At 38.2% G+C, this 60948-nt stretch overlaps 1 protein-coding gene across 1 annotated transcript; it reads right to left on the bottom strand.

Annotated features, from left to right (window-relative positions):
- Positions 1–4603: 4603 nt before the first annotated feature.
- FAM83B (family with sequence similarity 83 member B) lies at positions 4604–54787 on the bottom strand. The gene is made up of 5 exons (XM_038133321.1): positions 54510–54787; positions 49324–49827; positions 18535–18699; positions 9844–9968; positions 4604–7795 (listed from the first exon to the last, which is right to left on the bottom strand). Exons 2-5 carry the CDS (start codon positions 49765–49767, stop codon positions 5440–5442), a joined length of 3090 nt encoding a protein of 1029 aa, XP_037989249.1. The 5' UTR covers positions 49768–49827; positions 54510–54787; the 3' UTR covers positions 4604–5439.
- Between the last annotated feature and the right edge of the window lie 6161 nt (positions 54788–60948).

The following is a 60948-nucleotide window of genomic DNA, read 5'->3' as shown; positions in this document are numbered from 1 at the left end:
TTTTGGATGCTGGGGGGAAAACATAATCACAAAAGATGTAGAAAACACTGAGGGACTTAATGCCTTCTTTGTCTCAGTCTTTACTAGTAAGACCAGTTGTTCTCTGGGTACCAGCCCCCTGAGTTGGAAGACAGGGATGAGGAGGAGAATGAAACCCCCAAAATCCAAAGGGAAATGGTGAGATACCTGATACATCACTTACACACATCTGTGGGGCTGGACTGCATCTACGCAAGGGTACTGAGGGAGCTGGCAGAAGTGCTCACTGAGCCCCTTTCATTTACCAGCAGTGCTGCCTAACTGGGAAGATCCCAGGTGACTGGAAGTTGTCAAATGTGATGTCAATCTACAAGGACCAGAGGAAGATGCAGGAAACTACAGGCCCGTCCACTCTGATCTGGGTGTCAGGGACACCATTTTCCACAGCATTCTCCTGGAGAAACTGGATGCTCATGGCTTGGATGGGTGCACTGTTCACTGGGTACAAAACTAGCTGTATGGTCTGTTGGTGGATGGAATCAATTCCCACTGGCAGCCAGCACAGTGGTGTTCCCAAGGGCTCAGTGCTGGAGCCAGTCCTGCTTAGTACCTTTACTTATGATCTGCGTGAGGATATCACATGGACCCTTAGCCAGTTTGCATGACACCAAGTTAACTGGGAGTGTTGATCTGCTGGAGGGTAGGAAGGTTCTGCAGAGGGGTCTGGACACGCTGGATCAGCAACAGTGTGGCCAGCAAGACCAGGACAGTGATTGTTCCCCAGTGCTTGGCACTGCTGAGGCCACACTTTGAACACTGTGTTCAGCTCTGGGCCCCTCACTACAAGAAGGACATTGAGGTGCTGGAGTGTGTCCAGAGAACGGCAACAGAGCTGGCAAAGGGTCTGCAGCACAAGTTTTATGACTTAATTAGTCAACATCATAAAAGCAAACTCAGAACTACCAGCTTTGCTTAAGAGCAAAGGAGCCCTGTTCTAAGCTCTCCAAGAGCAAATGTTTTCTTCCATCCTGTTTACAAGTACAGAAAAGCATTCTCAGAACATGCAACATGTTTAGCATCATGTGAAATGTGACAATTGTAGACCTAATTTTAACTCTTAGAGCTGAAAATTATGAAAGATTTCAGACCCCGAGTAAAGGCACCCAGACATCTATCTGTAAGCACCTCTCTGAAATAAGAAATGAAATGGCAAGACAGTCTTTGAGCAATGCAGTCTCCTCTCTTGTCACTGAGGTGCTAATGGAATATGTACTTGTGCAAGTGAAGACAAAATTGGAGGAACATGCTCCAATTACCCATGAACTATTGCAGCTTTATGTTGCTCTAACTCTCCTGATTTAAATGAAAACAAACAAAAAACCCCCTAAGTACTGTACTGTGCAATACAACATTGATACGGGGAATAAATGACACTAAGTACCATGGTAACCCTACTGATCTCTCTGCATTACACAGCTGCAAAGCTACTTGTTGATTGTACAGCTTAGCCCAAAAATGCTACAAATGAAAAAACATATGTATTTATCATACAGCTTAGTAGAGTCAATTTAAATTTTATTTTCACATTGTCCTGCAACAAATTTGGTATTTTTTATGATGTCTTATAAACCACAACATGTTTTAATACATTTCAGAAAGCTGAAAAATGATCAAACAGTTGTTGTCTTTGAATAGTAATTTTTACCTATGCACAAACATCTAGTGACTGATAAGCTTTTTGTTTTTCTCAAGATTTGTCACAAACACTACTATCCTCATTTATTAGACAGCTGGCAACTCACCTTTTCTTGATTTATAATCTTTCTTCACAGCTAGTTCGTGTGTGTTAGCATGAATAAAGAGGGCAGTGCAAGGTCATTAATAAGAGAACAACCAACAGTTTTGCAGTCTGAGAGGCAGCAAAAGCTGTTTATTATGAGGCTGAGAAAATGAAGCAATTTATTCACTGTATATTACGACTGTATGTAAGGGTAGTTTATTTATGACATAAATTGAATGAGCACTGTATGAGGAGCCCGCATCTCCCAGCTGCAATCTCCCTCTGCTCCCAACAATGCTCCTGAGGGAGCTCAGCACTGCCCAACTCTGACCAGCTTTAAAAGAGATGTGTGACAGTGCTAATGGAGTTTTATTTAATTCAGGAATGACATGACATTTCTTATGGATTTCACAACTTCCAAGCCATGTTCTGGCCAAATGACCGTCAAGCATGGCAACAGCAATTACTTCACAGCCTTACAAAACTGGGAGTGCATTGGGTGTGTGCAGGTTGTAAAACTCGTAACGTGCAATGCAATTTAGGACACACTGAATGAACCTCATCTCTTTGGAAAGGCAGAAACATCAAGACAAGCTTTGGGAAAGAAGAAGTTAAAAAATACAAACTCCAACTTTTCCCTCTAGAAATCTGCACATCCTTTTTCTCTGCTGATATAAGGAATTTTTTTGCCACCTACATTTTCCTTTTTATTTTATGGGCAACTGGGTTCCCATGGAGACATGAGGCAATCACATCAGACATCAAGCACATCAGACAGTACTAGGTGAGTATATTTCCACTAACACAGGTTCTGGAGGGAACAAATGAACACTTGGTCCTTGCAGCATCTGTGGACCTCCCCATTGTGCTTCCCAACCTTCAAAGCTGTAGCTGCAGGCAGGGCATTAAGCTGCTCTTCCCATGGTGTCAAGCAGAGCCTCATCCTCCCAAAGCAGCACTGGGTCTTGTTACATTCCTGAAATAGTGAGAGTCTGATCATACTTCCCCTGAGGTCCATGGAATTCATTTTCATTAACCTTGGATCAAGCCTTAGCACAGACTGTTCCTACGTGGGAACTCTGAGAAGAGAGCTGAAAATGAAAAAAATGCTAGTTCTACAAAGATTTTTTTTGCACTATCAAGTCTATGAGCAGGCTTTTCACTGAAGGATCTTAATCTTCTGTGCAGGTAAAAAACAGCAGTTTTTATCTACAAACACAAGTGACTTGGTAAATTAAAATATCTGCCTTATGAGGACTCTTTAATTAGCAATGTACTTTGAAAAATACAGTAAATATTTCTAAATTTCATGAGTATAGATTTCCCAAAGCTTATTACAACATGGAAAGCACTCGCTCTTCTAAACTTGCCCCAAGATCCTGGTTCTCCCTCTCTCATTTCCTTCCCAAATATAGTTCTGCCTACAAGCATATGTCAGAGATCACTACAGTACAAAAATAACTAAAGATCTTCCCAAAACTAACCCCATCAACTGCACTTCAATTCAGGTACTATCCTGGACAAATGTCCAACTGGCTAAAAATGATTGTTTTAAAAAGTACAGTATGGCATTGCTGTTGTCTGCCTAGCTGTGGAAGTACATTGTGCCTATGATGAAAATAAGCCTTGAGAACTAAGACATTCTTTATCTTGGTCAGAACATGTTGCCTCTGTTGGGAGAGAATATTTAAATATAAATGTTTGTTTGGCAAAACTACTAACTATGGCATTTCATCAAGGAATGAACAAAGTGCTCACCAAGAAATTAATAAAATCTTTTGTGATCACAAGCAATGGAGAGACCTAAAATTTCAGCAGATGACTGAAAGTCTTTGTCAGTCATATAAATAATTAGCATCCCCACAATGAAACAGTTACTGCTATGATGCATGAGCCCTAATAAAGGTGCCTAAGAGCTTGAATAAAAAGCTGACTCTGCTTCATTGAAATCACTGACAGTAATTACGGCGACTTCATGGGAACCCAAGGAGGTTCTCAGTGAGAAGCAGATGTCCATTTAAAATCTATTCCCAGGGTCACAGGTAGATAAGACAAATTGACATCATCTAACTGGTTCATTTTTGCCTTTTTGGTATTTCTTTCTAAAGAATGATGCCAAGCCCTTCATGGTGGACTCCACAGAACACCGTGGGATCTTTCAGACCTAAGACTGAAGTTTTCTCCTAAAACTCTTTCCTGAAACACAAAGATCAGTATCAGAATTCTAAGATTTCAGCAGTGAAATTAAAAAAAAAATCTGAATTTCAAACAAAGTGTCACAGAATATCTTACAGCTAAAATGGTTATGGAGTCCTTCTAAGACATGAACTTCACACCCAGGACAGGGTAACCCAGTTGAATGTTCTGGCTGTGCACTGCAGATGAGAAGTGGATGCCATGCTGCTGCCCAAACATGTAAGCACACCTCTGTTTTTGTGAGCACTAACCTGTAGTCACCTATTATTGAGAAATTTTTTATGATACATTGGCTCAGATAAACCAAATGTCCCTTAGACTGCAGTTAGGCGCCTCAATCCCTTCACTGAAGTTTAACACTTTCTGCTATCACCCTTCACGGATACTTTCTTTTCAGGAAAGGTGCCTTATCATTTGATGTGGTGATTTTTACAAATCTCACTTTTAGCTGCCTAATTCCTCGCGAGCTTGTAATAGTCATCCTGACATAAGGCCATTAAAGCCACAAAATACCTGGCCACACTTAAAGGCCACAGTAGCAAAAATATCGGGCAACACTTAAAACAGACAGTTGCATGTGAAACTCAAAAACTTACCTGAGAAATGGAAGTCCACAGAATTTTTTTTTAAACACCAAATAGAAAAATGTAATAAAAAAGCTTTTTTAATGAAGACATTAAAGAATACTGGCATGCTGTACAAATGTGATTAACCCACTGAAATTTAAACTAGTTGTAGGTTATGTTCAAGGCACTTTTTCTATAAATAGTTTTTTTAAATGTTCATTCTACATTCACACTAGTTTAACCATGTAAACAAGTCTGTGAAAATTCAGATTAAGGTCACTTTCAAATGTGTATGCCAAATACTTCAGAAAAATATCATATTACACAGAAAATTCAAGAAAGTTAGACAGATCCATCTACTGCCCAAACAGTTCAATAGACGCTAGGGGGTAAATTATTAACAAGATGAAGCCTACAAGAGGCTTCCAAAAATTAAAGATAAGTAACATGCAATGCATTAACATTTGTGTTTATAATTTGAAAGTGTACATAAATGCTGAAAAAATACGATTTACTATTCCTAGTGCTATCCTATTTTTGAAGGGCAAATCTTTGGAGACAGTATTATCTGAAGTTTAAGAACATCCCCCATCTTTTTTACCCCATGTTTATTAATCTTAAAATATACTAGAATGTATTTTCTTCACAAAGAAAATGTATAAAATTAATCTTACAATATCAACACTATAAACAACTTCTTTGAGACATCTTCTGGACAGAGAATTTCTGTGAAGATTTAAGTATAACAATTCTAGAATAATTATGTTTAAAAATATGTACATTTGTTCCAATGTCCTAGACCCAAGACGAAATCCAAGTAAACTCTACAAAAGTTAGCCAGGAGTCTTTGACCAGTTAAGATTATGTCCAGCTTTGCCAGTCTTGCTATATTTCAATATAATCAACAAACTTATAACATTACTTGTTTTTGTGTAGGAAGTTCCCAAACTTTTGCATAAATCCTCTCAGCTTGTTTTCATTAGGCTGCAATGGGTGATAAGCAGCTGAGTTGTAGCTGACCATGTGATTACTCCTGCCATAATTATTCCCTAAGGTCTTGTTTTTGGTACCTGATAGATGTGAAGTGCTGTTAGCTGCATTTCCTGCAGGTTGGCAGGCATTTTCCATCTTACAGAATGGCTCAAAGCGACTATACACACGTCTTTCACTCAAACGAGATCTCAGCTCTTCTTGGTGCTTTGAGCTTGTCAGCTGTGGTGCCACTGAACTTGCTCTTTGGAGAGCAGAAACAGGAGCACTTTCGGAAGTAGCATTTGTGGAGATTTCCTTTGCATCTTGATATTGAATCTGTTCTGTATTAAATCTTGGAGTAGATGGATCTCCTGCAGTTTCTATGAACTTACTTTCAAGGGGGCACAAGAGAGGACACTTTTTATTGCTCTCATCAGATGGAGGTTTTGGAGATTTTGGTGACTTTGGAGACTTTGGAGACTTTGTTGGACTCCCGGTGACATCTTCTTTACTTCTGTTCAAACTACCTTGAGAATTTGATGACGAATTTCTTTTTCTCCTTGGGGAAGAATCTGTCTTATTTTCAGAAATCTTCGGTTTTTGATTCTCATCTTCAGAAACCAATGTGTCAGAACTACTACACATTCTGTAAAAGGCAGGACCTTTGTTTTTAGACAAGTTTTCCTTCTTGTCTGGCGTGAGATTAAGAAGTGACCGCAGTTTCTGCGATCCTTTCTTCAGAAAACTTGGGGAATTCTTGCTTTCCTTCTTTGATGTGCAATCCTTACCAGACTCCTCCCTGCTAGCTTCGGTGAGAGCCGCCATGGAGATTGCCTTGCTAGCAGTTGGGTTCTTCAGCTCTACTTTCAGGTCCTTTTCCTCCTGTGGCGAGTGACTGGTTACACTATGCAAACTTTTAGCACTCTTCAGCATGTCTTCTGGAAGTTTTGGACTAACTGGCTGCTTAAGTCTATGCCTAGTCAATGTGCTGTAAACATAATTGGATGCATGTTTGTTGGTACCAGGATCCAATATGGACTTGGAATTAAACATGGGAAAACTTCTCCTTTTGAGCATATTTTCATTTTGAAGGTTCTTCAAATTTTCTGCATGTTTGTCTGTACACAGGGTTGTGTACAAATACAGTGATGAGTCGCCAGCTGCATTTGAATTTACACTAGGTTTTGTGTCATCTGCAATCTGAATTCTGTGGCCTGTTGGTGCATCTGATTTAAGAGGAGAGTTTGTGGTAAGCTCCTGTAAATTATTATCCGTTCCATCTTTCACACTCGGAGCATGGTTAGATGTCCCTTTGGGTGTTGCACTTCCCTCTGACCCAATTATAGTTGAATTTGAAGAACTTGCACAGCTGCTTACTTCCTGCTGTTCAGGTAAAGTTGGCTGAAACACCAATGACGATCGCAAGCGAGAATGCGAGTACAGTGCATGAGCTTTAATATTTTCAGCTGTGTCATAGCTATCATATCTGTCACCCAAGGCTGACCCGTTTGACTCTACTGGATAATCTGTCTGGTCATTCAAATAGGACTTTATTCGCCAGTTACGTAGGAATGATTTTGTTGTGTGCTCAAGGGTTGGCATCCTCTGCTGCAGATGGCGGATATGATTATCTGTCCCATTAAAAGACCTCCGTACAATTGAATTTCTCTCCGCAAGATTTACCTTTGGTCGTGAGAACTGATCAGCAAAACTTTGCTGGGGAATATTGTAGTTATTTGCATATCCTCCTCGTAAAGATGACACAATACTAAGGCTATCAGATGACATTTTCCAAGTATTTGGTAGATTGTTTGCTCTGTTAATAGCTCTGTTGAGCAATAGGTAAGGTGTCCTTTCTGGCTTCTCTCCAGCATAACTATGTCTCTTCCAGTGCTCATTTTTTTCACTAGGTTGATATTGCTGTATTGGATTTTGAACATTAAAAGCTGGATTAAATGGTTGCTTATTATAGGCTTGATTCCTCAAGCCATATTTATCTATTTCATTTACTGCATATCTTCCACGAGATTTCCATACAGGATCTATCTTGAGAACATTGTCTTGCCTACCAAAAAGGTTTCTTTGGCTAGAAACTGAAGCCAAGGAAGACACTGAATGTTGGTATGTGTCATTATCCCAGAGCGTCTTGTGACTGTTTACCCGCACTAATTCTGGGGCAAACGAGCTGGGAACAGAAGAACGGGCATACAGTGTCCTGAACTCTTCATCAAAGGATTCAACAAGCTGTCCTGTGATAACTTGAACCATGCTGAGGTTGGTTTTTTCAAATGACCACATAAAGCTGAAAGAAGAACAAATGACCATTAGATACAGTTCTTTTGAGCTGAAGGATTACACCAGTCTTTCTTGAGAAGACAGCTTTTACACAAACGTTGGGTTTGTAAAAGTCTCTTCTAAATAACTAAGTTGAGGGCGTGATTCATGTAATTTGGACTCAGAAGGTCTAATCTAACACAAGTTAAATTCAGATGCAGATTTCCCACTGATTTCAGTGGGAGCAGGAATGAGTCTATAACTACCCTTATAAAAAGTATTCTAAAAAAAGATTCACAAATGTAGAACAGTAAAGTACAAATACCTAATGGAAAAAAATCACTTCTGCAAAGTCTATGGCAGGACTAACCTATACCCACTGAATTACCTCTTCTGTCAGAGAATGTTACTGTGTGATTATGTTGTGAAAAAAATACACTTGAAACAACATGCAGGAGTGCTTCAGCAATTTTGAATGTACTTAATTCTAAATATTTTCAAAAAGATCCATCTTAGAATTTGAAAAAAGTTTACATTTTCTAATATGCACACTGCATTGGATATGAAAATTTGTTTTAATTGCAATGATAATGCTTTGATAATGCTTTTTTCTCTTTTCTGCTGTAAAAGACTGAACAGATGCTCAAAGCCAAATAGCTGCAATTAACTTACAGCTACAAAATGAGATAAAATAAATTAACTAAGGATGCTGCAACAAGACTAATATCATGGAGCAAAAACCATACAATTTTTAGGTTACAACAAAGAAAATATTTGTTTTGAAATCCTGTTTTTCATGAAAAAAGGAAAAAAAAATTATTTATTTGCATTTTTCTTCTAGATGTGAGAAAATGGGTTAGTTTTGTTCACAAAAATAGCTTATTGATTAAGGGGTTTTTTGCTGTTTTTGTATTTTTTCAGGAAGCTATAGTGTATCAAGATTAAATAAAATCATGCTGTGTAAATTCTTCTCCTATTAATTCTCACAATTAAGAATAACATATAATCTTGGAAAAAACCCTGAACGTTAAATTGAGTTCAGTGACAGAGTTCAGAAAGACTTGTTTTTCCTGTTACAAGTCACTAGATTCTTTTACCAAGAAGGCCTAATTTCTACAGAAATTGATGATTCCAGCCCCTGTGGTGAAAAGTGTTCTAGCAATGTTGTTTTTCAAATTGGAATGAGAAAACCTATCCCACTCTCATAGAATATGACACTGTGTGTAGATGTCAAAGCATGCAGGCTCTGCCTGCAGTCTCTTACACTGAGTCATTTATGAACTTGTCACTTACGTCACTACCATTTATATGTGTCAGTCTGAATTTGGGGCTGGCTGAGTCTTAGAGGAAATAAAAGGTCAGATTTTCAAAAGCTTACAGTGGTGGAAATTGTGAAAGGCAGTGGCTGTGGATCTGGCACCCAGGCACTATGCTGGCAGAAACTAACTTACTTGGGCAAAGGAGAAAAGCGTAACATGAAAAAAGGAAAATATTTAATAATGTGTGAGTTAAGACTGTCTTGGCTTTAACTTAGGTTTTTTCCAGCTCTGCAAGGCTGTTAAGTTCTTCAGCCTGTTTTGCTCACATACACTGAAAATACAAAGGAAAACAGAATACAGAAACTTAGCCAAACACAAAAAGAGACATGGGCAATTTTGAATTTGACCATCATATACTAGAGAGCCACAGAATCAGTCTCTAATGTTAGCTTTAGAAGATTATTACATGGAGGAACTATTTTATGAAAAAATTTTGACACTCACTTCTCTGGAGTGAATGTTAAACAAGAATAATTCAGACAACATAGGACAAATCACGATTTTTTTCTTTTTACAACTCTTTGGCTGTAGCAACACCTATATCCTTTATTTCTTATTTGTGGAAAATGAACAGAGGACCTCTTAGGCTAGTTAGCAATAAGTATCTATGAAAACTTGTTAAATTACAGAAAACATAATCAAATTTACCCATGTGATTCCCTAGAAGAACTTTCACAAATACCAAACCCCAGAATTTGCTATAGCAGCAGTACTGAAATGACAGGTTTGACACAGACACGTCAGTGATTTATCTTACCTGTAAGAACCATATATGACTTTCTTACAATCAACAAGAATAAATTTTTGTTCCATTTTTCCATGAAATTTTGCTCCTGTTTTAGAATAGTAATCTTGTCCTTTCACTGTCCGCACCCTCATATTCTGAAAAAGACAATCAAAACACTTTACTTCGTCTACTATAGTCCATGTTTAGCATTCAGAGGGCTAAAATTCAGAGGAACAGCAGGAGAAAAGTTAAATTATTACATATTAATAAATTCTGCAGGGAATTATATGCTGATCAAACTTATCATCTAGGGACGCAAAATGGTCAATTACTGTTCTGTCTTCAAGACTGATGAGATTCCCTAGGTCTCAGAAAATGAAATTCCACTTTTTCATAGCCACAACTTCAGAGAAGAGGTTCTGACAGAAGATATCTTTAAAAAGGGAGAGAGGTTTTTTTACTGTAAAACAAATTCTTTCCAGCAGTGGATGCACATGTTTATATGATTTCCAATTATCTCAGCTAATCACAGAGGAACTTATAAGAGCCAGGATCACTTTTATTTTAATTGAACAAGGCTGTTGTGTCTACAAATACATATACCCTACTCTGAAATCATCCACTGAATGATACCACCTGATGCTAGAATCCCTTGCAGATTTACCACCAATAAAATTTATCTATCAGCTTTGCACCATGAGATCAATCCCATTTTTAAATTCAGAGACACTAACACAACAGAGACACTAACAAACTCAATGCAGCAGCTAATTTTGAATTCTATTAAGCTTTACGCTTTATTCATGCAAACTCCGTAAATGGCACTTGGGAAATTTTCCATGCTGGATCTCGAAGATGTGGTGAATTTTTATCCCAGACTACTGATGAAACTGATTCAGCTAAGTCAGCATCTTGTAATTCTTCTCTCTCTACTGTCACTTGGTTTTTTATGCTCAAAGAAATAGAAAATTTGAAAGAAGTTGTTACTATACCTTACAGACTGTACTAATAACAATTTTCTAGAAGTTCTTATGGGGATGTAGAAAAAAAAGACACCATTAATAGAAACTATTACACAAAAGGTGCTTACTTATAGAAAAACTAAAATTTATATTTAATGCAAATGAACCTACAAGTATCTGTTACATGTAAATATGAGACAAAATGCTTCACAAGACATAAAAGCAGCTTGGAAGATAACTGTGAATGTTCACAATATTTACTGTAGTTTCTAGCCTTGGAACAGTTTTTCTAGCAACGCTAAGCTTTCCAGTGGGAGTAAAATCCATAGTTTAGCATTGTCAGTAAAAACCAAGAATCTACACGATTATTTTCTACTCTGTACATATGGAAATGGTGGAATGTAAGACCTGTGAGTAGACAAGAATGTCACACTTCACCAGGACTGTCACAAGGGCAGGCTGCAGATCACAGCAGATGTGCTCTGTAAAGGTCAGCTATAGGTGGAAGGGCAGTTCATGAAGCAAATGGAAAAGACTGTGTATGTGCTAATTCCAGGGAAATCAAGAGGATTAAATAAATAGGAAAGATGGATAGGATAGGATAGGATAGGATAGGATAGGATAGGATAGGATAGGATAGGACTATTTCAGATGAAAAGGAGGTACAATTATCTACTCCAACTACCTGACAAATTCAGTACTGACCAAAAGTTAAAGCAACTTATTACGGGCATTGTCTAAAGGCCTCTCCAGCACTGATGGGCTTGGGGCATTGATCACTTCCCTAGGAAGCCCGTTCCACTACTTAACAACTCCCTTGGTGCTTCCTGATGTCCAGTCTAAACCTCCTGTTGAGGAGGTTGAATCTGGTTGAACCATTCCCATGCATCCTGTCACTGGATACTAGGGGGAAGAGACCAGCATCTCTTTCTTCACTTTCCATCCTCAGGAAGCTGTAGAGATGTTCAAACCTACAAATTCATTTAAAATTCCAGTCTATAAAGTATGACTGAGTTTGCAATACAGTGACATAAGCCTTCATTATCTATGGGAGCACTTCTACATTTGCCTAAAACATGAAGTTCTGGTACACAGAGGCTGTAGAAGTTTCTAAGACAGCATCTACTACAATCCAATGAACTTTATCTTTCTAAACAGAAAATTCAAAAATTAGGAGAAAATATCTATGACAGAAAGCACATTTTCAAATAATACATGCTTTCTAAATCAGTGTATATTTCAGTGTTGGTTTCTTGAAACTTTTATCAAATCAAAAATCTTACCACAGAAGCAAGAGTTACAATTAAAAGCTGCTGAGTTGGAAAATTAGGGTTTAACTCAAGTTATCAAAGCTGTTTAAACTTCATTCACCATTAGGAGAGCTTCTGCTTTGCATTTTTGTCAAGCTTTGAAAAAGCCCAACTCAGTTAAAATGTATTCAATTTAACTCAATTAAAATGTACAAAGACAGCATTTAAGAATTACTTTTATTCGTCAGCTATATGTCTAGCAAATGTAAAACATGTCTAGCAAATATAACACATAAAGTTTATCTCTTAATTAGATAAATACAAGAAGTATTATCTAGAAGCGCTGTAACATTTTAAAAGGTAAAAATTTTAAAAGCAAAAACAAAATAGGTGGATACTTAGGTCTATTTTCAAAAATAGCTACAAAACAATTAATAACAACCAAATTGGCATTACTGAATTCCAGGTTAACATAAATTTGCACCTCTAACTGCTAATCACTTTTGTCAACCTAATGTTCTGTCTTTTAAGTTTTCTGCATTCTAATTACAAGTTTTCTTCTTGATGAAAATTACTTTTTGTGCTTTTCCAAAGTGATTTTGCTGAACTTTGAACAAGCCCACTGAAGAAAATAATTTCTTCACCAGCAGCTCTTCAAGCTTCAACTAATTATATTTAAAGTTTTTATTTGAAAGATAAATACTATGGAAATAGTAATTTCTGAAAAAGAAGAAAACACTGAAATTTACCCATTCTAAACATAGCCATAATAGTAACCCCTTACTTTAATAAAATCCTGTGAATTAGTAATGAAATTTGCATTTACTTTGATGACTGTTTTACCCAGTTCTATATATCACATAATTATATGTGCATTTCAGACATATTTAATTATATTTAATCACATTTATGCCATTATAATTTGAAAAAGGTAACTTGAGAGCAGCCTATACATTTTCAAGTACCTATAACAAGTAGTGTTGGCCTAAAGACATGCCAGTTGAACACATTAAATGTTACTTAGATAATGTCTGATCAGTATTGGACAGGATATAATTTGGGAATCAATGCTGGAGGCACAACCAAGTCTAATGGCTTGCAAATTACCATACTACACCAAAAAAAAAGCTTTGCCTTAGGTATCCATAAGTTCAAATATAACTTTAAGTAGGCATATGTAAAAAAGGAATAAAATTATTTACATTAAATTCCTGGGAGGTTCTAAAAAAAAACTGTAGTCACTGTAGTCACTCTTTTGTTTTTGTTTACCTTCTCTTTAGTATTTTTCCCCTTGTAGCTTTTCCATCCCTTTTCCCTGATTCTGAACTCTTTTCCTCCCTTGGTAGGTCATCCACTACCAGATGGGAATGTGAAAAGTGCCTGAGATCATGCTTACCTTTCTCCCATAAGACTTCCTTTTCCTTTTCCTGCACAGTTCATCCAGCATGCTTCACCAGCTTCAAACCCTCTAATTAAGGTGCCAGAAATGCACACTTTTATTAATCACCCAAAATCCCAAATCACCCAAACCATATTCGGAATATGGAAACAATGCATTTCGCTTGGGATTAGAAGCAGTAAACATACACATACTGAATTACAAGCCCCATCTGGTATGAAATGCTGGGCTTCACCCTCCTGCCTGGTTTCATCCTCAGGCTATAGGACTCTCCTAACAGCAGTGTGCTCATCACAGCATCATTGTGGGGAAAGCAACTACTCATTTATGAATGGATCTTCTCTCTTGTCCAAGAGCTTACAGGACACTCAGGAACACTTAAAACATCCAGTGGCTGCAGTTTTAGGATAGCCATCAGTGCTATCCAGTTAAATGATACCCAATGATGAACAAGAAACAAGCTCTAACCTCTTTTATGTATATTTTCTGTACATTTTCTTTACATTTTCATTCCAGAGAGTGGAATATAACCATGATTTAAATTTTTGAAGTATTATTCACCACTACACATTTATTTTCCTTGGTAAAATCTCTCAAATATGATAACTACATACAGTGAGTATACTGGTCTCAAAAATTTCATTTCAGCACTTTTCATTTGTAGGCACTGCTTTTATCAGTGTTCCATTACTCGCCCCACACTTGCTGTCAAGAATATGCACAAAGAAGAAAACAGATGTCTACCAAACATTTAGCCTAACAGTTTTAAAGGAAAAATAGTCAAATTTTTCATATTGCTCCTCATTACTATAATTATTTACTGTCCTGTGCCTCTCTTCTCTAGTAAGACAAAACAGGTCATAGAATGATAGAATACCAGATTGGAAGGGACCTCAAGGATCATCTGATCCAACCATTCTTTGCCAAAGTACAGTCTGGTCAGGATGGCCCAGCACCTGCCCACTTGAGTCTTAAAACTCTCCAGTGTTGAGGAATCCACCACTACCGCGGGGGGAAATTATTTCAATTATTTTCACAGTGATTGTTCTCACTGCAACAACATTTCTTCTTGGAATCTCCAGGAGTAACTTGTTCCCAAGACCCTTCATCATTTCCATGTGACTCCTTGTAACAAATAAGTCTCCATCCTCTTTGTAGCCTCTCTTTCCATGCTAGAACACAGTGATACAGTCTCCCTTTCTCTTCTCAAAGCTGAAAAAACAGCCTTTCCTCATAATGGCAACTCATTACAATTCTCTCAGCCTTTCCTCATATGGCAACTTCCCAGCCCTTGGATCATCTTTGCAGCCCTTCTCTGGACCTTCTCCAGCCTGTCCACATCTTTTTTAAGTAGTGGGGATGAAAACTGAACGCACTATTCCAAGAGCTGAGTAGAGTGGGACAATGGCTTGCTCATCTCTGCTGGTGATGCCCTTGCTGATGCAGCCCAGCACGCTGTTGGCTTTCCTTGCAGGAGCAGCACACTGCTCCCTCACACTGAGCTTGTCATGGGCAGAACCCCGGCTGGTTATATCCCAGCCTGTGCTGCATTCCTGGATTATGCTTTCCCAGGTGCAAGACTTTACCCTCGTGCTTTCTGAACTTCATAAGGGCCTTGCCAGCCCACTCAGAGCTAATCCAGGTCCTCCTGCAGGGTGGCTCTCCCTTCCAAAGTGCCCACTTATTCACTCCGCCTGGTATCACCAGCAACCTTTGTCAGGGTACGCTTGATCCTCTCATACAGATGACTTATGAGGATATTAAACAGCATTGGGCCCAGAACTGATCCCTGGATGATTCCACTTTTGACAGATTGTCAGCTGAAAAAGTAGCTATTGACCACATATGTGCTGTACAAATGCCAAGTAGTTTTCAAGTTTGCTTCTATTCTGACTTCGAATATGACTCAATGACCACTCAAGACTTGACTGGCGTCTGGTCCTTATCACAGAAATTCACCCACAGATTCAACATCATGCTGTGATGGCTACTCAGTAACCAAATTTGACTTAGATGCGGAAGTACTGGAAAATTTTTGATGATTTTGGTAACACTGGTGAGAAAAAACAGTCTGCAAGCAGGTCTCAAGAGCAGCTCCTACTGTGTATTTAAACATGCATATCTGGGAGTAGATTTCACAGAAGGAAAGTAATATCAATTAGTGGTTTAATTTTCCCTATCCTGTAATTAATTAAAAATATTAAGAGGATTATAAGGTAATAAACAGGTCCTGCCAAACAGCTTTCAATATCCTCCTGTAGCAAAATTATTTTTTATTATTAGCAGAAAAGTAAAAAAGATGTTTCTCCAGAGCACAGAACCTCCACCGTCTCACCTCATATCAAGTAAAATACCTGTCAGTAGCAGAAAAAAAAGTGAAAAGAATTACTTAGTTTCTGAAAAATCACCTGGAAAAAAAGAAGTTTGAATCTGTAACAGCTCTTCATCTCTCTATGCAAAGGAATTGCTGAGCAAGCAAGTCAGACCAGTGACAAAGTTAATCAAAGAAGCTTAAGTAGATAAAAAAAAAAAAAACCAAAAAAAAAGAACCCAATTAATTACTGAGGACAAATGTAGCACAGCCAGAAAATGAATGAAACTGGAAAAGAGAAATGGGAAAGTACAGGAAAGGAATTATTTGAGCTTCACTGATGGATGTGATGTCAAGATGAATATTAAGTAAGAAACAACCTACATGAAAAGATACTGCAGGAAAGACTAAAAATAATTCTAGTAACCCCTGATTTCCTAGTTTCCTGTATGGAATTCACAAAATAACAACAGAATATATGGTCCATCCATTTTTTCAGCTGTATGTTTCAAAACATGCCCTGAATTCGGAGTCAGACTACAGATGACAAAAACTGTCTCCACAGACATTTAATTAAGATTTGTGAACAAAATCCTCTTTCTTTTCCATACAGAAGACTACTTAGTTGTAAATGTGAATTAAAAAATACAGTTTTGTTCATCACTGCATCACGGTTTTTTTACTGATTGAAAGGGAGAGAAAAAGAGACAGAGGTGTTGAGTCTGAAACACTTTGCAGAAAACTCATCACAAGTGTAAGGACTAAGAAGCATCATCCATACTCCAACAAGACTGAACCAAATCATGCCAGACAAGAACAAGACCAATGCTGCTGGTGCTAGATCTTCAGGAAAAGGAATAGACCCATACAGCTCTGATCTCTTCTTGCATTCACTGAATAGAAGGGCAAGACCAGAAGCCAAGAGTACAAAAAGTTTAAGATGTTTATCTTTTTTCTGAACCTTGAGTGATGTGAAAAAGGGAAAGGGAGAAAATATCTTCAAAATACTGGCTGTTCTGTCATAGTCACCTGCATTTCCCTTTTATCCTCTAAAAAGGCATAGGAGTTAATATGCAGGAGTAGTAAAGTGCTGTTCTCAGAGCAACAGTGACTGGGAGTAGCCCATGGATGAGAAGAGCATTAATTTGAACAGCTTTATTTCAAGCTAAACTGGAAACTCAGCACACAACAGGATTATTGCTTAGCTCTTTGGCTTATATTTTTTATTTTCTGATTAAACTCAAAATATTCTAAGTTAAACTTGCAGAATAAAGATGTATTTTATTTCTCCCACCAAAACCCAGAAATGTATAAAACACAATGTCACTGAAGAGGCTACATACAAACCTCTCCAATCCACACTAATCCATATAAAATCCACTCTAATCTATGTGTATTAAATTTTCAACCGTAGTATAAATACCTAAAAGTCTATAAAACTGCCTTAAAAAGAAAAGCTTGAATCCAAAGAAGGTAAGCTTTTGAAACAACTGTTCATGGAATTACTTTGAAATTCCATATGGCATTTTTGAGACATCATTTGAAAGACACAGTCCTAATTTTTTTTTATTTTGGAAGGGAAAAAACTCATTCCATATATAGACATAAACCATTTTTGGCAACCTCTATGGCATAATTAACCCAAGTAATCAGCAAATGATGGAATCTCAAGTTCCAGAGTATGGAAGCACTACCAAATACTGACTTCATGAAGGCAATCACTACCAGTGTTTATAAAACACCACAGTTTTGGTGGTTTTTCCTCAGAACTTTCCACAACTCTGTGTATTAGGCAACAAGAGAGCAAGAAACAAGCATGGAAAGTAGAATGGGAATACTTCTGAAGACATAAGTCAACACTTCAGAATAAAAATGGGTATAAAATAGAGTTTGCTCCAAACATATACCAAAAAGTCCTCTTTATCCTCACAAATACACCACATCTCCATGTGATTCCTGGACTGGGTTCTTAGAACAGGTATGCTGCTAAAAAGAGCTTTTATAAGACCTCTGACTGGCATGAATGTAGCTTAACTAGTTACAGAGGCAAGGAATTTCAAATGGAACTATGAGCTAAGGCAGTGCTCAGAACTTTGCAAGCAGACTCTGACAACATCCTTGCAACTTCTTTAGTACTGTCAACAGCAGAGTAAACTACTAGAAGTATTTATGAAGCACTTAGTTCAGTGCAGCTCATGGTTTATATTCTAACCCCTGGTAAACATTTAGGTAGTGCAGGACATCTCATGAAAATGTAAATGTCATCTTGTTATCTCTCTTACAGGATAAAATTACATATTTAATGTGTAAAAGGAATAGGACAAAGCACAGACATGAAAATATGGATTTTCAGGAAAACTACTAAAATAGAATCTTGGGCCTCCTAAAGTATTTTATTGCAGAACCTTAAAGAAGAAATCATAAAATGAAGTACACAACCTAAATTTATCTAAGTCTTCTGACTTTATTTGCCGGCAACTATAGGAGAAAGGATTAAAAAAAGCTTAGTTTTTCAAATATGTAGTATTCCTAAATACACAGTAATGGAAAATTATTTTATAAAATATATATGGATGCTGTGACATTCTATGAAATACTCTTGTTTTGACACTTGAAAAAGATGCTTTAAAAAATATATATCTGTAGAGAAAGTTCTGCTAAGAGCTTACCTATTTATACCTGGTTGTTAATTTGAAGAATCAGTATTCAATAAACACTCTTCCAATAATAATCACTTTTCAGTGGGCTGTGGAGGAGTAAGTAGTGAATGTTCATGCAAAGGAAGACAGTATGCCTTACCCTGAGCCTCTGAACTTGAAAGCCTTGTTTCTCTGTCATCTTCAGAAAGTGACTGAAGTTCGATTCATCAAGGAGGATATACACTGCAATCCCTCTAGCAGATGCTTCCACGATTTCTCTAAAAATATCCACATCTGTAAACATATCCATAACAATGGCAATGACCTGAATCAAACAGGAAAGACACAAATTATTGTATTGTATTAACTCATATATAGAATTCCTTACTGAAACCTGTGCTGAGCAGCTAATACACTAATTTTTTTTTTACACATTAAAATGTTCTATTTTTTATGTTGTTCCACTTAACCTGAAAACTTTCAAGACCACTGGATCTTCTTTTTGAGAAATCAAGTGACCACCTGTGTGACGTCTGTCAAAAGTACCAAAGTCCAGCAAAATGAGTTGTGGGTTGTCTTGGTTTTGTCTGGAATCAAGCTGATTTTGTTCCTAATAGATCGTACTGTGCTGTGGTTGGGATTTAGCACAAGAATAATGTTAATAACAAACTCTGTGTGCGTGGTTGTTGCTAAGTAGTGTTTACCCCAAGTGAAGGACTTTTCAGTGTTCCATGCTCTGCCAGTGAGCAGGTGCATAATAAACCAGGAGGAAGCACAATCGGGACAGCTGACCCAAACTGACCAAAGGGATATTCCACACTGCAGAACGTCATGGTCAGTGTGTAAACTTGGGAGGGGCCAATCACTGCTCAGGGACTGTCTGGGCATTGGTCAGTGAGTGGTGAGCAACTGTAACGAGCATCACTTGTTTTACTGGGTTTTACCCCTCTCTCCCCCTTCCATCCTTTTACTTATAATTATTGTTATAAATACCAATAGTATCCTTTTATTATTATTATATTTTACTTTCTATGTAAAAATGTACTGTACTATAGCACAATTATTGTACTATATTGCACTATTATTATTATTATCTCATACATCTTATCTAATGTTATTATCCAATGAGATGTCTTAGGAGCAAATTCAAACCAAAAAATACCTTTCACAGGTATCAGAGCAGGTTTTACTATTTCTATTAATCTTTAAACTACCTGTACATGGACTTCAAAGGAGCAATTGTTAAGTTGCAAGTACTCATCTTATTCTAGAACTGAAATATTTACCTCACACAGGTAAATGCTGTAGCACACAACCAGGTAAAAGTTATGTCTCCAGTTAGTTGTACAAATTACCTTTTTTGAATCCCATCTGCTTAAAACTAGAAGTTTCATTTATGCCAAACACATAATTAGATCACTAGAAATATAAATGAGAGCTGACTTACATAAAGTAAAAGTAAAATAACAATGGAAACAATTAGAAACGGTAAACACAACTCCTGAATATGAGAAAAGGAACGAACTTGGCCTCTTCATTACATGTCACCTGGCAATAAACAGTCTTCACAAATCCACCAGTCAGAGAGGAACTGAATAGCATCAAGGAATTCCATTCTTTTGAAAATCTTAGGTAACATGCCAATGCACTACCTCATTTCTTTTATTGACTTTTTGAAAGTACAGAATATGTTTCTTTATCTAAGGACTGAAAACATGAATGTTTATCTTGACTCCAAGGATCTAATCACTTTCAGACTGCACCTTCTGCTTGGTCTTGCTTCTGAGATACACAGTGTTAACTGAACAAAGCAACCCTATTTGTCCATCTGTCTTGTTTCACTTGTGTCTGAGAAGAAAACTGCCAAGACAGATCAAGTATGGTAGGTAAAGACCAAAAAATAATCTGTTTTCAAATAGCCTGTTTCATTACCTGTTTCCCCTTTCCTCTGAACTCCCTAATTTCTTCCTAGACTTTCCTTTTCTTCAGATCTTCAAGAAATGGGTGCTCATTGCATTCTAGGATCAATTTAAATGTAAGAAAAAAATCCTGCATGGATTCATTAATGTGCACTGATAAGAGTACATGAAATAGTCAAAACCCACAGCACAGCCCACAGAAATAATTTTAACACTTTCCTATGGCAGATATCTAGGATATTCACAGGTTTGCACACACACAAGAATGTGTAATAAAAACTAAAACCCAGCACTGACTAGAATGGCCCTATCTATCTTTATGAAGAGGAAGGTATAGAAATAAATACATAAGCACGTAGGCCAGTAAGTTGGCGACATAAGAAGGCTGCATGTGCACTACTGTGCAGATATTTCACTTGGGAATGAACAGGGGACTCTCTTTGTCTTCACTAGGAGAATTATTCTCAAACCATTCATCTTATTAAATCTGGAGTAACTCTGCAAAGCATCAAGTAGTCTTGCAAGAAAATGTAGGTTTCACTTCCAGAGCTGGAATAGGGATTATCTTTTGAAACCCAAAGCTTGTGCTGTCTGAAAAATCCTTACCAGAATTTGAGTACATAGATGCAAAGCCACAGTCATGATCTGACAACCAAATGGGCATCCATTTGTGCATTTCCTACAAACCAGAGGTGGCTCTTGTTGAATGTCCTCATTAGGCTGCCCATTTACACTTAGCAACACTCAACTGATCTATTAAACACAAACAGAATTAGGCTTGGCTGCTGGAGAAGAGCGCCAAATTTGAACAATGCATATGATACATACAATATGTAAAAAGTCATTAATAGTGATAAGGTAATTTCTGCATACTGATTTCCATAAACCAAAACAGATGTTTGACCATAAACTATAGATTTGGATTCAGAAAGAGTGGATTCCATAAAGGTCATGGAACAGTCTGGCCTTTAAATGTATGAAACTTCCTTTTTTTTTTTTTCCTCCTTTTAATAGGGGTGTGTGTACATTTCCCCAGTTTGCCTACTTTGCAGCAGAAGGGAGTATTGCACATGGGGAAAGACAAAGAAAATATGATATTCAGTGTTCCAAGTTTTGATTAATTAGGGAGACCAAGATTAGGAAATTACTTCAGTGAGCTATTCTATAATGTGTACCTACCTTTAATTAAAGCTGCAACAACAGCTGCAGGATTACTTACTTGCTGCACCACTTTGGAAGAAAAGATTTCACTGCTGTGTTTTTACTTTTGTTTTTGCAATTGCAGAGCTAATGTTCACCTAGCTAATTCAGAGCTAATGTTCGCTGGTACTTACAAGAACACAACACTGGATTCCAGCAAGGAAGAAAAACTGACATAATTCAAACTGCAGAAATACATCACAAAATTGCCTATTCCATACATTCTGTTTCTTTCAGGCATAACAATACTATCCTGAGTCAAGAAAACTTCCTCAAGGCAGAAAGCTCTAGTGTCATACAGGACATTTCCTTACAAACTGTTGGTTTTTTTTTTCCCAAAGCATATTTGCTTTCCACAATGCACCACTCATGCTTTTGAAGCAAATACAATGGCCTTCCAACCACTCCAGGAAAACTGGATGGGTACCGCAGTTTTTTGATGAAAGCACCAGAATTCTGGGATAACTTTCTGCACCTTGTCAAACTGATTATCTACCTGATCAAAAATGACTCTCATTTGGGAACAGCTAAGCAAGCACGTTACACCTCCAGGAAGGAGAAAATAGTTGGTAGAGCAGACACTTGCTGTGCATAATACCACACAGCACTGAAATTATGCACAGCAATAGGGAACTACCACCACCTGGGTGGGTATTGGATAGAAGAAAACATTTCAATGATCAACTAAAAGTGAAGACAATGCAGAAAACAGTTTTTAGGCTAGTTTTCTTCTCCCCAAATTATCTTTGATTGTCACTGCTAGTATTTTTGTCTTATCTACCCACTTTTTTTAAGTGATGATTTTTTAAGCTTAAAATTTGGTTTCAATGACATCCTTACAGAACAAGAAAATCTGCTGAAATCAATAAGCACAAAATGACTCCTAAGGAATCTGACAAAATGCTCAACTTAACTGAAGGCAGCAGTAGAGCCATATGCTATTATCCTTACTGTCTTGACACTAAGACTCTGCTTTGAAACAGAAAAGTAAACTACACACCCTACTTTAGCATTTAAAAACATGTAAATACAGAGGAAAGTATAATTTTGCTGAATAGGACTATTTTATGCAAATATTCTAAACTATATTTTTCAGTAAGCTGATTTATTTAATCTGCATGTTAGTGAGGAAAGTACCATTTTAAAGCTCAGTATCTCTAAACTATCATCACTCTGTAAGAATACAGAGTATTCTTTTCGTTCTTTCAAAGTTCTTAATCTCCAATTTCGGTAAATGACTAACTCCTACAAAAAGTACCGGTGACAAGGTTCATGAAAGACACATATGCATTTGTTTGTTGGTTAAAACAAAAAGCTATAGCTGAAATATCCTGCACATCCTTGATAAACAGGTGATTATGTACACGGTAACATGGCAACAGAGTGGATAACATGAGAGAGTAAATGGAGGCCAATTCAGTTTTGTGGCACCTATTATACTACAGGGTAAGTTATTGCTAGCTTGGGCCCATCCATGTGCATTGTATTTGCTTAGCTGGTTCTCAGCTACAGAAACTAACTCTATTCAGAGGCTTATCTAGAAAGAAGTTGCCAATCCCAACAGTTACACTTATCATTAAACATCTCCTGAGTGCGTCCAGGGGAGGGCCACCAAGAGGGCACTTGCCCTGTGCAGACTACATGAAGGAGCTGTTCAGCCTGGAGCAAAGACGGCTTCAGGGAATCTTACTTCCCTTTCAGGGAATTTTACAGTTTCTCGTACTCTACAGGGAAGTTCTTGAGGGACAAAGTCAGGTTCTTTGCAGTGGTGGCACGACAAAAGACAATGGTCAAACCAAAACAAGAACAGTTCTGCCTGGATACAGGGAAACCCCCTCATTCCCACAAGGACACCCCAGCAGGTTGCCCAGAGCGGTACAGTTTGCATTCTTGGAGGTTTTCAATACCCTGCTGGATAAAGCCCTAGGCAACCTGTTCAGATATTACCACTAGCCATGCTTTAAGCAGGAGGCTGGGCTGGAGACTTCCAACTGACCAAAGGCTGAAACTCAATGATTCAGAGATCTTCACTCCCATCGCTGTCAAAACGAAAGCAAATTTTGCCGTGTTTGGTAGTAATTATAAACTTTGCTGTAAGGCCTAAAGAAAACAAGAGACTATAAAAAGAGAATGCTGAGAAATAAAAGAGTTTTTCTGCTTTATTTTTTCATTTTAGATAAGAAAAAATAAGTGGATTTTAATCTTCATTGAGTTCTAGGACATCAAAATCAACCTTTTAATAGGTGTGTGCTGAAATTCATATAAAAGTAACAAAAGGCCTTTACTGCTAGCTTTCAGTAAGTCTATTTTGTGAACCCTTGACAGTTTCATTATCTCAGCACCACCACTTCTTTCATAAATATGACTTATGATTCTCTAGGTTATATATTGCAGTGTGTGTCATTTAACAACTCCTTTTCCATAAACTCCTGTAAAAATACAGGAGTCCTCTACTAAAACTGCTTGCTTAGGGCAAGCTTTACTAGAACATCTACCAATATCAATAACCTAGTAAGGAATAATGCTGAAGACCTACCCTACACTGCAAGAGTATTGATTTCTTGTAACCCACATGCAGCTTACTTTGGGCATTACATGACAAAAATCCATACTGCTGTGCAGTGCTTTAAATGTCACCACCCTTTCTCACCCCATGAACAAAGAACCACATCTCTGACAGAATTAATAATTCTATTTTCATTGACCTTTCCTCTGTTACTCCAGTCCTCTTTTTGCAGATCTCTGTTTTGGGGAGAATCCCCTTGAGGCACAGGCCCAGTGCTATCTGAGTCTGGCCTCTCTCAGAGAGCAGGCAATTGCAACAGTGCAGAAGGAGGATACAGCGCTGTGTACCATGCCGACAGAACAGGAGGCAGGCAGCAAATGGACTGGTGAGTTTCTGGCATTAGAAGAGACAAATTTGGTGGTCAATGCAGACATCCTTCCCTCTAGTAAGCTATATAATATGTCCCACAAATTATTGTGGTTCTTTTCTCAATTATATTATGTTGCTTTTTATGGTCGAGGGTTTAGATCCAGTTTACTTTTCCTGCAATTCATATTAACAGATCCCTAATAAATCATCTGTTATCCTTACTTTCTGGCACTGTTGCTCACACCAGAATGCTTCTAAGACAAAAGTTCATTAATTTGGTATTAATTTGCAAAATTGAAGACAGCCCTGAAATGCTTTGCACAACACATCCTTTTATTGCAATGTCTACTTTGAAACCATTTGCCCTAGATGAATTGCTGAGGTCTCACAATACAGTAACAAATGAGAGGTCTTGCAATAAAGTGCCAAAGTGTAATATAATGAGGGGAGCCTTGTTCTGTAAATAGTGTCTAATACAATAACATAAATAGTAACCAACCATCTGAGTATTATCCATTTTCCTGCAATTTCTGTGGCATTATAATGGAACAAACACTGAGATGATTTATACCTATGCAACATTCATGAAATTAATATCACTACTTGTTGCATTGTCACTACTTGTACTATCATCCTAATTGACCCCCTGAGATCTTATTTAATGTATTTAATTTGGCTCTACAGACACAGAGCGATATACAATAACTATGCAGAGTACTTGGAAATGTTCTCCCATTACTGCATTCTTTAAAAGCAATTTAATTAACTACAGGGTGAAGTCTGGCACTTCATTATTACAGGCAGCTACACCACCTCAGGATCAGCTCTCCTAACCCTCACTTACCCTCTTTTCCTCCTCCTGCTCCAAAATAGTTCTACCATTAATTCTGAGGATAGAAAAACACAGGCTCTCAGAACCAAGTACACCTTCTGTTCTGATCACCAAGCCTCATTTTATCAGGCCATGTATCATCTAAAAAATCTAAGAATTTTAAAGTAAAAACTAAGTTTATATGGAATAAAAATTAACTTCCAACATGTACATTAGCAATCTTCAATAATCTTAACAGTTTCTCTCTGCAACAGGACATCAGGAAAGTTCAACACCACCAAAAATCATATAAATAAATTCACTATCCAGAAAACATAAACTAAACTTCTATCTCCTGCAATAAAACATGAAAAATCAATGCAAACTATTAGAAAATTATGAAGGTGGGTAACCACATAAGGCAACTATACAAATAGTTTTCACAGAATTCATAGAATGACAAGTTTGGAAGAGACCTTAAAGATCGAGTCCAACCCATGCCTGAACACCTCAACTAAACCAGGGCACCGAGTGCCACATCCGGACTTTTCTTAAACACATCCAGGGATGGTGACTCCACCAATTCCCCGGGGGGACAATTCCAGTACTTTATCACTCTTTCCATGAAAAACTTTTTCCTAATATTCAACCTCTATTCCCTTGGCACTTCTCAAGACTGTGTCCTCTGGTTCTGTCAGCTGCTGCCTGGAGAAAGAGACCAACCCCCACTGACTACAGCCACCTTTCAGGAAGTTGTAGAGAATGGTAAGGTCACCTCTGAGTCTCCTCTTCTCCAGGCTAAACAACCCCAGCTCCCTTTTTAACTCTGTTTACCTGTGTAGTCCACATGGTAAAGCCTTATTTGTTCTGTCCAAGGAACACACAAAAGATGTACAGTAGGGGAACTTTCTAGCTACCAGTAACAGGGGAAAGTGTTCTGATTCTGTCAGCAAAGAATAATACGACAGTAAAAACAGAAGCTCTGAGAAAGGATGCAATTTTACTTTGAAAAACACTGGGAAGATCAAATTTTTACAATGAAGAATCTTCTTAAAACTACACAAGAATTCTTCCTTTTGCTCAATTTGGGAATTTTTCTGTAGCTTAATATGTCTCAAAAAAGCAAATCAGAAGACCAGCATTAGCTCTTTGACAGGTGAAACTAAAACCAAAACGAAAGTAAAGTTCTCTGAAATGGAATTGATCTGTTTTCTCTGAAAAGTGAATGTATAGAAGCCTTCTGCATTACCTTTCAGAAAGCTATTGCAGCCCAAGCTAGCAAGTCATATATACACCACCTTAAAATGACACCTTCTCTGTCACCTCTTGAAATTCACACAACTGGGAATTTTATCTTGCAAAACCGATGGGAGTGAGCTACATTAATTTTATAAATGTGATCTTTATCTACGAGTTTGGTAGTGGTTATTCTGGCTGAAGGATTAATAAGAACTCATCGTGAGCTGACCAAATTACAGGAGACACCACCTTACTCTAGCCAGCAGCAGAAGCAGTAATTCCTCTGAAGCTTTACTTCCACACATGCAGAACTGAGTGTCAGCAAGTCATGGCAATGAGAAGATGAAAGGGGATATTCCAGGGATTCTTCATGGGGACTTTCCAAAGAGCATTTATAAACCTAATCCTTGGAATGAAGGATCTGCAAAGAAACAGCTGCTGCTCAGTGCTGGCACACCATAGACAAGAAAATATTCACCTAAATCTGCAAAAGTCTGTGACGCATGATTACAACAACAAGCGTTCACAATGCTCAATTTTAACACTTTCCTTCCTGCTTGCAGTGCTCCCATCAACAACAAAAATGCTTTTGGTATTTAGCAAGCAAGTTGTGTTCTGTCACTGAGAACAGAAACAGGCAGAGGTCCTACAGAAAAGGACATAAGGCAGCACAGAAAATCCTTGGCAAGATGGAGGGAATGCATTAGGGACCTTCCTCTGCCCTTTCTTCTCTTGCCATTGGTATCGCTGCTGTATTCCCAGTGCCATGTGGGCTGCAGCTGGTTGGGTAGCAAGATTCTAATATTTGTATTCAGCTCCTCAGAATGTTTATATTCAGTTGTTATGTTGAGAAGGTGCCAAGCTTTTTCTGAGGAAAGCAATCAGAAAGGAAATGCCAGGATTTCTGACGGCCTATGAGTCTGCTATATCACAATGGAAATTCATGACAAAATTCAAAGGTACTTCTCTAGCCTCTGGCTTTCTCTATGATGAATTTCAAAGACTTGCTGCCTCACAAATACTTTTTTATTTAAAAGAGTATTAACAGCTTCAATATGTGGGTTCTCATGGGATCCCTTAATATTTAGTGAGTGTTTAGGCTACTTGAATTAATATTATAATGTTATACTTTTTATTTTAAATTTCTTTGTAAGTAGAAGCACTTAATTATTCATGTGTGTGTATTTAGTGACTGCACAAAAACAAACAATGCACAACAGTGCGATAAGTCTTAATTATTTTATTTAAAAGTCTCAGTAGTATGAGTTACTACTGCAAGGTTAAAAACTCTTTCAATACCTGAAATTATTATCTCACACCTGAGAACAAGGGAAAGGGATACCTCAAATGCAGGGGGGGATAAGGGGAAGGCAAAGGGACAAAAACATTTTTTTAAATGCACTAAAATTGTCCTTTCAAATTACTCCTGCTTAAAAATGCTCCTCATGCCACAGTAAACTAGATTGGACATTAATACTTCTAAGGGCTCTTCCTGTGATTTCTTTCAAGCAATATTAAAATAATTGCCTATCAAAGAGTCAAAGTAAATGTATGAGATTTCAGCTAATGTAGATAACAATTCTAGAGAATATTTTGGAGGTTTGCCACCTTTAATGGTACATTTTGGTGGGGTTTCTTAGATTGGGAATGGAGTGATGTTCTGATACTCAGTCTGCCTTCCCACTGATTCACCTGGGTTTCCTCAAGAGTCCTGTATACATTTTCAATACTAAACCCCTCATCCTGAGAGTTTATATATTGAAAAATGATCAACAATGTATAAAACCCCACAATATAAATGAACATTTACAAGCTGTAAACTTTAATCTATAACAAACGCATTTCTTAAAGTACAGAACTTTGTTGGCATTTGTTAATTAGTCACTTGGAAACAATGAAAGATTCTCTTCATCAAAGGCAGATTTATAGGAAGAAGAGATGATTCAGACCAACTTTTCCAGACCAGGAAGGATAATTTTGCTTTTAAGTTTGCTTGTGCAAGAGCTGTGTACTGTTTATCATCTTTAAGACCTTCATAGTAAACTGCCCGAAATCCTGTGCTCTTGCTTACAAGAATAAATAGGTACAGCAGAAACAACTTGCACAGAAGATAATCCAAAAAGAAAGGCAGGTATGTAACACAGGGGTGGGAACTGCTGACTGACTCCACAGTAGATGCTGTAAAAGAATGGAGTTAGATGAAAGTAAGTGTCTCAAAAGCAGGAAAACACTTATTTTGTTTTTGTGTATCCAAGTCAGCAGACAAACCTGATGTGTTTCAGAGTGGCTTATGACTTAAAAAGATAGACTTTGGAATACCTGTATGTTAGGCACAGTCCACATGGACGGCCTATCAACTTAGTAGGTCGAAAAATAAAAGCATACAATTGAGGAAGACTTGTGAGCCATGTACTGCTAAGTCTACGAGTCTTACACCAGGGTGACCCTGCATCAAGCAAACACAAATTCATGCAAAGACCTAATCATTTCTAACATGGAAGGCATTGCATCCAAGAGAAAAATTTATTTTGTAGGCAGTGCCCAATTTAAAACAACAAAAACAAATCCAAAAAACTCACAAAACAAAACAAAACAAAAAAAACCCCAAAAAACAAAAAACCAAACCAAACAAAAAAAGTTCAATCACTAGACTTCAAATCAGTAAAAGGCTGCAGACCAATGAGCATGACCTGATTATATAACTGACTTAATGACCTTGATACTGAGAAACAAGTCCTAATTATATCATTAATTGTTGAAGGTTAGTCCTCTATAGACACTCAAAATTTCTTCCAAAAGGTAGAATGCATAAGGAACACTGGTAGAGAAAGTGTTTCAGAGATAAATGTAGGAAAAAAAAGATGAATAAAAAATTCGGGGTCCTTGCAGAAGACATTGTTGTATGTCCATAGAACCCCAAATGAGACTAGAAGCAATTCTGGTTAAAAACCTCCTCTAGTTTATGGTCTAGAGAAGGTAAGACCGAAGTGAAGAAAGGAAGCCTCAACAGAGGCTCCTGTTAATCTTTGGAAAGTAGTGGCAAAATTTCTTTGTCTTTAGGTTAAGAAGGTTAAGAAGGAACATTACAGTCTACGGCAATAGAGTAATATTTGTTACAGCTGCAATTAGCAGACCTGGATGGATCACATGCAAGACAGCAAAATAATTTTGCTGTTGGTCATTTTTAATTAAACTTTTGAGTATCAGAGAAATAATGCTTATGGCCACAATTCAAGAAACAGCTTGACCCAAGCTGGTTGCTCAGCCTGACTTCTGAAAGGAAAATCAACAAAAGAGTCAATTAATACAGAAATGAAGACTAATCACATATTTAGGAATGGGAAATGGGAAAACACCTTTTCAAATATTGCTTATTTCATCCATTTTCGAAATAGAGCTTTTGTATTCAGCTTCATACATGTGATTGAGAGTCAGTAAAAGACATATGAGGTATACACACTTAAGGACTGGTTATTGGACAGATGTGTAAAGTAGTTGTCCAATGAAATATTTTGATTGCATGTATTTTTAGCAGCCTTTAAGGCTCAGTGATATTAAAGATTTTCACACAGCTGTCACAAAATGGGAAGCAAACCCACTAAAATTCACAGATTGTTATGGCATATTTCTGTTCCCCATTCCCTTCCTTCTTGGACTGCCTTTGCCCTACTTCCCTCTCCCTTCTACCTCCCCCCTACCACTTCACTCCCGTAATTCTTTCTTTCTCCCTTCCTGTCCCTTCTTCCCTCTCTCAAGGGAGGAATTCCAAACTGATTTACATTTGAGACTGAAAAAAACCTGATATTGGACACTGAATGTGGGCTTAAAATGGGCTCCTATGCATTTTATACAAGCTTAAAAATACTCCCCTTATTATTCCACATTTTATGACTATACCTTTATAATATTTACAACAAAGCTTTTGATTCCTGCTACAACTACTAGTTGCTTCAATGCTACTAATTTCAAATTCTATAGATGTACCTAAATATGTTTAGGAAGGTCAACTCAAGCAGTAATATGGTTAGAATAAATCAGAAAAATACAGAACGCAGGCTGTTTAAAATTACTGGTCACAGGTCAGTGATGGGTCAGTATAAAGGAAAGCCAGTGATCCTCTGGTATAAATAAGAGAGGATGAATAACGAAAAGTTTCTGCAAGGTTTACTCTGCCAGATGCTCTATTCACCTTTAAAATTTTTCCAGTTTAGCTATATGATATAGTAAAATGCATTTATAAGTAACAACAGAATGACTGGTCAACACCTGTAGTAACATTTATGTTGCGAAAAAAGCAACAGCAATTGTGTCACATCACTATTCTGAAACATATCTCACAGACATAATGTAAGCCTCCATAAGTCCATATGGCACACAGTTACATCTGAATGCCAGAAAACAACCTAATCAGATGATTTAAACTATTTACTTTTTTAAAGATGCTGCCAATTGAGCAGGAACCTTTCCTGATACTCATGAGATACAGATTACACCACCTGCTCACAGAGCAGCCACAGCTACTTGTGCAACATATTGCTAATGACTCTGTGCTGGCAGACTGCATTTCAATTTCACCTATTTAAGACAGGTTTTGAAACTAATTAATTAATTGTTGTCTGCAAAGCATGTTCAGGTCCTCAGGTGAAATCCATTACTCTGGCATGATAAATTATTTATTATAGATTAAATGAAAAAGGAAAAAATAATTGCAGACTAGTCTGAAAGCATCAGCAGAATGTCCTAAAGATAAGAAAAGATTAGTCTTGTTAATAAGTAATTATGTGCAGCTTTTCAGGAAGAAAACAGATTCAAATTTTTATGCACAATAACATATGAAACAGCATGTCTGAAGTAGTAGAGAAGCAATTATAAAAACCCTGCTCAAACCTCCCGTGAAGCAAACTGAAATGAAGAAGATAAGTAATGCTGCAATTCTTGTAGCCCCAGTGGAGTGTATTGTGAATTGGAACTAAACAAGGTACTAAACAGAATTTAATTTCTGATCAAATGCAGCACTTAAAAATAATTACAAGTAAAATTATTATTAAAAAGTTATAATTTCACTACCAATGCTATGCTTTAAAAATACTGTATTTATAAAAATTATTTCAAATTTTAAATCCTTTAAAAGCTTTTTAAGTGAAACCTGACAATTCTGGTTTGAGCGTGAATCCTGCACAGGTAGTGAGGTATTTGAGGGAGTTGCAAGTCAAGGGATAAGAAACAGAATTAAAAGACACAAGTGAAAAAAAATTAAAGAAACATTTCTTTCTTATTTGTTTCTGCCAGGTTTTTGCTCAACTGATCTTTTCCCTCTATGTGAGCTGACTTTTGAATAACCATCTCTGTAAAGCAAGAAGCAATACAGCTTTACAATTATCTTGGTGACACTATTACTTTGAAAATACAGTTAGCATCAGCTTTCACTGATCTGCACAGCTCTTCCATAAGACCACACATGTATTAATTCATCACTTGCAATTTGATACTACAATTATGCAAAATCAGAGGAAAGATTATTTGATCCTTGTGATGAAGTCTGATCAGGTATTTATAACACTTCATCCCTGCTATCTACTACTCCTTCCAATTAAATGTAAAAGTTTATTTTTGATGGTTACAAGTTTATTAAGTGTATTCATAATGTTTTCTTAAATCAGAGCCCTAGGCCACTTTCAGGACACATCTGGGAAGGAGCAGACACACAGCCAGGCTGCAAGACTTCCTTCCATGACCCAGATTCCATCTGCCTCAGCCACAGATGGGCACTATGGTCTGCTCCTCTCATTTTTCTGATTCTCACAAGGATAGGATACATAATGAAGCACTCATTCAAGAATCATTAAAATTAACAATTATTCAAAAAAAAAAGTTATCACTGTTCAAGTAACTGAACCCTTTATACTCAATTGAGCTAGTGACCAAGTTAATGGCAAGTTAATAGGGTTTTTTTAAGAAAAAGAGAAACATGTTATAAGTCTTCCACTGTACAGCTTCATGTATGTGAGAGCATTCCCCTTTCTACAAAATATTCCTCCTAATGTGCATTGCATGCAGGTTCACACACACACCCCTAACCTCCATTTGGGTAATGATAATCAGAGATCTAATCAGGAAGCCTGCTAAACATCGGCGAGAAATGCAAAACTCCTGCTAGAGCAATGTGGTATTCTCCAAAACATCACAGCAGATACCTGAATTTAAGAATGAAGAAAGAAGAAAATCAGTCTCATGGGTACCTACTGCAGCTCTTCAGCACCTTTCTTTGCAAGATTTGCTGCCTGCTTGTGTCAGTGAATCCCCTGTAGCCGCAAAACATTCCTGCATTGAATATTTGTGCACCTCGAGGGTATATATGCTAGGAAACATGAGGGGCAGAGAGGAAAATTCACTTTTTTTGCCATCAAAAGCAGAACCTTCTAATAATAAGGAGTGAAAGCAGAAACACCACTGACCAAACCGCCTATGGATTTACATTAAGCTATGTTCTATTGGCAAATTGGGTGTGCTGGAAAATGTGCCAAGCATGCTAATAGCTAAATATATGAGATAACTTCAGTTGTTTGAAGTAAGGATGGAGGTGAGAACATGCAATATACATCTGTGGAGGAGAGGTGAACATTTTTTATTCCAAGAACACTTTGTCAAGTGTTGCTTTTCAATGCAAAGTAGCGCCTTTCAAATAAATATTTGTTATTACAAAGTACCTCTTAGGTCTCAGGAAACATGTTCCCTTGAGTAACCTGCCCACTCCAAGTTCATGCCAGAAAGCCTCTGCCCATGTGAGACTGCTCTGCTCCCTGTGCCATGTTTGCATGCATGGAATCCACACTTTCTGTAGCACAGTGTGCTCGTACAGGAATGCGCACATGTGCACACACACTGACTGAAAAAACTCATTTTATTATGTGCCCATTTCCTTTAGACAAAAAGTTTCAAACCAGCACTGTATCAACAAAAGAAAAAAAAAAAAACAAACAATCATTTCAGATGTAGTAACAGGACAGTTTTTATCCTTTTTTCTTTCTCACTTAAAAAGCTGAGCACCTTTTCCTGCTCTTCAGAGTCTCTCACTGTAATTCTGAATCTGCTTTTAGGTACTGGTACAGTGTGCACTAACTCAAGAAGTACAGCTGTCAGGAAGGAATTTTTCAGTGATTCTATTATAATTTTTGGTTTACTGCGACTAGCAGTTCGTAATTAAAAGATACTCCAGTCTCTTTTCAATATTAGATGTGCAATATACATAATTTTCACTAACATGAGAACAATTTTTGCAATGAAACAAGACTCAGCTATGCAAGGGTAAGATTTTCATGGCACTTCTGTGGGTGACTAAGCATTTGCTGCAATGCAACCTAAATTAGAAACACTATTTCAAGTGAACAACAAAGATACTTTTTTGTTTCTCATGCACAGAGGGACATTGTAAAAAAAAGTAGCATCAGAAGATGGGCAGATAATGGGGAAGCAAACAACTCTTTCATATTTGGATATTACTGCCATATTTCTGCTTGAATGCACTAAAGTAAACAATGTCATGGACAAAACAAATACACAAAAGGCTAATGCAAAATATAAAGTTTTAAACTATTGGAAGCACCTGAAAAGGGTAGATTTCAGCATGAGCCCTTGAAACTGTTCCCTACCCCTAGCACAGGTATGCCAAACTATCTACATGTCTTCACAAATCACTCTGAGATTATACTCATATTTATAGATGAGGAGTATGTGTTCGACAAGGAATTTGTATACAAGTCTTCCAAGTCCTAGACCTATGTATTTAATCAGAATTTTTATATTCAGCAAAAATAAAAACATACAAAACCCGCCATATTTTTAAAGGATGTAAAAGACTTTTGAATGGAGACAAATGCAGGGAACTAGAAAAACATGTAAATCCCTCCCAATTTATCCAAATCTAGGAGATATTAGCATAGAAATATATTTATATTAATGTTATTTACAACCTCCCAAATCATCCCTGAAGGAACGAAAAAATCAGAAACTTACTGAAATCTGTTTCTACTACTTCTCTGTTGTTAAAGACTATGGAATAATTGTACCAGAAAAAAATAGACATTTTTTTAAAATTCCTCTTAACACTTAAATGCACACAGAAAGCTTTTCCTCTGTAAAGTGCAAACCATTCCATAAATGCAGGAATAACATATTGCATCTGTTTTCATCTGGGAAACTGAACAGGGTGTGTGTGTGTGCGTGTCACGCTGCTGTCCTGTGCAGGCACACCTGAGTCAGCCCATTGCGAATGAACTCTGCCACTGGAAACAGTCTGGTCACGCTAAGGTGATGCTGCAAGGAGGTGAGGACACCCCGCTCCTCGCGAGTGCCCTTGTGCATTGATCCCTGCTGTGTGAGCAGCCTCTCAGAGGCCAACAGCCAGGGATTGTGGAGAGGATGAGCATCCCAAGGTCCCTATGAAAGCAACTCCTGCAGCTACGAATCAGCCTGAGCCGAGCCTCACCCTCCAGTCCTGCATTTAGAATTCTCTGCACCTTCTCTTTTGGCTGTCACGTTGAGTGATGAGAAACACACGCAGAAAGCTCAAGCAGACTTGGTCTGGGCTTACAACCTGGGTTTCCTCAAGCAAATTCCATCATTTAGAGGAAAGTGACTGTCCAAAAAAAAACCTTATCTCCTGGGCAATTATGAATTAGTTACCCAGAAGTGTTGATGGTAAGACTAGCACCCACCTGTTTTAAGGTCAGATTTATTCTTAGCATCAGCTCTTTGAAGATGCAACACTGTCAGGCTTGTGTTGTGCAGGGAGTCAGATGTCATTATCATTACAGTCCCTTTTGACATGAAAACCTGTGAATCTCTCTGTTTTATCAGCCTCCGCTGATTTCACAGTCCAGAAATGGCTGCAAAGATGAATAGGGAGAGCCCAAACAAGCTACGAGTTTTTAAAGGTTACAAACACTGATCACAGGCTCACATTTACCAAGTTCTTTTTTAAAACAACTCCCAGTAAAATCACTTACAAAATCATACCTGAAAAGGAAAGCAATGACAAGGCTCATGAAGAGGACACATGAACACAATACAAGCAGTGGTATATAATGAAGAAGTACAGAAGACTGCTTTATACAAAAAAATAGCATTCATTAAAATACCAGAATAACTGCTAGTCTTGGGGGAAGATCATGTCTCTATGAATGAGGTCAAAACTAAAGGCCTGCCACTGGGATTTTGAGGAGAATGAACCTGGAGCACAGGAATTCTCACTACATACAATGCAAAGAGCCACTCACTTCAAATTCCCAGGCACAGAGAACCCCAAAGCATGCGTAAAAAACACCAAGGAAGCAAAAACTGCAGATTCTGTGAAACATCCAGGAATATTTTACAACTCGAAAACAAATGAAACATTTAAATTGGGATTTTCTCAATTTTGTGGTTTTGAACAAATTTGAGAATGGAAGGAAAAAGGAGTGTACAGTTTATTACCATTAAAATCCTTCCTGGACAACCTGCTGACCTTCAAGAGCCAACCACGACTTTGAAATTAATTAAACCGTCCTAAGTGAAATACCATTCTCCAATTTTCATAATGCATTCATTTAGTTAACTATGTTCATAATTACAATGAAAGATTTTTGGCATACATCATATTCACAGGTGTTTTGCATTTCAGCTTATGGCACTGCTGACAGCAAGTTTTTCAATGAAATTCCAGTGTGTGTGTGTGTGTGTGTGCATTTATTTATATAAATATTTTGTAATCTGTTAATACAGATTATTTAAAATTTATTGTCAGTTCTTACTTCTTTTTTTTTTCCAACAGGTAGAGAGATTTCTCTTATTGCATTTATACATTTTATAAGCAAAAAATGGATCAAAATAAGATGTTTTGCATTTTTACTGTTTCAGGCCAAAATCCAATTTAGAGCCACAGATCCACAGCTTAAAAACAAAACCAGAATAGTTCAATGCTTATTACTTACACTGTAACTGCTTTATTCATGTCTGTTGAAAAAGAAACAATACAAATCAGTGTATTTTTACTGTAATTTAGGACATTCAGTGGATGTCACTAAATCAGAAAAAAAAAGTAAAGTACTGGATTATTTTTAACTTTTATGTTACAATGCTTTCTGTATTTCCAAATTTCTCCTCACTAGAGAAGTAGCTTAAATTCTAGTCAAAGTGATTTCTTTCATCTCCAAACTGAAGTATATTTAGCATAATTTTCACAAACTTCTCCACTGTTAGGACAGCAATGCCTCCAATAGGCATCAACATGAAGCTTTTTTGTACCACATCAGGGATTTCTTTTCTTTAGGGAAAATTTTAGATTCTTCACACAGATTCAGCCAAGACTGATCAAAGAGAGTGCCCAGATTTAGATCTACCGAGTAAGGAAAAATTATGCTTAAACCCATGTCTGTTTCTTTTTGCATACACTATATATATTATGAATCCCCATACATGCTGTATGACAAAAAGCATCTCTGACTAAGTCCCATTTGAGTTTTTAAAACTAGAAAGTCTGTGTGAACATCAGCATGAAATGAAAGGCAGCCTGCAATTCCACTGTTACTCCTTTAAAACAGGTCAGAAAGATTTCTGTAGTTGGAATTAAAATGCCACAGCTTTTCAGTCAGTGTCGTATTTCCACAATCACAGTTTCTCATTCACTATCGTATTTCCTCAACAGGTAACTATAACTGTGCTCCTAGAATGTTTCAACAAATGTGCTTAGCTGGAAATTCCCCCAAATTTTTAAACACCTAGCTATTTGTGGTATTTTCAACCTAATTACATTCTAAGGAAAAAAGTCTGACAAGGATTATCTTCTAATGAGACTTTCAGATAGAGTACTTAGCTTTGTAACTTCACTGCCTGCATTAAAACACTGTTATTACATATTTCAGAAATTAGATATTTTCCCTTTTCAAATTATCTCTGGTTTTGTTATGTGCAGTCTACTACCTTAAAAATAGATGGCTGGGTTATGAACTAGACAGTAACACATTAAACTGTTTTTTTCTTTTACTTTAGTAGTCTTTTACTCAAAGGACTCCTTTGTATAATTAAATTTAGCAAATAACCTCCTCAGACATTATGAGCAAGGTCTCTGCAAGCATTTAGCAGACTATGAAATTCTGATCCCTAGAATTTTTTAAACACCACTAAGAAAATTCAAAATAGGTAGACCTACCTATGTACACACCATTCTGTATCAACATGTCATAATTGTCTATTTCCTGAGGTAAGTGTTTTGTTTTAATTTAAGAATATGGAGCATTTAAAAAACAAAATCCATAAACTCTTTTGGACAGTTCTACCACAACAACTAAGTTCTACCACTTCTTACTTATTTTTCTTTTGTTTTTGTTACTTGCATGCCAGCATACATGGAAAAGTGCACGTGTGCTTTTTGCAATACATTTTGCAATCATTTTTAAAGCCTTAAGAGTACAAATTGAGAAACTTTTCCATGGAATTTTTTTTGCAGTGTACATAAGCTCAGTAAACGTGTAATGTGGAAGACTAAAGCCTCTTTCCCCCATATAAACTGTTAAGGTTTGTTAGCAGAGGACTTAATCATTTTGGTTGAGGCTATTTATAGGAAACTACAGAATAAATTGTTCTTTGATAACCATTCTATATTGGCAAAACCTGTTATTGCTCTTAATGTATCAACATGATAAATTAAGTCTCACTCTCGTATTTCTTTTGAAGGGACCAGCCTATCTTCTATAACATTAATATGTGTACCCACCCCACTTTTGTAGGAGCTGGGCCTGAATGGAGGGATCAGTAAAGGGATGGAATAGCATCTGGGGAAAGGAAAACATTCCACTGGCTTCATGGCTTTGCTTGCTTTCAGATATTCAGTTATTCAACACAGTTTTTACTTAGAATAAAAGAATTACAGCAGTCTGCTTGGACACGTTACTCTTTTTTTAGGTGCTCACAGTGGATGCAATCACCTGAAGATGTAGCCCATTTTGGACTACAAATGTACTGTGGTATGATTTAAGAGAAAGAAATTAATTAAACCTTCAAAATCAGATCCTTAATGATATATGGCCATATCCCTAGGCATCAATCCTGCAAACATATGCATGCCAAGTTAATAGAACCTCTCATGTACACAAATTACAGTATTTAAATCCTCCCAGAATTAGAGATCTAATTTTGCTTGAAGAAAAAAGAAAAGTGTCTTCATTGAGCAGATATTTTTTTCTCTCTCTGCTCTTTACTAAATATTCCCCCCAAAAAATCTTGTCAAATTTTATTAGATGCACTGTTTGATAAAATGAGATGAAAAGCAATTATGTACATAAGCCATGGTTGTAATTAAATAGCCTACTGTAATTTCTGATACACAATTGCTCAATCTCCAAAATTTGTAATTTTTGCTGAAAACATCAGTAAGATAGTACTGTACAGAAAATATACCTTCCTAATATTTAATATAAGAGATGCAATTTATAATAAAAATCAGAAATCTGGCAATATAATTGATTAGACTAGAAATTCCAAAGCATTGCTGTGTTTCTAACATCATGTTGGTGCTTTACAAGTTCTTCCTGGTAGTGACAGAGGATGGGGAACTGACACAAACACCAAGAACTGCAAGCACTGTCTTCAGGTATGCTGACTGGCACCCTCCAGGGCAGCCACATTTCTTTACTGACCTAAGAGGGAGATAATATTTCCAGATGTCCCACCTGGAATTGTTTTCCATAAATATGCCACAAGTGTCTAGAGCAAGCAGCAAATGTTCACCTCTGTCTGAGCTGCACAGTGAAAGGAGAAAGGACAGAGGAGATAGGGCTGGCCAAGGGACAGAGCTGGAGACGGGGACAAAGACGGAGGGAAAGGAAAGAGGAACTATGACCAAAAATTTATGCATGATGGTTTCCTGTCAGGTATGTAAGTATGATCACTTGAGTATGCATAACTTTTGTGCCTTACTCCCACCCCTTTGAGACAGACTCTCAGGAAGTTACTTCTGATCAATGCTCACCACCACAGAGTGGAGCCCAGCTGATTCAAACATTGGTCCATCTGTGTATGTCTTAAGCTGTCCCCTTCCACATGATGTTCTAAGACTCTAGTAACCTCAAGCTGCCAGCATTTTCACCCTGGGTGAAGGCTCCGGAGTGTAATGGTCCCTCAAAAGGTCAAAACAGTGTTTATTTGCTGCACTGATTTCTAAAAAGAATCAACTGACAGGACGGGCAGATCTCTGCTCCTCTGACATGCCTCTCACCCAAGAACAGCTCATCTTTTCCTTCCCTTGCTCTCCTTTCTCCAAAAAGCACCTGGAGCTCTGGCTTTGAAAGGCTCTAGCATGCACACAGAAAGAGCTTCCTGAGCTCTCAAGAACTCATTGCAAAGACACAGTTTAACTCCTCTAACTTCAAGATGCAGAACAGGGCCTTTACTTGGGACAGAAATCCTGTAATGGGTGATTGCAATATCATATAGCACTTCAGATCTGGACTGAACTTTCATCATTAAACTTATGCATAAGAAATCAAATCCTCTGACTAATGAGATTTCTGGCACAAGTGGCTTACTGATATTCAGTAATCTAGATTTCATTAACAGAATAGATGATGATATTACTGCAGTAATTTTGTGCATCACAAAATCCATTAGAAAATACAGTGATATTACTGGTGCTCATGTTATGTTAAAACATGAAATAGAGTAATAGCAAATTAACAAACAGAAGAATCAGTCATAGCTCCTGGTTTCATATCTATGCTTAGTCTTCCCATTTCAAAAGTATATCCTTTGAGCAAAATAACATAGTTTTTGTTGTGTTTTAAAACAACTTTAAACTTTCTGTAGACTGTTAGAGTACATACTGCTGTAAAAGTTACACTTGTAAATGGCTGTATTTTCAGGCCCATCCTCAGCAAACAAAGGTTACTGACCTCTATCAAACACATTCTGTGCAGCCACGTGGGCCTGTCTGTTATTTAAAAAAAAAAACCCACGCCCTTAAGAGTGAGTTTTCAGGCAATTATTGCATGCCTGTGCTAATCCACCATTAGTCAGTGACTGGAAATTATCAGAACAGCAGACAGCTTCAGATATTACTGTGCTCTGTCATGCTGGATGGAGACCTAGTTGCTTCAACAAGCAGCATCTCTGGCATTTGAAACAAATCAGTGTTGCTGGCTTGATACTGCAACTTCTTTTTGCTGTCTCTGATGTCTCTAATCAGAAGGCACAGCTCACTAACAGGGAGCTCTGCACAGCTTAAGAAGAGTTTGGTCCCTTAGTGGGCATTTCTTGAGAAAGGTCCCACTGGCAATCATAATTTTCTTCTGTGCTGGTTATTTCATCTCATCCTCCATATTATTTCTTCCTTATCAAGCATCAAAAGCCTTCTGTGGGCTGATGCCACCAGATTCACCTGAATTCAAAGGTGATGTCTTAGTGCTTCATCTAGCGCTTAAGCCATAGAGGGAATTTATTGAGCTGAAGTGCAGCCTTCCTAGCAAAGAGTGCCTGCAGCTCCAGGAAACAGCATGAAAATAGGGCTGAGATGTTATATCTGCTGTTTGAACTGAAGGCACACCTATTTGGCTACCTGAACACACAATCCTGTGCTACTGTTCAAGCCTGATTGCTAGTGGATGATGCATATCTCAAAGTTTTCTTTTCATCTCTAAAAGATACGGCGCATAACTTCTCGTATTATCCTATCACTCAGCTTCGTCTCTGACAGCAGGATCACTGGCAGAAGGGAAAAGGCCTGAGGAGATCTGGTGCTGCAGCTAGCAAAAATCCCTGGATAAAAGACGCACCAAGAAGCTTTCTGAAGGCAGCTACATGCCCACACTCCTTGCTGGGGAAAGCAGGGGTCACCACGGACCCTGTTTTTGAGGAATCTGTTCTGCTCCCTCACACCATAGATCTTCTGGGCAGTCAGCACAAGCACTCCAGACCAAGAGACAGAACTGGTTAAGATAACCTGCTCCTAGATAAGGTATGAGAACACCCTGTATACGTCACACCCTTCTTATCTGAAGCTAGGAAATGCTTCATGCTTTTACAAATACATTTGAAAAGTAAGCATTGCACAGCTAGGGTTTGCAACTTTTATCAGGGAAGTACTGATGTTCATCAGAAATTAGTCGGCATAATTACAAATGCACAACTGTAATTTTTACCAAAAACTAAAACCACAGAGGCAAGAAAATAAAAAATAACCCCTACGTGCTCTGAGTAGTGTTTGCTAATGTATAATATTTTCACAATTTTGGTTTATAACTGTATATTTTAAAAAAAAGTTATTTATATTCATTTAATGTTCAGTGTATCTCAGTAGTCTCATTTACAGAACCATACACACTCTGGTTATGCTCTTTGCTGGCTAAGGATAAAGGAAAGCATGCAAATTCTGAATCTACTGTTTATATTGTAGCAGTGGTATGTGTGTGCTGGCTGGCACCAGTCAGGGAGACTAGGACAGCAGTAACGTGTACGATATACAGACACGCAGTGAAACATGATCACTGCTTCAGAAAACAAACACCTAAGATAAACGAAAAGATGACAAACAAGGGCAGGGAAAGCAGAGATTCTGTATTTATAATGCAAATAACACTACTATAAATTCAGCTGGCTTACTGATCAGTGGATTGTATACTGAAAAATCATTAACTGTTTATCAAGCAAGCGATGGCCAGATCTTGCAATTATTTATTTTGAACAGCTCTATTGAGGTGAGTCATTTTATGGATGTCTGCTGATCCTACAGTGAAGTGGCAAGCTCAGCACCAGTTACACCCTGTTATGGCTGTGATGCCAATGCTTCCTTCCTTCCAAAGGTAAATTACAGTAGGGTTTTAGAGAGCAAAAGCCCTCTGAGGTTTCAGGCATGTTGACAGCATTTCTGAAAATGTGGACTTTAGCTTCTCTTGCAATTTGATTGTATTTTTATTAGAAAACTTATAGATATAGAAAATTGATATAGATACTTTATCAACAGGATAAAATGGAAGGCATGACTACACAGCTATCTAGGGCAAGGTCTGCACTACTTTTAGAGAGGTAAATAATAAAGTGTACTTTGCCTCTTGTATCATCTAGGCTGGAATACTTGCAGTACTCCTCAAGGAAAATAATGCAGCATTAAGCAAGTTGTTCTGAAATAGTTACAAGTGAAGTAGATACTTCTACTCAGATCTGATATATGAGGAAACTTAATACATGTAACTCACTGGCATGCAATCCTACTCCTTCCAAACAGAAGAATGGGAAAATTTGTTGTTTTGTCAGCACTTTTCAGCTTTCCATGTAGATTCTATAACACAAAAACTGCTTCAGTACTGCAGGTATCTGCACACAAAGCTATGCTCATTTAAAATTCTACCACAGATAATATAATATTTTAGTTTCCAAATTCTGATATATAACAAATTCAAAGTTCAAAATGACCCTAAATGTGTCCGCCTAAGAGGATCACTGGCTGTGCTGGAAAGCTATCATGAGTTCAAAAGCTATTGCAAAACTGCAAAAGATGAAAAAAGGCTTATGGATTTATGAATGTGATTAGAGCTATAGTTCTTCAGGCAAGATTGTTTCCTGACTGGAAAAAAAAAAACCAACCCAAAACCAAAAACAAAACCAAACCAAACCAAACCAAAACAAAACAAAAAAAAACCCAGAAAAATGGAGATCTCTTCAGGAGAGGAATTCAGATAAACAAAAATAGCACTTCAACATTATGAGTATTTTTTGGACAAGCAAGAAAAGGAGAGGGACGAAACCCAAGTACGCTAGTCTGGGCATTGAAAGAAGCATTCTGCCTGGGCAAAATTATTTTAAATCAACAGTTATGTATTTATAGCATATTTTGATCTGTAACTGCTTCAGCATAATGTAGCACAAAGTTATTGTTGAATATTATAAAGAACACTTTAATGTACTGAATGTGCAAAAAGCGTAAATGACTTCTTAATGGCACTTTTGTTTTGACTGACAGAGATTTATGTCAATGAGAGAAAACGTTTTAATGAAAGGAATTGCTACAAAGCATATGCATATGCTTACTTCTCATATGTATGTGAATGAGACAGACATTAATAAAGAAATACAGCTGCCTGCAATATCTGGCCTTTAATCTTCCTGATTCTATTTTTAAATTTATCACAGAGGTATGGTATTTTGATAACACATTAGCACAGATCTGACATAAAAATGGCAATACCGATAAATTATTTAATTACATCTTTTAATACAAGTATTGAAAATGTCAAAAGTTTTGCAAAGACAGAAACCTGTGAATACAAAACTACTACAACTAATTGAAAATTATGTTCTCAAAGATTCCCACTCCCCAGGCTCTGCACTCTGCTTGCTCTTCACTTTTGTATCCTCCCCACGTAACAGGAGCACTACCAGGAAAAATTGTGCGTTTCATGTTTAGAGCACATTAGAACTGGATTTCACAAAAGTCCCAGGTTTTCCAGATTATGACATTGCTTGCAGATGTGTCCCAGTGATGGCAATCCTCTCTGCCTGCACTGCGAGGGCAGCAGGACAGCAGGGACAGAAGGGGACACGCAGGTAAAACAGTGAGAAGACTCCTGAGGCAAATCCAAGCAGAGAAAATGCCTGAAAAAATTACTTGTGTGCAGCACTACTTTGTGATGACAAAAAAATTGATACTGGGTCACACAGTAGCAACAAGAGCTAGATGAGTCCTCTTCCAACACCTGGCATGTACTCTGGGCAAGTAGAAAAAATGGGACACAGTCTCACTTTCTGAAATAAATCCACCACAAACTAAAAACTATGTTTCACCTGGAAACCATACATATGACTGCCATGCTGGTTTTCAACCATCAGGAAGTCTTTTAACAGACTTTGAGAGGAAGTTAATGATGAACTCACCCTTTAGCAGAGCAGCTGAAGCAAAAGGCACCTGCTGAAATCCTTGTGGGGCAAAATATCCTGGCAGGGAAAATGCTGCCTTATATGTTTTCAGCCAGAAACTAAGTATTTCTATGTGTTACTCTCATCTTAAAAAATTATATCTGCTGATAATCTAACACTTTAAAGATAATACAGAAAATGTCTGAGTGGGACAACTACTGTATTTATCTATTCTTTCTCCCTGAATTCACCAGATTGCTCTGCTTTTTACATCCAAAAGGTGCAGCCCTGCTGTCATCTGCTTGAACCGATGCAATTAGTGAGCTAAAACAAGCACTGCCACAAGCACTATTCTTTATCATTGTTCCAGTCTGTGTCCAAATTATATTTAAAATAGTTGGCAAAGAGTACTGGTGAAAGAGAAATAAAAGATTGCTCAACACATCCATATTCTATAAGTTTTCTCCTGCACAAAAACATTACTCTTCATATTTGCATGTAAGAATTTGATTTTCTTTCATACTAGACTGCAGCCAGTACTAGACTATTATTATTGTATTATACACACGAGCAAATGAGATTAACAGTACATAATAGTGAAGAATGAACAATAATTAATAATAATTAATACCAAATAATAAAGAATGAATGAATAATTTTTTTCTGTAATGCAAACCTTTCACTCTTGCTTGAAACAATACACTACAAAATAAATTTAAAAAAACCAACAAAACTAAAAGAAAATATTTTCATTGTTATATATTTGTAAAATGAATCAACTGTTTTTATTTGACGAGGTCCACTGCTAGAGAAAACAATGCAGGCATTACATTTTGTACATAACTCTCTCTCACAAGAATTCAAAGGAACACCTTTTTGACTAAGTGCTTACCTACAGTGTGTCCAGCAAGACTAATAACAAGCTACAGTGATTCACAGTGCATAACGTAATTCTTTCCCAAGGGTCCAAGTTTTGCAACTTTTCTCATTAAAAACCCCAATCGTGAGTATTTCAGCAAAAACAACTGCCTTTTTTATTTCCCAAAACTATAATACACTAACCATTCTAATTTTTATTTAAGCTTCTAAGCAATTATATTTTTTAAAAATTCTTACAAATATCACTGACTTCATGAAACCAGGCTTATGACTGCGAGTATATTTGAATAGAATAAAATCAGTGAAAAGTATTGCACATTTTTTTAATAATGTGCTACCTCATATATCCATCATAAATCCCAAAAGTACATCAGAAACGTTAGTACGTTTTCTGGCATGCGCTACAAACCAGCAACCCTTAGGTTGTCTAAGCAACATGTTTTTTTAAAAAACAGGTTTTAATTCTCTCCAGGAAGAGCAGATCCTTATTTGGATGTTAGTCTGAACTGTGCCTTCTATCTAAAACTGTGTAGGAATGTCTCCATGGTCAACAGAGGAATCTAGTTGCTGTAAAAGAGAAAAACACACTGCCAGAAAGTCCCTTTGGTGCCCGGTCCTGTCCCTTCCCTGTTGCCTCACCCTGTCAATCACACCTGAGAAAACAGTACAAGAGTTTTCCTGCACACATGCACAATCTCGTAACTGAAGGTTTTGAGGCAACTCTTAGGAAAAGTCACAGAGGGAGGGAACACTTCATTATTGAAGTCTCTGCTACAGTGTACTAAAAGAAGGAAGTTTCATGTTAACCAGCATCAACCCACTACAATCTGACACACATGAGTAATAATCTTGATATCATTTCCCAGATGAATAATCTTCTCAGTAAAAACTGCTAAACATTATCAGTTGCTGTTCAGACAGCCCAGCCGTGATGAGTCAGGCTGCAGGAGCACCTCAAGCCTCAGAGAAGCCGGAAACCTGCCAATGATTAAAGGTAGAAGCCTCCAAAACGAAAGAGAAATAAGGCTACCAGCTTGTTTACAAAAGTCTCCATCATTAAGGTCAGACAGACCTTGCAGTGCTTTTTCCTCACATGGTTATATCAACATGTGAAAAAGACTCGTGTCTCCCCAGTTGACACAGTCACGCCAAAGAGCCTCCTTGTGTGAACACAGGTTATGTTGACAGAGGAGGGTGGCTGGCAAGCTGTATCATTTAGAGATGAGGTCTAGTTACACCAACTGTAAGCCCATCTTGTTGACATCGTGGTTTTACCTAAGGCACTCTGTTAACATTGCACAGAAGTGGTGTAGTATACAGCTGACAATGTAATGCCATGCTGTGTACAATACAGTTTCCCTGCTCTAACAAACCTTCAGAAACACATATCAAAAGCATGGATTCATCTCTTTAAAATGGTTAACTCATTTTTCTAGGAAGTAACAGTATTGATCTTTTCTGTAAGAATTCCACTATTATATCACCTGTATTTTACAATGAAATTGATGTCTATAATTTTTATGCTGCTTGTGTATTCAAGAAATACGTGACAAGACTTTATTACAACACTTCTCTAAAGTCACTGGTTTTATTCTGGTGTAGTATGGGCTTACAAATGATTTTCTTTAGTCAGGAAAAAATCAGTCAGCAAGCAAGTTGCTTAATGTTGTTTACAACATCCTCTTAAGGTCAAAATTAACATACATAATAATCATTTTAAGGAGTGACACTGTGATGCATCAAGCATGAAAGAGGTCAAGAATAAGTCCACTAATAGTGTCACCTTATCCTTATACATCTCCCAATATTCAAAAGCATAGAGGTTTCAAGTGTCTCAGTCTCCTTCATGAATTTTTGGGATAGTTTATACATATAAATACACATCAAATGGGCTTCTTCATGGAGTGAATCAGTGCAGAAATATTCTCTGCCTTGCCCTTGTAGGAGCTGGTTTCCTACTACATCGAGCTGTCAGGGTAGCCCAGGGAAATCAATGCCTGAACTCAGACACTCGGGCTTGGTGCTTGAATTTAAGTGGTATGAACATGCCCACCATCAACTGCCTGATATTTTCACATGGAAGTTTGCTGAAATTCCCATAGATTTTGCTTAGAGCTGTGTTGGCTAAATATGATTTCCTGACTTATTCTTCACAGGTTTCTGTTTCTCATGTGCAACATTATCCTACTGTCTTTGAATAGTCTCCAGACTACACATCTCCACTACTACATAACAAAGAACCCTGTTTAATAGAACTACATTTTTTAAGTGGCTTAGGAGAAGTGCACTAGGCTGTTTACAAAGGGATGTAAGCATGATTTAAATACTTCACCTTACTTAGAAATATTTTAAACTTCTCTATGCATCTGCAGACAAAAGAGGCTGAACAACACTATGTCTCTTAGATTTAATTGCTGGTCCCTGAAGCAACCAATCTATATCGCTGTATCAAAAGTGTTGTGGTTGTTGATGTTGAGGTTGTGCTGATCAACTAAACAAACCTTTCAGCTGTCAGATTTGACGGTGACACACATAAAACATCCTCTTTATAAAGTGAAAGCAATGCAAGCACACCAGGGAGCAACATACTATGCATTCAACCTCCTTCCAAAGCAAAGCAAGAAGCACACCTAATTTTTTTCTACAGTTGCATTAAAGGAGCAACTAAAGGGGAATGGCCTAACTTCATGGCGTTTGAAGACCTTGAAGCAAAACTGAACTAGTCTTCTCAACAAAGTTAACAGTTTTAGCTGCTTCCCTAACAGTGGATACATTGGTAGGTCAGGAGCTGCAGTTGAAAGAATATTTTGGGCAATTTACAGTCAGGTCTCACTACATACCAAAAGAGAAATCATCAAATCTCACTCAGAAAGGGATAAAGAGGGAGAGAATTAATGAACTCTTCCTTGAGCATAGTCATTCTAAATTACAAACTGTAGGATAAAAGGCCTAGTGATAACTCTGTTATGGCAACAAATTATATGCTTTATCTAAATATAGCAGAGACATTGTAAAAAGACACAGTCCTTCCCTGCCCTGCCCTGTTCAGTCCATTTCTATTGCTCACATTTACACACATATTTCAGCCACTGAAGTGTTTACAGATGTTTGTGAGATAGAGCCCATTCTACCAATTTAAAGCTCGTAGAGTCATGCAAGACACAACTGTATTTCAAGGGGAAAGTTTGAGAGTGTGGCATACTTGCCAGAAATACTTCCGAAACTTTGTATTACCTTTTAAAGAGGTATTATGAACCTGCGTCAAACAGATCTGCATGCTAATACTTTTTCTGATTTTTTTTAACTGACATTGTTTTAAAAATTTAAGACTTAAAAGTTTTAAGCTGAAACACTGAGACCAAAAGCATTCTGTCACTACGGTGTAAGCTGAGTGTTCTGTAGGAAGCTCAAGATTTAAGTGCTCCTAAGTGGAGACAGGTACATCTGGAAAAATGTCCACATTTTCTAGTCATCAATCAGAAATGAAGGCAAGATACACAAGTAAGATCTATTTCCTTGTTGCTTAGTCTAGCTTTTTTTTTTTTTTTTTGATTCAGAGTTTGATTTCTGCAAGGACATGCCAAAATCACAAAATGAGACTCTCAAGGTACATGAGTTGGATGAACACCGAGGTGTTGTTTTCTTATAACTGTCTGCCATGCCAAACCAATGCACATTCCCTCTGATGCAAGACAGAAACCCTAGTAAAAATCCTGAAGTTACGCAGTATTGTATTAATGTATATTCAACTGAGGTCAAAGAAAAGGTGTGCTGATTATCTACAAACTTCTCATGCACTGGTCAGCATTACAGTAAAATGGTAATTATTCATTATAATGGTAGTATTAATTAATCCCTCCAATTAACCCTTGATCCCTCTGAATTAAGGTTAATAATACTGGTGCATGTGACACCAAAGGACTGATCTCAGTCTGGGAAAACCTTTCCTACTGAATTGTGAGCAACCACAAAACTTTCTTTTGCCAGGACAAAAATAAAAAATCTCTTGTAATAAAATACCAACTAGATTATTATTATTATTATTATTATTATTATTATTATTATTATTATTATTATTATTATTATTATTATTATTATTATTATTATTGTTATTGCAACTTTTTTCCCAGTATTATTTTTCATGTTTACCTTTCTTGCATCTCGTATCATCTTCCGAACAGTTTCCTTTATGGTGTAAGGCTGTGCTCGTGGTGGATGAAAAAGCAGATCAATATTTGTGCCACCAGAAATTCCAGGCATCAGATAGGGCCAACCTAAGTCAAGATTTGGAGCTTCCACATCTGATTCAATGGGCCAGTAGGTTCCCGAGGAAGAGGTGTCATCAATGGCATGGTTAGAGGAATAAATTGTGTTTTGGGGAAGTTTGTGAACATTGTTCAAAATATAATCAATTTCCTCATCCGCTAGGAACTCTGAGCATCTCTCTTTGGAAAGGAATTCTTTGTAGGCTTCTAAACCTCCTTCAATCAGAGCATCAATAGCTATTCGGTACCACTCCTTGTAATGAGGTTCAATATAGTTGTCTGATCTGCATTCATCATGTAAGGAGGACAGCAAAGATGAAGTTTCCATTTTCACATGTATTTTGTATAAAGTCTTTTAAGAGTCCATTCATGAGCAGATGAAATGTATCTGCAAAGAGAAAATAAGTAAGAAAACAATGAAAATATTTCTAGATAACTATGACACACACACAGTTTTTAACTAAAATACTCTTCTGGTACAGTTGCTCTAAGTTTTTCTAGCATTTTCCAAGAATTTAAAAATATTTTGAAAAGGCTCATGGACTACTATTGCCAAAAATTAAATATTAAAGAGATAGATAAATATTAAATAGATAGATAATATTATATTAGAGAGACAGATAAAGAGCTTTTACATAAAGTAAACTAAACACATAGTTCAGTGATTTTAGGAAGTTAATATTACAAGGTATGTTAGAGCTCACAGTATACCAAACATCCATACCAGTGACACCAATACCTACCCAATGCATGTTCCAATATGCTATCATAGGTTGTGTTTCAAAACACACTTTGCAACAACTGACTGAGTACTGTCCAAAGAAACACTTCAGAAAACAATTAAATTTCCTACTTCTTGATACATTACTGAATCTGCAATGCATTTCTTTTCTTTGGCTTCTTTGAAACCACAGTCATTCAGGTACTTCTTATCTATCTGTTCTCCCATGCTGATCTAATTCATTTGTTGCTCCCAAGCCGGACCAGCCTACCTCATTTCAGTGAGTTATGAGGAACTCCAGAAAGATTTATCCTCCCACATCTGGGATCAAACTCTGAATCAGCAATTTGATGTCTAGTTTCCACCCTGCTCATTCCTTCTGCCAAAAGGAGCGGCTGCTTTAATCTTCTTTTTTTTTTCAAAACATTAATAACTAGTTGTTTACTGCTGATGTTTTATAAATTCATTCTTACGCTTTTTTATTTCATTTAGCAAGGTCTGAGAGGGTTGCTTTGTGCTGCACATTGGAGATTTAACAAAGAGAGAGAACAAATACTCAGTGTTTCTTCCTTCATATTTCTGCAACCCTCAGTAACTCACCAAAAAAGGGGGCAGAAGGTGTTTCACAGCAGCAGCAGCATCAGCATAGCCATGTAAAACAGAAAGATGGTAGCACATCTTCTCGGGCTAGGGCATGAAGCCTAAGAGGAAGACCGCAAAAGTAGGAAGAACTTCCAATGAAGGCAGAATAGTTAGAAAAAGCTTGATAGCTTGAAAGTTAACGTTGGGTTTCCCTACAAGCCTAATTAATAGTATAGCAGTATAATAGCAAATAGTCATAAGGAGTTCTGATTTCATTTACTGGCATATAAATGTAACTTCATTCCCTCTTCCCATCAAGACCTTCCAGATATTTTTGCAAACAATGCAATTGCTTTCTACTGTCTGTTGGGAACAGTTTAAATCTTCCTGAAAGGAAATGTAAATTAGCTATATTAACCTAAAGGAATGAAAATTAAAATCTCCATATCTACTGATAGTTCAGATACCAATTAAATGTTCAATTAAACCAAGATTTATAAGGAACTTGGGAAGTCTGAAGTTAAAAAAAGATCAAGAAATAAAAATCCAGATCTGAAGCTGGCATCAGCATGTCATATGGAATAATTCCATTTGAATCCTGTCTCTCAGCCAAGTAGCAGGGCAGATCTTCCCAGATAGGATTGCTTTCGAGCCTGGGGGAAAGGAGTGTTCCTTGCTGCTTGAAGAGTAGCTCTTTGTGGTGAACTGGAAAGCAGAACACGAAAGGGATCTGACTGCTCTCCCCCAAACTAAGAACTACATGTATTCCTCTGACAGCTACTCAGGGCTTCATTCTACACTGCTCTCCCAAGAAGAAATGAAATGTTATAAAACAGGAGTGGTACCATTTCCCCTCTCACAGATGCAGAGACAGCCTGTGGCAGAAGGTGACGGAGAACTAAGCACACAGTACAGGCAAGACAGATCCAAAGATTAAACTCTTAACGTATTGTAAAATTAAAATAGTCACATCACGACCGGCCCAATCGTCTGCACCAGGTTTTCAAGACATTTCAGATACAGAATGAAGAACAACCAAGACTACAAAATGCAGGTACTCAGCTGAGCTGCTCTCAAGAGTAATGAGTCTGAACAGTAATACAGGTGACTTCATTGAGATTCCAACACACCCCTCTTTTAGGGCCCTCCAGGACAAATCATTCTCTAGTCACTGCAGTAACTCAGTCTTGAAAGTCAGTCTTATTATGACATGTAAGAATAAATACAATTTTGCAAAGGCAAGTGAAAGATATTCCTAAAATTCTCACTACTTTGGAACAGATATACTTCTAAAATAGAAATTTTTCCACTGACTGCATATATACAGTTGTGAAAGATGTGCTTATTTCGAAAGCCTGTCTGAATTAATTTTTTTTTCTTCCCATTCTGTCGTTTGAAAATAACTTAAGGGAATAGGACTATACTTAATATGGAACATTGTGCAATATCAAATATTGAATGTTATGAACAAATAAAAAGTAAAAAAAATTATTACTTGTGTGTTCTGCCTCACATGCATTTCTTTTATTTGGTTTGGTTCTTTCATTTGTTTTTCACAATAGTATAGTATATTGCTTGACTTTTCATTGAACATAATGAATTAATTAAGTGTGGAATAGGTCAAATACAGCAACTTGCGCTCAGACTTATGCTGAAAATAGGGTATAAATATAAGTAACCTTGAAAAGGTGACACTTCTGGTGCAACATCTTCCAAACAAGAACAGTCATTGTGAACATTATGAACTTCCAAACAAGAACAGTCATCTTTGAAGTTGATGTTTGATTAACAAGTGCTGTTTAAAAAAGAAGTTTAAAGCAGTGCACATTAATTTAAGAAAGCAAATGTAAAATTTGCCAGCATGGAAATAAATCGCAGAACACTTGACACAAATGAAAAAATTTTAATCCTGGTTTTTGAAATTAGGAACATCAGCATGAGATACATTCATATGAAACAAAAGAGAACTCCTAAATTAAAACAGTGGCTTCAGGTATATTTAACAAAAGCTCTAGATATCTTTACACAGGTATTTTTCTCCTTAGAAGGTAAGAGCTACTGTGCAGAAACTGAACCTGTGAAACCATATAATTCTGCATAAAAGAGAAGAGGTTTGGACAAAATTCTTAATAACTTTTTGACGTCTTCTTCAACCATGTATTGTGATTTCTGCATAATAAACTTCATTCTTCAGAGGTCCTCCTCAGGTCAACAATTACATTAGCAAGGCTGTGCAGAATGAGGCCCATTTCTTGAGGCTTACAAATCTTTATCACACTTCATGTACATGATCACAAATTTTACCAGCACCAGGAAAGTTGTCGGTCATCCTCTGAGAAACAACCTTGCCTGTTAGTCCCAGCCCAGCATATCAGCCATCTTTTCTACTTGAACACAGGGATCAGTCACTTAAAACTTTTTTAATAAGTACTACTAACGGCCTTTAATTGAATTTAAACTCAAATGGAGCTGCTAAAACTGGATCTTCTGCTGAAGAATACCAATTCTGAATCCTGTATTGATGTGATCATCTTGTCCTTCTATTAATATGCTCAGACCTTTCTAATGACACTACCAGGAACCCAGCAAGAAAAGACCTTTTTCTATGAGAAAGAAGTAACTATGCCTTTATATAGAAAGATTTGGAGAATATCACAGACTTCACAAATGCAGCAGATGACAAATGTCCACTAAAGAAAATTATGCAACATTCTACAGGGGTTCCAGACTAGAACTAAAGACAAGGAGATTCCCTGCCATACTAATATTCACAGGACTTGAAAAATTTCCTATTCAGCAACTTTAGGGATCAGCTCTAACCCCAGGCTGGTACAGCCGGTCCTGGGCAAAGGCCTGGCCATGGTGCTTTCCTCAGGATGTCCCTATCGCTTTTCCAATGGAAATGTGATTACTTTGACAGTTTCTGCATAAAGTCTCAACCTTGCCGGGAAATTTACACCTGGAGAACAGCTTGTTGCAAGCTGTTGCATACTCTCAGGTATGGTTTTTAGGGCATCCACCTGGGCACCTCTGGCCCACGGCTCAGCCAAGGAGCCTCCCCACGGCTTAAGGGCCTGGCATGACCAACATCTAACAGAACAAACAGGCGTTTTATGACACCTGCCTTCCACCAACCTTTCTATTAAAGAATTGTATCAAGAATAAATAATAATTACCTTACATTAAGCAGTGACAGGCAATTATTTAATTATTAATGAAATTACATTTTCTGTAAATACAAAGGGCATCAAATCAAAGTGAAAAACAACACCGCAAGCGCTCCTGCTGCTTTCCTTCTTTTCTCTTTCTCTTTTGAGTTTGTCGGCTTGTTTTGCGGCAGGTTTTTTTGGGGTTTTTTTAATGGGGGGATGGCTTCGTTAGTTCAACCAGAAAGTTAACTTTCCCGGCCAAACAAGGGCACCGGGCACTCCGCTGGGCAACACCGCACATGTGGCGCCCCCGGCCCGGCGGCGCGGGGCCCGCTTGCGCAAGGCGGCCCCGGGAGGGAGCGCGGCGTGGGAGCCGCGGGAGCCGCGGGAGGCGCGCCCGAGGGCCGCCCGCCGCGCCCGGCCCCGGCCCCCGCCCCCGCCGCCGCCGCCGCCGCCCGCGGCCGGAGCGCCCCCGCCGCCCGCGCTCCGCGACCCGCGCGCCTCTGTTTAAACGCAGCGCCGAGCGCGATGTTGGCGGCACGGGGGACTGCCCTGCCCTGCCTTGCCCTGCCCCTGTCCCTGTCCCTTCCCGGGGAGACTGAGGGGAGACCCACTTACTGCGCCGGTGCCCCGCGTGGGGTCTCGCCTCCGGAGCGGCGGGGCGGCTCGACCCGGCTGCTGCGAGCGCGGCGGCGGCGAGTCACGGCGGCGCAGCGCTCATCGCGGGTACTTCCCGTCGCTCTCAGGCGCGGTGGGTGTGGAAACCAGTTACAACATGTCAGGACGGTGTCGCACCAAACCCGCCGCCGCGGGAGCGGGGCGAGGACTTGTCTGAACTGGGGAAGCCCGGCCCTCTCCCGCGGAGCGAAGGGCAGCGCCTTCCCCGGGCCGCGCCGGGCCCCCCGCCCCGCAGGCCCGCCCTGCGCTGCCCTGCCCTGCCCTGCGCTGCCCTGCCCTGCCCTGCCCGCCGGCCCGGCCGGCAGCCGCGGGAGCCCGCGGGGCAGGGGCGACCCGAGCCAAGGCATCGGCTGCCCCGCGGCGGGCCCGGGAGCGGGGTGTGCGTGGGAGATTAAACTCAAAGTAAACGTTGGCTTCAAGAAAAAATAAACCCGTCAGCCTCGAGTCACGATTTCCAGGTTAACTCCGGTGGAGCAAGTCACGGCAAGGGAGCGTAAAGGTCTCACCCGTCTGAGATTTTCAAAGGCGGATATATGGACAAGCCCCTTTACCGTAACTCGGTTGCTTTTAAAAGGCTCTTCTTTTGCTCTTGATGTCTCGGTTGAGAGACGCGGACCAGAAGGTAGAGCCCCCCATCCTGGCAGCAATGCACCTGGGCCTTCCTGCTTCATTCTTCTCTCCAGCAGCAGGCTGGGCATGCTGCATGGCAATGCACATGTTGAAACCTTGGACAGACCTGTCTGAAAGGGTCTTTGAAACAACGATCATCTCTTCAGCGGGATCTTGCAACCACCAACAGATCAGCACATCCCATGTGCATAACAAGCACATTGAGGGAGTTTTATAATTTTAGACTTTTTGTAGACTTTGCCCACATCATACTCTGGTGCTTAACTGCTGGCAGCTCTTTTTTGAGGCATTTAAGACAGTGCAGTATAACCCTGACAGTTAGGCTTTATTAGCAATAATTCATCCAGTCTGGCTTTAAGCACAAACTCATTTTCCTAACCTATATTGCCTAATAGTAATTGTGGGATGTATCCTGTGCTGTGATGTCTTGATGATGGTTTCCGAGAAGAGAACAGTAAAAATATGCAATATCTGCACAGCAATATTTGTATATTTATATGTATGTAAGTGTCTAAGTCTGGCCATCAGGGAGTGGTTTTTTTCCTGTGCAGTTAATTCAGAATGCACAAGAGGAAATAGTTGGTGCTAATATAGTCATGGACTACCCTTTACAGACAGAGGAGCATCTGGATTAATGATTAAACTGTTCTCACACTCAAAAAAGAATTTTCCTGGTTTTGATGGGAAAAAAAAGGGGTGAAAACCAGTTTTAAAACAAAATTTTAAAATGTACATAGAACTTTATAGTTAGCATACAGCACTTTTTATCCCATGAAAACACGTGGTCAGGAAAGACAACCAGTTTCTGTGGTTGTCCATAAGGAGGTATCTAAATTTTTCTGTGGCTATCCATAGGGAGGCTATCTAAATTTTTTAAAGAGGAGATCTATTTCCTAAAATTATTTATGAAAGGGTAGAAAGGTAGATGAATGGTCACAAAACTTCTTTTGACCTTGACTGAATTGGTTGCACTTTTATTACACAAAATTTACAAGCCTGTTTCTTCTATAGAAGTGGTTGAGTACAGGCTTACCATAAACAAAAAGCTGTAATGAGACCAATCATAACTTTCTAAATAAGGAAATTTGCATGAAGGAAAGTATCTAGGTTTTTTGCCTTATTCGTATCTGTACAAGAAAAGGTTTTTTCTGCTCCCTTACAATTTATCAATTGAAGCCCTCCAGTAGCTATACTAGAGCAGACAGTTCATAAAACCTAACTTGGGTAATGCATTTTGGAAACTGTTAGCTGTCAAAATAAAGAATGTTTTTACCTAGCAGGTAGCAAACCTCTGTGTCCTGCAGCCACAGGCATCAGTGGAAGCAGACGGTATGAGCAAGCTTAATAACCAGTAAGACAAATCCTAAGCAATAGGTATAAAACTGTATTATAAAAGTATGAGGCAGGAGAATGTGTTTCAGTATCCTTACTCCTAGAGCTGTGGAACTCCAGCAGTATGAGGAGAAAGGACTGCAGAAATTGGGCAGCCCTCATTTGCCTAAACAGCCTTTCCTTTTACCATTGAAAATGTAACATTGGGCAGGATCAGTTGAAGCATCCTATTGTTTGGAATTGTTTTACTGTAATCCAACTGATTCATAAAGCCTCAAAACTACTGAAGAAGTTCTTATACATAGCTCTTTCATAAACTACATGAGAGGAAAGGATCAACTCAATGCGTTTGATGCCACCATCTTTAGAAAGATTGTCTTAAGTGACCTGGGTACTTGAGTACCCAGGTGGGATGACGGTGCTGAAGGAGGGTCATCCGTGCTCCTGCCATCTGTTTGCAGTTCTGAGGCTTTTTTTGTATTGACAGATCATCTTGCCCTATACAAGTCTACCTGAATGCAAGCAGAAGATAAAAGATTATTAGCACATGTGCAATGGCACCAGTCCAGAAGTTTATTGTAGGGATGATTATTAAGGATCAATACTTATATGAATTATATTTCTATTCCTACTGCATGCTTACTAAGATTTCATTTAGATTTACTAAAGGGAACATTGATTTGGAAGCAGTGGATGTTTATACAATTCACGATACCTACGAGTTGAGCTTTTATTAGATTTTAACAGATGAAGAAATAATACAGTCCTGAAGATACTATTTACAAATCAATGGCCATCTACTCTAAAGCATAACCACAGAGACTTCACACACTAATCTTAAAATTAGAGGAAATGTGCTTTCACAGATATGAATATAAAAGGAGCTGCACTGCATTTATAACAAAGCTTGATGGGTAGTGATACAAAATCCACACCTTTCATAAAGTAGCAGAGAGAAAAATGAGACAGAAAACTGCAAATTAATATGGAAAAGCAGGCGCCCTCCTCTCAGTACATCTTTTTCAAATTAAATAACCATAACCTACTCTATTTGGTATCATATTCTTAAATCAAGAATACATTAATTTGGTCCTTATAATATTAAGGAAGTACTTGGCAATGTCCAATCACTGGGTAGTTTGCCAGTTACTTTCACAGCTTCTATCAAGAAAAAGCCAGTAGTCAAAATACAAAGTTTTAAAGCCAAGATCTTTTACTGAGAGCATTCCTAACCCATATATTGGGGGCTGGGTATATTGCTATATACTGTATTTAGATACTATATTTAGATCAGGTCCTGTGTTAATCAGGCCTTGTACAAGCCTTCTGAAATTACTTCAAGAAGTTCAATTGTGTGAAGGGAATCTGTGTGTTTCCTTTGAGAAATTTTGGTAAGAGATGAATAAAGTTATGCAAAGTACATTATTTTTGAGACACAAGTAAATAAATAGAAATCCACCAGTCCTTATTTTCTGCCCTTAGCATAAGTAGCTGAGAGAGAGGGTAAAAGAGCAGAATGAGAGGGATGATCAAAGGTGAAGAAGAGCTGCCATCTGAGGAAGAGTCACAGAGTCTGGGACTCTTCAGACTGGAATGGAGTTGGTGATTGAGGCTTCCTGGTGTGGTTCATTACATGACGTGTAGCTCCAATGTACAGCAGGCCTGAATACAGAGAAGGAAACTCCTCTAAGGTCAGCTTTAATATGAAGCCAGTATCTCTCTGTCAGGCAGATGCAAGACAAGAAGTTCTAACTGATGGAGGTTGACAAAGTACTCTCTGCTCCTATACTTCATTCCTCGCACTTTCCTCTTTGCCTCTAGTCTGCATGTCATTAAAGGGCAGATACAGGGCTGCACAAACCTTTGTTCTGAATTCATACAGCTGTTTTTATATTCCTTCAGAGCATGCTAAAGCCAATATATGAAGAAATTGTAGTAACATGTTTTTCTTACTTGGTATTAACTTTCTTCTCTATGGATCAGAGAGGTAGCTACTCTTGGTCTTCTTAAAGGCTTGAGATATCAGTGTGTGCCAGTAAATTTGATTCCACCCCTGGGAAGAGGTGGAGAAGAAGGCTGCACAATGGGCAGTAGGTTTCTCTGAGGTTTTATGTCTTCATAATACCTAGATAAGATTTCCACTCTTTCAATTTGTACCTCCTTGTTCTGTCTACAGTTCCTTACGGAGGTTGTCTCCAACTTCCCTACAGGCCTCTTCAGATACTGATGATTGTTTTGAGGTCTCCACAAAACCTTCTCTTCTCCAGACTCAACAACCCCAACCTTCTCAACCTGTCTTCACAGGGAAGTTGCTCCAGTCCTCATCAACTTCATGGTCTCTTCTGGACTTGCTCCCACAGTTCCATATCCTTTTTATGCCAGGGACACAGGGGATGCAGCACTCCAGGTGGGGTCTCACAAGAGCAGAGTAGAGGTGTAGAAACACCTCCCTCGCCCTGCTGGCCACGCTGCTTTGATTGCAGGCCAGGGCGCAGCTGTCTTTCTGGGCTGTGAGCACCCACCACTGGCTTGTGTTGAGTTTTCATCAGCCATCACCCTAAGTCCTTCTCCACAAGGCTGCTCTCTATCCCTTCTCTGCCCAGCCTCTAGTGGTGCCTGGGATTGCATTGACCCCGGTGTAGGACCTTGCTTTACTCTTGGTTGAACTTCATGGGCTTTGCATTGGCCCGTGTCTCAAGATTGTCAAGGTCCCTCTGGATGACATCCCCTCCCTTCATGTAGACTCTTGCTACATAACCATAAGGATCTCTGAGTCAAAAGGAGAATTCATACTCCTAGGATCCTTGTGACTGGGAAAAAAGGTAAGTCCTGTAAATAAATTCATAGAAAGAGAAAAATGAGTTTGGGCTAGAGGGAACAAATCGTTGCTTGATTTGCACGTGGTTTATTTTCGTAGCTGTAACCACTGTAGCAGTGGGTTGCCACTTAGAAGGACCTAATTTTGGCCTAGTATTTACCTCTCTGCTTGGAGGTAAGGTTGGCAAAAGGATGAAAGCTGTTTGTCTCCTTCCAATCCCAGAAGTGCCTGAAGCTAGTTTTCCCAGAGCTGGTTACTTGGAGTCTTCAATGTTACTCTAGTGTTTGCTTGGGTGCTCATGGTCCTCATGAGCTTTATACACCCAAGCCCATCTTTCTTGTAAATCTTTTCTTATTCTAAAACTTGGGGAGGTTTAAAGGTCTCATAGTGCCTTTTAGAGTCCTCTGGCCATCAAAAGTAATGCTGGCAGAAGTAGAAGAGAAAAATAAACCAGGGAATAGACCAGCCTATACCAAGTAATAAAATCACATTGAAGTCTCAACAGCAAAGGAAGTTATGTTAATATTCTAAAGTATCAACATCCTAAGTCTGAATGCAGCTACTACAAATGGCAGATTTACTCTTTCCTGGATAGATTCCCAAACTGCCAGTGAAGTTACAGCCAAGGAAGGTATTGCCAATGGCATAAGTGGCAAAAAAGTGGCAGAAATATTCCATCCTCAAAAGGTTTTCTTAGGTGTCCACATACCTGTCCAGAAAACAAAAATGCACTATGATTAGGGAATGTTTATTGGCTGAATGGTGCACAGCAAATGTGGAGTTCACTTATGAGATCTATGAGCTCAGAAAATGTTTTCCCATGAATTTGGTGCTTTATAATCAGTGTGAAATTGTTAATTTACATGTACAATTAATGAAACAAAAATAATTTATTCTGCATTTATCAAGGTATTCTCAGAATTAATGTAGTAGTGTAGTGGTGACCATGATAAACTAAGAATATCTGTGATTCAGATTTTTAAGAATAGTTAAATCTTTCATCAAATCATCTAATGCTGTTGTGGAACGCAGATAAGCTTATCATCACTAACACTTCTCCAAACTGGAATAGACACAGAAAACTTCAAATACAAGTACAAATTGTGAACAACTGCTTTGGGTTAAACTGGAGATGTTTCAACTACAGAAGAGAAACAATACAAGTACAATACAGGAGTATCTATACTAAATCCATCTAATTCAACATCATGCCTTTGACAGTAATTGGTTAGAACTAAGTTTTTGGGTAAGTTTGTGGTCTTTCATCTTCATCTCTTAGCTCTTTCAGAGGCATATGAGAGTTGGGGATGATGGATCCCCATCACTGTCATCCCCAAAGCATGCTGAAAACCCAAACATATCTGATTTCCAAGTAGATAAAATACAGAGACTCTTGTTTCAATCTGTTTCTTGCTGTGAGGTTGTGGGAGGAAGGGGATACATTGTAATGGCACTTAGGCAGTGCTCTCTGTGACAATGAGACACCAAGATGCAAGAATTACAGGTTGCAGCAGGAGAAATTCTAATTGGGCACCGGAAAATTCTTCACTGTGGGGGTGGTTAAGCACTGGGATGTGCTTCCTGGACAGCATGTGGGAT

This window comes from Motacilla alba, chromosome 3 (genome assembly GCF_015832195.1).
Source record: "Motacilla alba alba isolate MOTALB_02 chromosome 3, Motacilla_alba_V1.0_pri, whole genome shotgun sequence".
NCBI lineage: Eukaryota > Metazoa > Chordata > Aves > Passeriformes > Motacillidae > Motacilla > Motacilla alba.
This window is presented reverse-complemented; position numbering and strand designations above follow the sequence as displayed.

Excerpts from the sequence above, each read along its gene's own strand:
- FAM83B (XM_038133321.1), bottom strand. The coding sequence starts at position 49,767 with ATGGAAACTTCATCTTTGCTGTCCTCCTTACATGATGAATGCAGATCA. Across the intron at positions 18,700-49,323 it reads TGATACGAGATGCAAGAAAG|GTCATTGCCATTGTTATGGA; the intron begins GTAAACATGAAA and ends TGTTTGATTCAG. Across the intron at positions 9,969-18,534 it reads TTCAAGTTCAGAGGCTCAGG|AATATGAGGGTGCGGACAGT; the intron begins GTAAGGCATACT and ends TGTCTTTTTCAG.